We start from the raw sequence: 68,992 nt of genomic DNA on the forward strand, positions 1-68,992 counted from the left end.
AAACTATGGATTTTGTTGCTAATAGAGATAAGACAGTAATTCTGCTCATAAATTATGCATGTATGAACTACACTTGGACACATTCAGCCCAAAGTGGGAGGTTTAAAAAATACTTAGTAGTCGCCAAAGTTCCGGAGCATGTCTTTGAGGTTTAGAAAGAGTCTTTGCAACGGATCAGACCGCAAACCCCTATTGAGCCCCCATGAAGCTGCAGTGATCTTAACAGACAGAAAATTTGGAATTAAAAGATTCCCGGAACTGTGAGACACGATCCTTGCTCGTTTGGACTCCCCTGCCTCTTTCGCTGGAGTTGCTGAAGTCTTTTAAAGCCAGCTCAATCAAATCCATGGCCAGGGTTTCAGTGTGTTTGAGCAATGATTGGATGCAGGCTCTGAAGTCTGTCTGATTCCAGAAGCCATGTGATTATGAAAATGTATACAAATAGATCTTGGACAATTATGCGGATGAGTTTTCATTACATTTGAATATCAGATGAATGTTGTATGAATGTTGTAAGAGAACCTATGTTACGGAGAGAGAGAGTTCAGTGCCTCGCTCGCTCACAGAAAGGCCGCGAGAAGCCTTTGCATACCGAGGTAATTGGTAGTAATGGAGGGGTTTCACAATTCATTTGCATCAAGAGAGAAATGAGGTAGTGGCAAGCAAAATCTCTCTCTTTACAGAGGGCAGCAGCACCAACTTTAGAAGAACCCAAGTCAATGTATCTAAAGCCTAGCTAGGAGGATGGACATTTTTTATTGGTGCATTGTCTGTCACGTGCCACGGTGTATGCCGTTTACTCCCTTTCTTGCACACCGCAGCATCCCACTTCTCTAGTTTCACAAGTCGGACAAGAACTTTTTGAATGTTAAAGACTGGTAATTGATGCACCTCTCGGCCACCTGAGCCTCCACTCAAGAGAGCTGCCTGCCTTCCAAGGCCTCAGGGTGAAGAGTTCAGGACAGGGGGAATATTCTGTCTGTCCAACCACCTCCTCAAATCTATCTGCTGTTTGGCTAACCTTGCTATGAACTCGCCTCCTGAGATTTGACCGGTCTTCTCCAACACACACTCAGAGGTTGGACCATTACATTCTGAAACTTTTCTAGTCTAAAACAAACAATCACTTTATCACTTTTGTATCTAATTGGCCAAAGTAGTATTATAGTAATGGATGAGCCTCCCCTGCATTTGAGCACATAAATATGACCAAGTGAATTTGTTTTATCAAGTAACTTTGACAGTTTTTTGCCCACAAGAATTCTTTGAACAAGATTTGGATACGTCATTGTGCGTAAATTTGAATGTTCAATATCTACACCTGAATGCTAAACACAATAACCACTAAAACTTAACCTGAATGACTGCCCTTACCTAGCAAAGGCAAGTTATTAACAGAACGTAGAAAAACTGATAATATTGGTCTCTGTGTTCCAGATTGATAACCGCACTAAAGAAGATTAAAAGATGGAGCTGAGAGGAAAAGATGAAGAAAGGGGGTACCAGGAAGTGTATTCAGTAGGCACAGAATAGGATCAAATACATTTTCTCCTGTTTGTCAGATGAATGATGATTCTCAAAATGTTGATTGTATTGCCTGTGTCCCCCTTAAACCATGGGTCTTCCAATGGAAGGAGCTTCTCCGGTACGCTTTCCTATGGAGCTGAGAGAGTGTTATGACAACCCTAACAAAGCGAACAATGAGCTCACAATTGGCAGGGCTGCAGCACAGGAATGTTGACCATGAGATGGCTGGAGGCTTTGGCAGAACATGAACAAGCACACGGAGAAGACTGGATCTGTCTACACACACACACATCACACAATAATACATGTATAATAAGTATTTAATACAGCATTTTCCACTATAGGGGAGAACCTGCATCCCACTGCTGGCTTGCCAAAGCAGTGATTGGGGACATCGTCCTGTGTAGGGTGCTGTCGTTTGTTGGGATGTTAAACGGGTGTCCTGACTCTCTGAGGTCATTTAAGATCCCATGGCACTTATTGTAAGAATAGGGGTGTAAACCCCGGTGTCCTGGATAAATTCCCAATCTGTCTGTCATACCATCATGGCCACCTAATCATCCCCAGCTTCCAATTGGCTCATTCATCCTCCTTCCTCTCCCCTGTAACTATTCCCCAGGTCGTTGCTGTAAATGAATATGTTCTCAGTCAACTAACCTGGTAAAATAAGGTTTAAATAAAAATAAAAGAACTGAGGGGAAAGTAACACTTTTTTTACTAATTACCCAGAGATCGATAGAGGTAGAGAGACCCTTTTTTATGACAACCAGTGCCTTTAGAAATGATTCATACCCTTGACTTTTCCCCCACACTTTGTTGTGTTACAGCCTGGATTTTAAATTGATTTAATTGAGATTTTGTGTCACTGGCCTACACACAATACCCCCTATTGTCAACATGGGAATTCTGTTTTTGTTAAGGCAAGCCTAAGTATGTTCAGGAGTAAAAATTTGCTTAAGTCACATAAATTGCATGGACTAACTTTGTAGGCAATAATAGTGTTGAACATGATTTTTGAATGACTACCTCATCTCTGTACCCCAAACACACACAAGTATCTGTAAGGTCCCTCAGTTGAGCAGTGAATTTCAAACACAGATTCAACCACAAAGATCAGGGAGGTTTTCCAATGCAACTTTGTAGGCAATAATAGTGTTGAACATGATTTTTGAATGACTACCTCATCTCTGTACCCCAAACACACACAAGTATCTGTAAGGTCCCTCAGTTGAGCAGTGAATTTCAAACACAGATTCAACCACAAAGATCAGGGAGGTTTTCCAATGCATTGCAAATAAGGGCATCTATTGGGAGATGGGTAAAAATAAAAAAGCTGAATTTTAAAAAAGCAGACATTGAACTTTGAATGGTGTATCAATACACACAGTCTCTACAAAGATACAGGCGTCCTTCCTAACTCAGTTGTCAGAGAGGACAGAAACCGCTCAGGGATTTCATCATGAGTGCAACGATGACTTAAACGGTGTAATGGCTGTGATAGGAGAAGCCAGGATGGATCAACAACATTGTAGTTACTCCACAATACTAACCTAAATGACAGAGTGAAAAGACGAAAGCCTGTACAGGATAAAAAATATTCCAAAATATGCATCCTGTTTACAATAAGGCAATAAAGTAAAACTGCAAAATATGTGGCAAATTAATTAACTTTATGTCCTGAATACAACGAGTTCTGTTTGGGGCAAATCCAAAACAGCACATCACTAAGTACCACTCTTCAAATTTTCAATCATGGTGGCGGCTGCATCATGTTATGGGTATGCTTGTCATCGGCAAGGACTACAGAGTTTTTTTAGGATAAAAATAAACTAAATAGAGCTAAGCACAGGCAAAATCCTAGAGGAAAACCTGGTTTAGTCTGCCTTTCCACAGACACTGGGAGACAAATTCACCTTTCAGCAGGACAATAACATCAAACACAAGGCCAAATATACACTAGAGTGGCTTACCAAGATGACATTGAATGTTCTTGAGTGGCCTAGTTACAGTTTTGACTTAAATCGGCTTGAACATCTATGGCAAGACTTGAAAATGGCTGTCTAGCGATCAACAACCAACTTGAAAAGAGCTTGAAGAATTTTTTTAAAGAATAATGTGCGAATATTTTACAATCCAGGTGAGCAAAGCTTTTGGAGACTTACCCAGAAAGACGCACAGCTGTATTCACTGCCAAAGGTGATTCTAACATGTATTGACTCAGGGGTGTGAATACTTATGTAAATTATATATTTCATTTTCAATACATTTTCAAACATGTCTAAAAACATGTTTTCTCTTTGTCATTATGGGGTAGTGTGTAGATGCGTGAGAGAGAATATTTTTGATTGAATCCATTTTGAATTCAGGCTGTAAAACATCAAATTGTGGAATAAGTCAAGGGTATGAATCCTTTCTGAAGGCCCTGTCTGTGCTCTACCATTAGCAACTGTAATTTCATCTTTAGACGAGCAGCTGTTGTGTAGCTCTTAGTGCCAAGCCGCGGCGTTAATGTTTTTAATGTGCAAATGGGCAGGTCATTCTTGAATTACAGTGGCATTTGGGCATGACATTGGAGAAAATTAACTTCATTTTTCTAGTTTATGTATTTGGGTACATTTTCCCATTCTAAATAAACTAATATGGTAGCTTAATGACTTTACAAATGTTTTACCATGATGTTAACATTGTGCCACCAGTTGGATTATTAACACCAATGATGGTAACACCAATGAGACATTTTAGGTAAATAAGGATTTTCTGACATGGAGGCCACAAATGCTCAAATCTAAAGTGAACAATCCTTTAAAAGTAATTTACTAAAATTATATTATTAATTATTTTGCTCACAATGTTTTTTCCCTTTATTTAAACACCAACTGACACTGGATTTAGACACACCAAGTTATCAATGGAATCCTTCAATTTATGACATACTAAAAGGTTAGCTAAGAGTTCTCTTTAATATAGACCCTTCCCCGATAATAGTTTGCCACTGGAGTCCTTGTTTATCTTTGTAATGAGTGATTTTCAAGGCGGTAACACCAATGACATGAAACTGAGTGACACGTTATACTAGTAAAGAAAATAGTTATTTAAATAGCCTTTGTTTTAATTGATCTATACAATATATTAAATAGTTTCGTTCACTTTCTAGCATTCATAATAATTGATAGATACAGTATCTCTAAAACACTACAATTCTACACATCACTAGTGGGATACGCCAATTTGCATACCCTAAGTACTTTAAACAATGCCTAAACCTACAGTTCTGCAGGATAAAGGACTTGCATTATGTTCTACCATTTATAAACAGTTCAATATATACAAAAACATTTATGATGTGTAACTATGTCATTTTAAATGTGTTTTTCATGGTTGCAAAGGCAAGCGACGCAAATGCCACCGCAATTCAAGAACGACCAGGGCAGTACTCGTGCCTGGCCTCCATTCCTATGTCCGTCCCTTGAAGGTGTCCATGCAGGTGTAGCACCCTGAGAAGCGATGGATCTCCTCCAGGGCCGCCTGAGGCAGGAGACTGTTGGAGAAGAGAATGGAGCATGTTTATCTAACAGAGGTAGATCATTGAACCACACTTAGGTGAAGATGAACTTTGTCTGAGACCTGAAGACTTGTGTTAGCTCCCCAAGCTAGTCCCTAGGGCTTTAGTTCAGAGGGCTAACACAGTTGTTGGCACTCAGAAGACCCAGTGTCACCGCCTCATCTATCTAACTTAGTAGTAGGCAACTCTGGTGTCGTGCCTGGGATTCGGTTCCCCTACCTCTTGAGGATAACGAGAGCGTGCATGGTCCATGGTAAGTAGACGAACGGCGTGTTGGTCCGGACTGCGTCCACCGTCCGCTGGGCCACCAGCTCAGGATTCAGCGGTGGGAAGAGCTGAGGGAACCTGGGGGATGAACACATCACAACACTTTACCTTCAAACTCTCACTTCACTTTTATTTAACCCTGTAAGTCATATTGTCAAATGTGTCTTGGTGAATTTCTTTCACAATATCGATTCATTCTTCCTGTTATTGATGTGTGAATGGGATTGGTCCGTGTAGACATTCCATCCATTGCTTTCTATGGAACCTCTATCTGAGTCCATGTGTCAATTCTGTGTGCTGACTGTGCTTACTGGCTGACCCACTGTAAAACAACTAGAGTGCCATATATGGTAGACTCAATATATGGTAGTTCCAATGTATGGTATCCCATGGTGGGCACACTCACCTGACTTTCATGCCCTGAAACATGTCTGTGTTGGTGTGGAAGGGGAGCACGGTGGTGCAGCCCACCCCGGGGCAGTCCAGCAGGCCCAGGGTGAGGCTCTCCATGAAGGCCAGGGACGATGCCTTGGAGGTGCAATAATCTATGGCCCCCGGGATGGAGGACAGGGACAGGATGGAGTTGATGCACACCACGTGGCCATGGCAAAGTTCCAGAATGCGGGGTAGGAAAGCTTTGGTGGTCTGGAGAGAGGGAGAGAGAGAGAGAGAAAGAGAGTTAGAGCGAGAGAGACAGAGAGAAACGTGACCGTCTGCACACTGTTCTGCTCCACTCACTACTATTCCCAATTCTCAAAATGAGTTCCCTTCCTACCTTCAGGAATTCACAAGAATAAGAGAGAGGAGTTGCAGCAGTCAGAGGGAATTGGGGAACCGAACCTGTTCCACATCCCATCAGAGCAAATCAGAAGGCAAACTCTAACATCATGAGATCCTTTTAACAGTGTCAGCAAGCCTTCTCAGGTACCAGCATTTGATTTCAGATCTATTGATTCTTAATTATTTTTATTTAACCTTTATTTCAAACAGGGAGTTATATTGAGACCAGTAGTAGATAGAGTACTAAAAACATAACTTCTCCCCTTCATACATTGTGGTATCAACATACGTGGAAAGATGACCTTTATATTTCAAATAACTGAAACAAATCAAAATTCATAAAATGCTTCAATACATAATACAAGACATAACGAATTAGTACTTTCCTGTATCAACATACTTATCTAAAGGAAATCTATTTTTCAACACTCACCCAGAACTGGCCCAGTGTGTTGATGTGTTGAGTCTTCATCAGGGCATCATCGTCACTGTCCATCAGACTCTTCCCATGAACCACTGCTGCGTTATTCACCAGAATGGTGACGTCGCCTACCTAAGAGACAAAAATAAACATATTCTGTTAAAAGGCTTACCTCTTTGTTTTATTACTTTGTATTAAGTTGCAAGACTGATAAGTGAGCGATAATTATGTCTGATTTTAATCCTTGTTAAGTTAAAGACATGCTCTGGAACTTTGGTGACTAAGTGTTTTTTTAAACCTCCAACTTTGGGCTGAATGTGTCAATGTGTAGTTCATACATGCATAATCTATAAGCAGAATTGCTGTTTTACCTCAATTAGCCACGAAATCCCTAGTTTGAAAGCGACTGTTTTTTGGAAGCTGTGCCATTTTCCCTACATTTTCCCTCACGTGGGCCAGCCCCCCAGAAAATTGAGTTCTAGCCCTCGCCATTTGAGTGACAGGTAGGAAGATGCACACATAGCAGAGCGAGAGAGAGAGCCATGACGTGGTGCATATATTTGCACATACGTGACGTAGTACGCAATTTTCAGGGACTACTTTTGTCTTGTGAGCTTTATTTTCAGAACTACTGGCTAAAAAGTATACAAAAGTACCAGAGAATCTCTTAAAGCTGATACATCATATATCCCTGTGAAACACTGTACAGTGGAAGATCCCAAAGGCAACCTTCGAAAGACTGGTTGGACTGTAGACCATTTTCAACACGGTCATGTGTTTGTTATCTAAATGACATAGGAACTGGGTTGTTCATTTGGGTGGGGCTACAGTATCTCGGAGGTTATCTCTACTGTACCTTCTCTCGGACCACCTTGGCCTGCTTGTACACCTCCTCGCGATTGGCCACGTCACACAGGAAGTAGTGGCACTCGACTCCGGTGGTGAGAGAGATCTCCTCACAGGTCTCCTTCAGACACCTCTCAGTGCGGCCCCACAGGATCACCTGACAGGCAGACAAGGTCAAAAAGAACAGTCTATTGGCCTGAGAACACATATTTGGACTTGTGTCATCTTGTAGGAATCACAAATAAACACGCAGGCTTTCTGGGCGGCAAGAAAAATGTTGTTTTTTGTAGATTAATGATCATTGCATGCATTTCTTAAACCAGTGCTCAGGTAGCCTACAGTAGGTTCAAGATATGAAGTTATATTCTATTACGTTAACATCTTTCCCATCTGTTTGAGATTGCTGTGCATTGCAAAGTGCTATATCTTGAATTGCTCATGGAGGAGGCATTGGCTAGAGATTTTGAGCAGACACAAGTTCTTTGATTTGCAGTTTTGGAGTGAAAACCAGAGACAAAGATCTAATATCTGTCCCCAGAGGGGCCCCTGTACACTGATAACCTTGGATGTCTAGCTACTGGCCCCACTACACACACAAACACATGCAAGACACGCAAGCATGCACACAAACGCAGACAGACACGCACGCACATACACATTCACCAGACTCTCACACAGACACATGAACACAGACACACGGACAGACAGAAATAACCATCGGATCATTTTACAACAATGACAAATGCTTCGGTGATAAAAGGAATATTTTCACTGAACCGAACTGTGCCTTCCACTACCCTGTCAGTGAACTTTCTTGAACAGTCACTTGGGACCCGGAGAGGCTAGAGTTGAGGTTAAAAAGTCAAATATCATTGTAGCACTACGGAGCCAACCGCCCAACCTGTCATCAACCCATTGTAAAGCACAGGGACTGAGGAAACACCTGTGTTTGTGTGCCTTTACAATCAGGGACTGAGGAAACACCTGTGTTTGTGTGCCTTTACAATAAAATGAATGGGGAAGGGAACACACTACACATCATACGTCCCCCAGGTCAGCTAGGGGACGAGAGGAGTTCAGGCTCCGTTCCACTAGCTTACTTTAGTGAGTGCTTTCCCAATTACATTTCACATGGAAAACAAACACACCGAGAGTGACTGATAGACTCAAGTTTTTAATAGAACTAAAGCTATAATATAAGTTATACAACAATACAATAGATTTTGAAGTTATGCTTGAATCAAATAGAGTATAAATTATAAAACATCTCCAACAACTCTTTCTTCTCCCCAACTTTCACATGAGATAAAATGTTAATGGATTCTTGTTCATATTCTTCTTTCTTTTTTAAATAAGATAACATACAAGCTGTACAAAGTGATGTGAGCACGCTACAGTGGTGGATATGACTGTTTGGCAGTGGATTGCTTTTTAATTGTGCGTTTATCATATTGATGATATGCGCAATGACGCACAAATGCATAATAGCGCACAGTGATTGTTTACCTTTTTTGCCCCATGTTTTGCGAACTCTTTCCCCAAATGCCGACCGATGCCCCGTCCACCGCCGGTGATCAGCACCACCTCTCCACGTAGGTCCTTCCGTCTGCTCGGGAGCAACAACCCAAAGCATGCTTTTAATATGCAGAAGAGGATGTGGAACGGGAAAAGCAAAGCGTGTCCCAAGTTATTTAGTTCCATTACGACTTTGAGGTATAAAGATGCCTTTTTCTGAGAATACAATTGGAGTATCCACATAGGCAATGCACACCTTCCCAAAGTGCGTGGATGCCAGATGTTGGAATTTTAAGTCTTCTCCATAACACTACCCCTCTACGACAGAATTATCATCACTCCAGTTTGAATATCAGATGTTGACACATAAGTCTTTGTTATAATAGGCACAGTACGAACATGCAGTGACAATAGCTGACATTGAGAGCCAATGCCAACAGTGCGTGCGCCAACCAACACAATTTGGATTTGACTTCTTCGACTATGCTCAGCCTTTTCAATCCCAGCACTGTCTGACTACCGGTATGACGACAATGTGGCTTTATATAGCCCATTAATGTTGATTGACAGTTGTTGGAGATTAAAGTCCCTCCGATTTAACTGTGCGTTAACGGCGGTTGCTCATTTTCTTTCTCTCCACCCCCAAGAGAGCTGCGAGAGGAGAAAGTCGCATGGGGAAAAAGTATGAATTGCAGAGGACAGGGGTTACATGATCAAGTTTACAACCACCACTGTCTTTATGTTATGAATTGCCAATAGGCTGTCTTAACTATATAGAAGTAGCCTATGTGTTATTTGATTACTCTGGTGATATATCAGTAATGCCATAAAGATCGTGTTTTAAGGTGACGATATTCAACATGAGATCACTTGGAACTCTCATCTGATTGTAGGCTCAAGTTCCATCATATATCTCTATTCCCAGGACAGCACATATTCAAACAATACCTGTTTGGTCACATTGGCACCTTGACTCTGATTTGGTGTCGGTAAAATAAACTGGGCTGTGTATTCAAGTAGGGACCATTACCGCAGACTGTACATTTCTCTTAAAAGAATTGCAAGCATTTCAGCAAATCGAGAAAAAAAACATATCACTCTTTTTCTATGACTCTGAACAAAAATACATTTCAAGGACATTTCTTCCAACCAAACATTTATTTTATCCAAGAACTTGCTGACCAAGATATGTCAAATATGTCATATTGTATGTGTTCTGACCTTCAAATAACAGGAAGACGGGGAAAAAGCATCTAATGCGGGCCAGCCCACATAAACTTGGTTAAAATGACCTCTAACACAGGTTGGAATCTACCATAAAACATAACCACTGTGATAGTTGGTCATAGGATGTTGAAAAAACCAAAAGGGAAGAAGCAGTTAGGCAGGCAGAATGACAACATAAAAGCTTAGAAAGTTAGAATGTATGTAGTTCTCATCTTCTTTCTGACAATGTTTTTATTTTCCTAAGCTGCTTTTATGAAAAGTGAACAGTGCTTCAGCTCCAGTAGCTGGAACTGCAGATGGGGAAGTGAGTGACAGAGGAGACTCTGAGAGACTAGTGAGACTGGAGAAGGGCAGGGGTCCATTTTGCTGTTCACGTCATCTCCCATGTCACGGCTAACATTAACAGCATGGTGGTCAGCTCCAGTGCCTCATTGCAATAGGCTGCATCTGCTAATAGAAATAAATAAGCATTAGTTTGTCTTTAGTAGAATGACTTACGTTGACCTTGCAAAGAATTGAGTTTCCTTTTGTCCATTCTGTCTATGCATACCAACAAAATGCTGTCTCCCCTTCTTAAGTCTGGGGTTTTCTGTAAAAACAGAGAAAATAAAGTAAGTCATATGGATGAGGAGAGGGGGTAACTTGACATAGAGAACCCTTGAGATAGAGAACACACACACCAAACACGATGAGCCGCGTGTGTGTGTCAGTGGATCCCAGAGGGTTCTGGGCAGTGCATCGGAACATGGAGCCGTTGAGCTCGGCTGGTACTCTCTCAAGCACCAGCTCCCTCCCATTATGGTCCTCTCTCCCGTCCAGCAAATTACCTCCCACCCTGGTCCAGGTGAACAGTGGCTCGGGGAACACCATATTCTGAAGAGTGCATGGGGAAAAGCATCCTTTGTAAATAATGTGTGTATGAGATTGAATACATTACAGCCGGACTGCACATAATCACTGATACACAAATCACCTTGCATCCCAAATAATTACTCTGTGATCAAGATGATCGATTATGTGCCTTGCCAGCTCATCTTACTCAAACTGATCCCATCAAACACACTGAATGACTTTCATCCAAATGTATCTACCAGTTAGCTGTATTCTATAGTCATAGAGCGCCACCTGTTGGTGAAGTGTTATATTTTTGAAGAAGGTTCACTTCCAATGATTGTGATATGTGGTTGTCTTTCCTACTACAGTTGAATGCACTTATTGGTGCAAATAGCACTTCTCATCTACTCACCCCCGTGGAAGAGATCTGGAGGCCCTGAACTGTAATGCGGACAGTGTCTCCTACTTTAGCCTTACCAGGCGACATGGAGAGTTTGGGGCCCCTGGGAGCAGCTATAGGGAAATAAAATATAAACAATCAATGTTACATATTTTTTTATCTGATCTAATCTAATCTTTAATATTTTAACAAAATTGTCACATTTACATTTTGGTCATTTAGCAGACACTCTTATCCGGAGCGACTTACAGTCACTGCAGTCAGTAACAAATCACTTCTATTATTTTTTCCTTATTTGTCACATAAACTATTTACAAAGAAATAAATGCAGCAAGTCATCTATACTGAACAGAAATATAAATGCAAGATGCAACAATTTCAATGAGTTACAGTTCATATAAGGAAATAAATAAATTAGGCCCTAATCTATGGATTTCATGACTGGGCAAGGGCACAGCCATGGGTGGGCCTGGGAGGGCATAGGCCCACCTGCTTGGGAGACAGGCCCAGCAAATCAAAATTACTTTTTCCACACAAAAGGGCTTTATTACAGACAGAAATACTCCTCAGTTTAATCAGCTGTCGGGGTGGTTGGTCTCAGACAATTCCGCAGGTGAAGAAGCCGGATGTGGAGGTCCTGGGCTGGCGTGGTTACACGTGGTCTGTGGTTGTGAGGCTGGTTGGACGTACTGCCAAATTCTCTAAAATGACGTTGGAGGTGGCTTGTGGTGGAGAAATTAACATTCAATTCTCTGACAACAGCTCTGGTGGACATTCTTGAAGACAGCATGCCAATTGCGAGCACCCTCAAAGCGTGAGACCTCTGTGGCATTAGGTTGTGTGACAAAACTGCACATTTTAGAGTGGCCTTTCAATATCCCCAGCACAAGGTGCACCTGTGTAATGATCATGCTGTTTAATCAGCTTCTTTATATGCCACACCTTTCAGGTGGATGAATTATCTTGGCCAAGGAGAAATGCTCACTAACAGGGATGTAGACAAATTTGTGCACAAAATTTGAGAGAAATAAGCTTTAAGTGCATATGGAAAATTTCGAGGATATTTTATTTCAGCTTATGAAACATGTGACACTTTACATGTTGCCTTCATATTTTTGTTCAGTATATATTCTCTGTATAAGCTTTCAGCCTATGAGTCCATTTTGTATATGAGCATGACATTCTTGGAATAGCTATTTTTGATTATGGAAAATCTCCACTATATCTAGTAATCCACTCATACTTACTGATATGAGGTTTGCCATGTATTCATCATAAACTGATGCCCGTGGCTGTACTGCATACAGAACATAGTGTGTGTAGGTGTGTGTGTGTGTGTGTGCTTATGTGATTACATATGTAACGGTGTAAAAAATAGCTGATCTGCCGTGAGATTTCTAATGCGTTTCTAAGGAGAACTAATGGATGCTCTGAACAAATACTCCATTAAGGATCATCCTCATTACGTGAGTCACTGCCTCTAAATAGTCGCTGGCTGCTGCTGGATCCTGAGCTAAAGCATATGAGTACCGTATACTCCTGTAGTTAGCTGATGCTTTGGGCTGGGAAGTGATTGTTTTCTGCCATTACTGAATGCATTATCTCTAAGTATGGTTGTGTGTGTATATATATATATATATAAACTGTCCATATATATATATATATATATATATATATATAATGTATTTATTTATTTATTTAACCTTTATTTATCTAGGCAAGTCAGTTAAGAACAAATTCTTATTTACAATGACGGCCTACACCGGCCAAACCCTAACCCGGACGGCGCTGGGCCAATTGTGCACCGCCCTATGGGACTCCCAATCACCACCGTTGTGATATAGCCTGGAATCGAATTGCGCCACTCGGGAGCCATATTCCCTAAATTTTGTTTTCAGATGCCACATTCCCTAAATTCAGTTTTTAGACACCATGGACATTTCCCATTAATTCAGGAAAAAATGTAATCCTATAGTGAATTTGGACTTTAACTAATATTTTGGAAATATATTATTTTGGAATATAAACCGGGTGGTTTGAGCCCTGAATACTGATTGGCTGAAAGCCGTGGTATGCTACGGGTATGATTTAAAAAATACTTTTTACTGTTCCAATTACGTTGGTAACCAGTTTATAATAGCAATAAGGCGGGGGTTTGTGCTATATAGCCAATGTACCACTGCTAAGGGCTGTTCTTAATCGCGACGCGGAGTGCCTGGATACAGACCCTCAGGCCTTATTGCTTAATTATACCATGGCGTTGTTGAATATTTATTTCTGATTGGTTTGAAGGGCATTCTAGAGTGTGCATTATTTCCCTATTACGCACAGTATATTTGCACGGTATAATTCAATGGCTATAGTTCATTCTTACATGTTCTATGTTCGAGCTGCTTTTGAAAGCAAAAGTCGTATTGAAAACATTGGTATTGTTGAATTAGATTTTCATAATGGCAAGCTAGGACTGATGGTTTGATTGGTTAAACTCGCAAGTCTGTTTGTTTGGTTACCACGGCAACTACTGTAGCTGTCTAGTATACTTGTAATGCTAGCTACTTCAGTGGATGTTGAACACATTTCTATCTAGCGGCAAATGTATTAAATTATAGCCATGGTATAAAAGGGATAATCAACTCTGGGCTCTATGCGTTCTCTGTAAAATAATGCAACTCCGTGCAAGGTCAGTCTACAGTCGTGGCCAAAAGTTTTGAGAATGACACAAATATTAATTTTCACAAAGTCTGCTCCGCAGTTTGTATGATGGCAATTTGCATATACTCCAGAATGTTATGAAGAGTGATCAGATGAATTGCAATTAATTGCAAAGTCCCTCTTTGCCATGCAAATGAACTGAATCCCCAAAAAACATTTCCACTGCATTTCAGCCCTGCCACAAAAGGACCAGCTGACATCATGTCAGTGATTCTCTCGTTAACACAGGTATGAGTGTTGATGAGGACAAGGCTGGAGATCACTCTGTCATGCTGATTGAGTTCGAATAACAGACTGGAAGCTTCAAAAGGAGGGTGGTGCTTGGAATCATTGTTCTTCCTCTGTCAACCATGGTTACCTGCAAGGAAACACGTGCCGTCATCATTGCTTTGCACAGAAATGGCTTCACAGGCAAGGATATTGCTGCCAGTAAGATTGCACCTAAATCAACTATTTATCAGATCATCAAGAACTTCAAGGAGAACGGTTCAATTGTTGTGAAGAAGGATTCAGGGCGCCCAAGAAAGTCCAGCAAGTGCCAGGACCGTCTCTTAAAGTTGATTCAGCTGCGGGATCGGGGCACCACCAGTACAGAGCTTGCTCAGGAATGGCAGCAGGCAGGTGTGAGTGCATCTGCACGCACAATGAGCGAAGACTTTTGGAGGATGGCCTGGTGTCAAGAAGGGCAGCAAAGAAGCCACTTCTCTCCAGGAAAAACATCAGGGACAGACTGATATTCTGCAAAAGGTACAGGGATTGGACTGCTGAGGACTGGGGTAAAGTCATTTTCTCTGATGAATCCCCTTTCCGATTGTTTGGTGCATCCGGAAAAAAGCTTGTCCGGAGAAGACAAGGTGAGCGCTACCATCAGTCCTGTGTCATGCCAACAGTAAAGCATCCTGAGACCATTCATGTGTGGGGTTGCTTCTCAGCTCACTCACAATTTTGCCTAAGAACACAGTCATGAATAAAGAATGGTACCAACACATCCTCCGAGAGCAACTTCTCCCAACCATCCAGGAACAGTTTGGTGACGAACAATGCCTTTTCCAGAATGATGGAGCACCTTGCCATCAGGCAAAAGTGATAATTAAGTGGCTCAGGGAACAAAACATCGATATTTTGGGTCAATGGCCAGGAAACTCCCCAGACCTTAATCCCATTGAGAACTTGTGGTCAATCCTCAAGAGGCGGGAGGACAAACAAAAACCCACACATTCTGACAAACTCCAAGCATTGATTATGCAAGAATGGACTGCCATCAGTCAGGATGTGGCCCAGAAGTTAATTGACAGCATGCCAGGGCGGATTGCAGAGGTCTTGAAAAAGAAGGGTCAACACTGCAAATATTGACTCTTTGCATCAACTTCATGTAATTGTTAATAAAAGCCTTTGACACTTATGAAATGCTTGTAATTATACTTCAGTATTCCATAGTAACATCTGACAAAAAATATCTAAAGACACTGAAGCAGCAAACTTTGTGAAAATGTATATTTGTGTCATTCTCAAAACTTTTGGCCACGACTGTACATATTCTTTCTGTTTTCAAGGAGACATTAGTATGGTATCCAGCTGATTTTCATGGTCAAACCAGTTTGGGAGCCTGGTATCTGAGGAAGGTAGAAGGTGGAAGGGCATGCTCTGGTCTGGTACCCACACAGAGTGACCTCAGCCTGCATGGGCATGGACAGAGCTGGATGCTTGACCTCGCAGCTGAACAGGGCGTCGTTGTCTAGTTGGGGGTTGAGGCTCCAGGTGAGCATGGCTCTGACCTCCATGGTGCCATCGCTGGAGACCTGCCGCCTGTGCTGGAAGTAGTAGAGCGGGTCTGTGCTCTGCACCCAGCGGGGGAACTCCCGGCTTACCACCGTCTCTGGGATCACCTCTGTGGTGGTGGGGCTGGGCTCAGACCCCTCCACACCGCCAGGCTCCCCCAGGGCCCCTGGTTCCTCCCCGGCCCCTCCTGTCTTCCCTGTCCCTCTGGTCCCAGGGGTGTCATGGTCCAGACGGGGGGGCTTCCCCTGGTTCTGGTCCAGCAGGGAGAGGGACTTCTTCAGCTTGGTGTCATCCAGATCTCTGCTGATCAGGGGCCTAGAGCCCCGTAGACCTGCCAGGCCCCTTCCCTGGGACTGGCCCCCACCACCCTCCATAATAGAGGGGAACACCTCGATCAGCTCGCTGTCACGCTTGAAGTACACCTGAGAGGGGAACGACATCGTAAGAGCCCGTAACAACCAAGAACACTAATCATTTCAACAGTGCAGTGAGTGTTCTTACTTCAAAATATATTCTAGTAGGAGTACTTTTGAGTAGTTTGCATGTGGGTAGCCGAGGAACTCTCAACTCTTCTTTTATATCGAGGCCATCAGTCGATTCTTGTAAAAATGTAGATTCTGAAAACACTTAACCTGTACCTATGTTCGTCCTTTAAAACTGCGATCCTTTCGCGGGGTCCTGAAATTCATACTTTTAATAAAAACATTTAGCAAATACAACCATCAACTTTTTCCTCATTGCTCGTACTACTTAAACTGAGATTCAATTAGACCTGTGCTATCCAGTATCCTTGGGAAGTCCCTACCCCATTGAAGTTGACATTTTAAGTGGTTACGGTAAGAGTTTAGGTTAGGGTTAGGTAAGGTTATGGTTACGGTTAAGGTAAGGTTAGGATGTCCCAAGGAGCCCGGATAGCACGGACCCAATCTCAGTTTACGTAGTACGTGCAATGAGGACATTTTTACTTATTTATATTAACAAACAAATATCAACAAACAAAAGAGAAATAGTCACATGCAAACAAGCATACATACTAACTTTTTACAATGCCACAAGCATACATAAACTTTTTCCATGGCCAGGAATCCTAAACAAAGAAATGGTATTCATAAATAATACAAGTTTAAATTGCCTTTTTGTTTTCCATTTTAGTTAAGTAGTGCCATATTGTTTAAATTCATTTATAAAGTAAAAAAACTAACATTTTGAATTAGACCATTTGCATGTGTGAATATTAAATGTACCTAATATTATTAGCAGTTGAATGAAATATACTATATCTTTATCAACGTCAGAATTTCTCAAATAAATCATTACATCAAAACCATTAAATTGTACAACCTATCATGTTTTCTTTGTAACAAAGTTCTTTATGTCAATCCTAAAAAATCTACTATAAATACAGGTAAAGAACAAATAAAAAATGATATCCTTCTCCATTCCACAGAAATCACAATAATAGTCAATATTCAGTTTGCATCTTTCTAAAACATGTTTCACAGGATAAATGATATGTAACATTTTAGATGAAACTTCCTTTACCTTGTTAATGATACAATATTTGTTAGGAATTTCCTATGCTTTCCCCCCATTGTATATCACCATAGATAAAAAATCTTGCTGAGGGAAATGTAGTATCACAGACAATATTCCTAATCTGTTTATTACAACATTTACTTTGAGGGTATTAATTTAGCTAATTAATATATTATTTTCATTTAAATCTACTTACATCAACCATAGAGGAATACAAAAATTATAACAAACCCCCCATTGGAATTGCATCAAAAACAATTGCATATTTTTTTCGGGGTTATTGGAATTATAAATTTAGGAAGATATTCCCCATATGAGAGATATCATCCTCATTCAGTAACTAGCCAACCAAAATTATTTTATTCCCAAACCAGTTACAAAAAAAAGAGACATACAATTTTCAAATATCTTTGATTGTTTCATAGAAAGTATCTGTCTGGGTACAAAAAAAAGCTAAAAGTGCCTGATTATGGAATTCGGCCAATTCTACAGGGGGTTTATCAACATCAAAATTACACCGAAGCAGAAATTCTAAACCAGCAACAGAGTCAAATAACTACTTAGGGAAGACATTCCAAATAGTGTTCTGGTTCTTAATATACACTGCTCAAAAAAATAAAGGGAACACTTACACAACACAATGTAACTCCAAATCAATCACACTTCTGTGAAATCAAACTGTCCACTTAGGAAGCAACACTGATTGACAATAAATTTCACATGCTGTTGTGCAAATGGAATAGACAAAAGGTGGAAATTATAGGCAATTAGCAAGACACCCCCAATAAAGGAGTGGTTCTGCAGGTGGTGACCACAGACCACTTCTCAGTTCCTATGCTTCCTGGCTGATGTTTTGGTCACTTTTGAATGCTGGCGGTGCTTTCACTCTAGTGGTAGCATGAGACGGAGTCTACAACCCACACAAGTGGCTCAGGTAGTGCAGCTCATCCAGGATGGCACATCAATGCGAGCTGTGGCAAGAAGGTTTGCTGTGTCTGTCAGCGTAGTGTCCAGAGCATGGAGGCGCTACCAGGAGACAGGCCAGTACATCAGGAGACGTGGAGGAGGCCGTAGGAGGGCAACAACCCAGTAGCAGGACCGCTACCTCCGCCTTTGTGCAAGGAGGATCAGGAGGAGCACTGCCAGAGCCCTGCAAAATGACCTCCAGCAGGCCACAAATGTGCATGTGTCTGCTCAAACGGTCAGAAACAGACTCCATGAGGGTGGTATGAGGGCCCGACGTCCACAGGTGGGGGTTGTGCTTACACCCCAACACCATGCAGGACGTTTGGCATTTTCCAGAGAACACCAAGATTGGCAAATTCGCCACTGGCGCACTGTGCTCTTCACAGATGAAAGCAGGTTCACACTGAGCACATGTGACAGACGTGACAGAGTCTGGAGACGCCGTGGAGAACGTTCTGCTGCCTGCAACATCCTCCAGCATGACCGGTTTGGCGGTGGGTCAGTCATGGTGTGGGGTGGCATTTCTTTGGGGGGCCGCACAGCCCTCCATGTGCTCGCCAGAGGTAGCCTGACTGCCATTAGGTACCGAGATGAGATCCTCAGACCCCTTGTGAGACCATATGCTGGTGCGGTTGGCCCTGGGTTCCTCCTAATGCAAGACAATGCTAGACCTCATGTGGCTGGAGTGTGTCAGCAGTTCCTGCAAGAGGAAGGCATTGATGCTATGGACTGGCCCGCCCGTTCCCCAGACCTGAATCCAATTGAGCACATCTGGGACATCATGTCTCGCTCCATCCACCAACGCCACGTTGCACCACAGACTGTCCAGGAGTTGGCGGATGCTTTAGTCCAGGTCTGGGAGGAGATCCCTCAGGAGACCATCCGCCACCTCATCAGGAGCATGCCCAGGCGTTGTAGGGAAGTCATACAGGCACGTGGAGGCCACACACACTACTGAGCCTCATTTTGACTTGTTTTAAGGACATTACATCAAAGTTGGATCAGCCTGTAGTGTGGTTTTCCACTTTAATTTTGAGTGTGACTCCAAATCCAGACCTCCATGGGTTGATAAATTTGATTTCCATTGATAATTTTTGTGTGATTTTGTTGTCAGCACATTCAACTATGTAAAGAAAAAAGTATTTAATAAGAATAGTTCATTCATTCAGATCTAGGATGTGTTATTTTAGTGTTCCCTTTATTTTTTTGAGCAGTGTACTTCAAAATTCTATTTATTTTGAAAGTGCTACAGTTGAAGTCAGAAGTTTACATACACCTTACTTAGCCAAATACATTTTTAAACTCAGTTTTTCAGAATTATTTATTTCAGCTTTTATTTCTTTCATCACATTCCCAGTGGGTCAGAAGTGTACATACACTCAATTAGTATTTGGTAGCATTGCCTTTAAATTGTTTAACTTGGGTCAAACGTTTCAGGTAGTCTTCCACAAGCTTCCCACAATAAGTTGGGTGAATTTTGGCCCATTCCTCCTGACACAGCTGGTGTAACTGAGTCAGGTTTGTAGACCTCCTTGCTCGCACACACTCTTTCAGTTCTGCCCACAAATGTTCTACAGGATTGAAGTCAGGATTTGTGATGGCCACTCCAATACCTTGACTTTGTTGTTCTTAAGCCATTTTGCCACAACTTTGGAAGTATGCTTGGGGTCATTGTCCATTTGGAAGGCCCATTTCAAATCAAATCAAAGTTTATTTGTCACGTGCGCTGAATACAACAGGTATATGTAGACCTTACAGTGAAATGCGTACTTACAGGCTCTAACCAATAGTGCAAAAAAAAAGTATTAGGTGAACAATAGGTAAGTAAAGAAATAAAACAACAGTAAAAAGACAGGCTATATACAATAGCAAGGCTATAAAAGTAGCGAGGCTACATACAGACACCGGTTAGTCAGGCTGATTTGCAACCAAGCTTTAACTTCCTGACTGATGTCTTGAGATGTTGCTTCAATATATCCACATACTTTTCCTACCTCATGATGGCATCTATTTTGTGAAGTGCACCAGTCCCTCCTGCAGCAAAGCACCCCCACAACATGATGCTGCCACCCCCGTGCTTCACGGTTGGGATGGTGTTCTTCGGCTTGCAAGCCTCCCCCTTTTTCCTCCAAACATAATGATGGTCATTATGGTTTCATCAGACTAGAGAACATTTCTCCAAAAAGTACGATCTTTGTCCCCATGTGCAGTTGCAAACCGTAGTCTGGTTTTTTTATGGCGGTTTTGGAGCAGTGGCTTCTTCCTTGCTGAGTGGCCTTTCAGGTTATGTCGATATAGGACAAATTTTACTGTGGATATAGATACTTTTGTACCTGTTTCCGCCAACATCTTCACAAGGTCCTTTGCTGTTGTTCTGGGATTGATTTGCACTTTTCGCACCAAACTACATTCATCTCTAGGAGACAGAACGCTTCTCCTTCCTGAGAGGTATGATGGCTGTGTGGTCCCATGGTGTTTATACTTGCGTACTATGGTTTGTACAGATGAACGTGGTATCTTCAAGTGTTTGGAAATTGCTCCCAAGGATGAACCAGATTTATGGAGGTCTACAATTTTTTTCTGATGTCTTGGCTGATTTCTTTTGATTTTCCCATGATGTCAAGCAAAGAGACACTGAGTTTGAAGGTAGGCCTTGAAATACATCCACAGGTACACCTCCAATTGACTCAAATTATGTCAATTAGCCTATCAGAAGTTTCTAAAGCCATGACATAATTTTCTGGAATTTTCCAAGCTGTTTAAAGGCACAGTCAACTTAGTGTATGTAAACTTCTGACCCACTGGAATTGTGATACAGTGAATTATAAGTGAAATAATCTGTCTGTAAACAATTGTTGGAAAACTGACTTGTGTCATGCACACAGTATATGTCCTAACCGACTTGCCAAAACTATGACTCCAACCTAAGTGTATGTAAACTTCCGACTTCAACTGTAGTTAGAATATTGAAATCAAAAACCTCAAGTCCTCCTTGTTCTTGGGTATTACTGAGAATATCTTTCCGTAGATGGTGAGGCTTGTTCCTCAAAATAAGATGATAAAGAATCTTATCTAAGTCCTCTACAATTTTAGTGGGTAAGTCAAGTGATAGAGAGACATAAACCGACCTGGATAACCTGTCAGCTTTGGACAATAAAACCTGACCATATTATGAAATATTTCTCAGTAACCAGAGTTTCAATTTCTTCTTGGTTTTCTCAATAATTGGGTTAAAGTTTAAATTACTCCTTTGTTTTTCATCCTTGCATATAACAATTCCAAGATAAGTTACCTTATCTTTAACTGGGATACCATATACTTCCCGTAAAATACAGTCCTTTAGTGGAAATAAGACTGATTTATTGATATACATTTTCAAACCTGAAACCAATAACAACTCTTCAATACAGGAAACTGCTTTAGAAAACTCATTCTGGTCTCTCAAAAATATGGTGATATCAGCCAGTTGACATAGTTTAAATTCCTGCTGAAATACATTGAAAACTCCCTTTCTTGATATGAAGAGCCATAATTTGAGTAACCAATAAAAATACAAATGGACTAATTGGCCAGCCCTGCCTAATGCCACGCCCAATATCAAATCTTTGGGATGTCCAGTGAGCTAATTTCACAGATCTAGTACAACTACTGTGTAAAGTTTGGACTGCTTAAAAAAAAAAATCACTAAACCAAACCCAATAAAACAGATTGCTTTGAACATAAACTCATATGCTACAGTGTCAAAAGCTTTATAAAAATCAACAAAGATGCGAAAACTATCAAGGATGAGGTCCTTATAGTCAATCATATCCAAGATCAAACTGAGGTTACTACTAATGTGTCAGCCATGCATAAAACCATATTGTTCTTCATCAATTATATGATGTAAGCCTTGTTTCAACCTCTTAGCAAATACATTGGCAAATAACTTTCCATCATTATTCAACAGGCTAATCCTTATTAGGTTTGGGAGTCAAAGTAATTACACTGTGCTTTACGGAAGCCGGTAACTCCCCTTTTTATTGAAACATAGCACGAATGAAAGAAATCAATCCCACATACCCTAGAGAGGTTAAAGGTCTTACTCACATCGGCTGCGGAGAGCGTGATCACACAGTCTTCTGGAACAGCTGGTGCTCTCATTCACGTTTCAGTGTTATTTGTCTTGAAGTGAGCATATAAGTAGTTTAGCTCGCCTGGTAGGCTCGTGTCGCTGGGCAGTTCTCGGCTGTGCTTCCCTTTGTAGGCGGTAATAGTTTGCAAACTCTGCCACATCCGACGAGCGTCAGAGCCGGTGTAGTATGACTTGATCTTAATCCTGTATTGACGCTTTGCCTGTTTGATGGTTCGTTGGAGGGCATAGCGGGATTTCTTATAAACTTCCGAGTTAGAGTCCCGCTCCTTGAAAGCGGCAGCTCTAGCCTTTAGCTCAGTGCGGATGCTGCCTGTAATCAATGGCTTCTGGTTGGGGTATGTACGTACAGTCACTGTGCGGACAACGTCATCGATGCACTTGTTGATGAAGCCAATGACTGATGTGGCGTACTCCTCAATGCCATCGGAGGAATCTCGGAACATATTCTAGTCTGTGCTAGCAAAACAGTCCTGTAGCTCAGCATCTGCTTCAAATGACCACTTTTTATTGATCTAGTCACTGGTGCTTCCTGCTTTAATTTTTGCTTGTAAGCAGGAATCAGGAGGATAGAATTATGGTCAGATTTGCCAAATGAAGGGCGAGGGAGAGCTTTGTATGCGTCTCTGTGTGTGGAGTATAGGTGGGCCAGAGTTATTTTTCCTCTGGTTGCACATTTAACATGTTGAGAGAAATTTGGTAAAACAGATTTAAGTTTCCCTGCAATAAAGTCCCCGGCTACTAGGAGCGCCACATCTGGGTGAGTGTTTTCTTGTTTGCTTATAGCGGAATACAGCTCATTCAACGCTGTCTTAGTGCCAGCCTCTGACTGTGGTGGTATTTAAACAGCTACAAAGAATACAGATGAAAACTCTCTTGGTAGGTAGTGTGGTCTACAGCTTATCATGAGATACTCTACCCCAGGCGAGCAATAGCTCTAGACCTCCTTAGATATCGTGCACCAGCTGTTGTTTACAAAAGTACATAGACCGCCGCCCCTTGTCTTACCAGACGCCGCTGTTCTATCCTGCCGGTACATTGTATAACCATCCAGCTGTATGTTGATATTGTTGTCGTTCAGCCACGACTCCGTGAAGCATAAGATGTTATTCGTTTTTAATGTCCCGTTGGTAGTTTAATCTTCTGAGTAACTCGTCAATTTGATTCTCCAAAGATTGCACGTTTGCTAGCATAATGGAGGGAAGTGGGGGTTTATTCGATCGCCTACGAATTCTCAGAAGGCAGCCCGACCTTTGACCTCTCTTTCTCCACCTTCTCTTCACGCAGATCACAGGGATCAGGGTCTGTTCCCGAGGAAGCAGTATATCCTTTGTGTCGGGCTCGTCAGAGTCATGAAAGGAAAAAAAGGTCCTTGGTGAGTAATCGCAGTCCTGATGTCTAGAAGTTATTTTCGGTCATAAGAGACGGTAGCGGCAACATTATGTACAAAATAAGTAAAAAAATATGTTGCAAATAAACGAACAAAAAAGCACAATTGGCTGGGGGCACGTAAAACGTCTGCCTTCTTCTCCGGCGCCATCTGGGGAAGTAAATACTCTGAAGCAACAGTACACAACACTGAAAACGCAGGTTGCAAAGCTGCAACAGCCTTCCGCTCGGCCTCCGGAACTGTTGACCTGCAAATGTCCTTCACTTTTGCTTTGATGTTCTCTTTTTGCGATTCCATAAATTTGAAGATTCCATCTCTGACTGTACCGGTCAGTCTCGTTAACCTTTGACTCTATTTCTGTGAATTTCTTCTCCTGTTTTGCAACCTGAGTTTTCAGTGTTGCGTACTGCTGCTTCAGAGTATTTACTTCCTCAGCATGGTAATCAATCACTTTCTTCAGGTTAACGATGATGACAGTGTTCTTTTTCACAAAGTCCATGATGTCATCTGCGCTCTATTTGATGTTAGCCGTGAGGATGCAGACGATGTTGTCCTGTAGCTGGCTCATTGATGGTTCCCTTCTCTGGCTCTTTGGAAGTTGCTTTGTGGTATTCGGGTATGAATCACATTCACCCCCCTACACTACAACCATATGAATGAGTTTCAGCAATGCCTTTTTCTCCTTGAAAGTCGCAGCATCCATTATCTCAGCAACAGTTTGGTTATGTCCTGACTCCATGCTGCTAGCTGAAACTTTTCGATAACTATCGTAGCTAACTTGTTAGTTGGAAATCATCAAAATATTTAAATGACTTGATTAATGAAACTTATTCGAAATAGCTACACTGTATGGCTACATATATTTATTTAGTTTTGCAACTGCAGCCTACATTTATAAACTTTGTGAGAAAACCCTAAAATTGTTCCTCAGCTAGACATTTTACTACCTCCTATGCCACCATCTTGAGCGCCCCCCCAGTTGTAAAGGACAAACATAGTGTAACGACCCTGGGTTTATATGCCACTTGAGCATGCTTTTGTGGCACATTTGACAGCGTTTGTGGCACAGTCGATAGCGTGCTGGACGTCGGGCTAAAAGTTCGAGGGTTCGAGACCTGCTCCCTGCTGTTTCATTACAATAGGTACAGGTAACTGTTTTCAGAATTTACATTTTTACAAGAATTGACTGATGGTGGCTCAAAGTTGTTGCTAGCAAATCGCGGTACCAAAAAAACTCAACTCCGTCTCGATATAAGAAGAGAACGGAGTTGAGCGTTCCTCAGCTAGCATGTGGGCAAGCTCACCATAGGGGCTGGTTTTCCTCCCATGACGATGCAGATTAGAGTGAAGTTCTGGGCCTCGTAGCGATTGAAGGGGGCCGGGCAGTCTGCTGCCACTACAGAGATGGATTTAGGAGGCACTATGGAGGAAAAGAAGGAGCCTAGGACTAAAACGACAAAACCATCCACATATAGGCAAAGTTTGTCTAGTATTTTCAGTTACCACCCTCCCAGTATTTCCCGAAGGACAACTTAAAAAAAAAAAACTAAACTAAAACATGTTTTTCATGTCTGTACTTGATGACAGAAAGTAGTCTGTGCATTCTGTGCATTTCCTACATCTCAACAGTAGAGGGAGACAGGTGATAAAAATGCTGATAGTGGTGGTAATGAAAATGGCTAAAACACAAAAGAATCGTGGATGCAGGACAAAGGCTACAAAACCTTCCATCCGCAAAATCCTATCCAATACCACATGATCATATCTATATAACATGAATTCTCTTGAATTGTACCCATGACAGTGAGCACAATGGTGCCTGAGGCTAAGACCACCCTGTCTCTAGAGGCCTTGTCGTAGATCCCCACATGGCACTCATATGGTCCATCATCTTCCATCTGCACCTCAGGGAGCCTGGCAACACAACAGCAAACCCAGGAAGATAACACAAGTACAAGATAGGAGTTTTACAGCACTTTTCCATACACTCAAAGCCTTTATAAGATCAAATAAAAAAGGCAAGATAAGCCTACACTTGCAAGTGAAAACACTGACCAATGCTCTTTTTCTTGAGGCTGCAGACTACTGGTCAAGCTTACCGGACAGTTGATTGGTAGACCAGGTCTTCTCGTCTGCGGAAGTCCTCCATATGGGAGAAGTTGCTGTTGTACATGGCATCGTAGGTGAAGATCTTCTGCTTGGCACTGCCACCCTCTGTCACCTAGAAAGTTAAAGAATACATCACACACCCTGGGCATGTCAATAATAAACAAGCTTTCTATACAAAACTATCAATGCACACAGTTATTATTTTCCAATTCATGAAGCCTAGAGAGATTTGAAGCCTCTTCTTTAATCAGTTTAGTTAGTTGTTACTAGATGTGAATTTCACAGTGGGGAGTTAATGGGAATTTGAAGTGAATTTTCACAAGGAGCTTATTATAATAATAATTTAAGAAACCTTATCAAACCTAGTAGCTCTTCAGAAGTCAGATAGCTTATTATGTACTGTATCTAAAGCTCTGTCTCTTCTGAACAAAGCTTTGATGCGTTTTAATTGAAGTGTTAAAGGAAAACAGTAGATAACAATGTCGGTCTAGTCAAAAACATCTCATGGAAGTAAACACAAAATATGTGCTGTTGCAAACAACCATACGGTTCATTCAGGGACACCAAGGCAACCCTACTCACCCGAAACCACACAATCTCTCGCAGGTTGCCATCTGTCCTGAAATTGCACTTGAGTGTCACCGTGTCTCCAATGACAACGGGAGGGAGGGACTCAAGAGTGACCGTTAAATAGCCTGTGGTTCAAAGACAACAAGTAAAATATCTGTTACACAGATTTCCACACGTATTTCTACCCACAATGTATAGTCCACTCCCTTCTATGAAACCCATAGCATAAACCAGCGCAAAACATGCTATAGGCATTCATTAGACATAGAATAGAACAACGTTATGATTCCTAATGGCAAAATCAATGTAGCCAAAGCATCATCTATTTTGTCTCATGCAGGCAATTACAGGTTGGGATAGCAATGCACCAATTTGTAAGTGAATTTGTAAGTCGCTCTGGATAAGAGCGTCTGCTAAATGACTTAAATGTAAATGTAAATATAATGTACACACTTTTTCCCCCTTTACTTTAATGATTAATTATTGTCTTGTTCATTCATTAATTGCAGTGCTGATTTTACAAACATTTTCAGAAATGTGTCTTCACATGGTATTAAAATGTTTATCTTATCCGTCCACTGTGTCCGCATTGTGACCACATTTCATGGTCCCTCCCTGTATGCAAATAATTTCACAGCTTTTCTTTCAAAATCTAATTTATTTGAAGACATATTGTCAATGGTAACACCTGTCAAGGATTTTATAGGGCGGGATAATGATGATTTAAATGGTTTCACTGTCCAGATCTGTCTACACTTGTAAGATATCCAGACACAATGCGTGCCTGACCACCTCCGGAGGTGGTGATCACAATCAGATCATAATGCGTCTCTTAATCATCTACACCTGTCTAAAAATGTTTTCACAATCAGAATGTGGACAAGAGCAGGACAAAGGATGCATGTTAAAACCAGTGGCACCACTAGTACATGTTGATGGTTGTAACGGCAGCCTTCCCTCTCTTCACGAGAAGATCTGGGTCTGGGTGGGCATCTGTCCGCGGTGGCGGCTCCGGCGCAGGACGAGGCCACCACTCCACCATTGTCCCCCTCCTTAGCGTCCTTTGAGTGGCGACCCTCGCCCCCGACCTTGGCCTAGGCATCTTCACCAAGGTCCCCACTAGATTGAGGAGACAGCTCAGGACAGAGAGGTAGCTCAGGACAGAGAGGTAGCTCAGGACAGAGAGGTAGCTCAGGACAGAGGGGCAGCTCCGGACTGAAGGGCAGCTCCGGACAGAGAGGCAGCTCTGGACTGAAGGGCGGCTCCGGACTAATGGCGGCTCCGGACTGAGGGGCGGCTCCGGACTGAGGGGCGGCTCATGACTGGAGGGCGGCTCATGACTGGAGGGCGGCTCATGACTGGAGGGCGGCTCATGACTGGAGGGCGGCTCATGACTGGCGGGCGGCTCATGACTGGCGGGCGGCTCTGGCGGCTCCTGACTGGCGGGCGGCTCTGGCGGCTCCTGACTGGCGGGCGGCTCTGGCGGCTCCTGACTGGCGGGCGGCTCTGGCGGCTCCTGACTGGCGGGCGGCTCTGGCGGCTCCTGACTGGCGGGCGGTTCTGGCGGCTCTGACGGCTCGGGACAGACGGGCGGCTCTGACGGCTCGGGACAGACGGGCGGCTCTGACGGCTCGGGACAGACGGACGGCTCGGGACAGACGGGCGGCTCAGATGGCGCTGGGCAGGCAGGCGGCTCAGATGGCGCTGGGCAGGCAGGCGGCTCAGATGGCGCTGGGCAGGCAGGCAGCTCAGACGGCGCTGGGCAGGCGGGCAGTGCAGGCGGCGTTGGGCAGACGGCCGACTCTGACCTGCTGAGGCGCACAGTAGGCCTGGTGCGTGGTGCCGGAACTGGTGGTACCGGACTGGAGACACGCACCTCAGGGCGAGTGCGGGGAGCAGGAACAGGGCACACTGGACTCTCGAGGCGCACTATAGGCCTGATGCGTGGTACTGGCACTGGTGGTACCGGGCTGAGGGCACGCACCTCAGGGCGAGTGCGGGGAGAAGGAACAGTGCGTACAGGGCTCTGGAGACGCACAGGAGGCTTGGTGCGTGGTGCCGGAACTGGAGGTACTGGGCTGGAGACACGCACCATAGGGAGAGTGCGTGGAGGAGGAACAGAGTTCTGGTGACGCACAGGAAGCCTGGTGCGTGGTGTAGGCCCTGGTGGTACTGGGCTGGGGCGGGAAGGTGGCGCCGGATATACCGGACCGTGAAGGCGTACAGGAGCTCTTAAGCACCGAGCCTGCCCAACCTTACCTGGTTTAATGCTCCCCGTAGCCAGGCCAGTGCGGCGAGGTGGAATAGCCCGCACTGGGCTGTGCTGGCGAACCGGGGACACCATACGTAAGGCTGGTGCCATGTACACCCGCCCGAGGAGACGCACTGGAGAGCAGATGTGTTGAGCCGGCTTCATGGCACCTGGCTCGATGCCCACTTTAGCCCGGCCTTTAGCCCCCCCCCCCCAATACATTTTTGGGGTTTCTTCTCGGGCTTCCTGGCCAGCCGTGTTCCCTCATAACACCGGTTCCCCTTCTCAGCTGCTTTCGCTCTCCTAGCTGCCTCCACCTGTTCCCATGGAAGGCGATCCTTACCAGCCAGGATCTCCTCCCATGTGTAGCAACCCTTTCCGTCCAACAAGTCCTCCAAAGTCCATTTCTCCTGGTCCCGCTGCTGCTGCTGCTGCCGCTGCTGCCCGTTGCTACGCTGCTTGGTCCGAAATTGGTGGGTGGTTCTCTAACGGCAGCCTTCCCTCTCTTCACGAGAAGAGAGGGTGTAACAGGGATCGGACCAACACGCAGCGTAGCCAGTGCTCAACATGTTTAATTAAACGAGAAACAGTGAACACTTACAAATACAAAATAACAAAATGTGGCAAACCGATACAGCCCTATCTGGTGCAGAGAAAACACAAAGACAGGAAACAACCACCCACAATCCCCAACACAAAACAAGCCACCTATATATGATTCCCAATCAGAGACAACACAAAACATCTGCCTCTGATTGAGAACCATATTAGGCCAAACATAGAAACGGACAAACAAGACACACAACATAGAATGCCCACCCACCTCACGTCCTGATCAACACTAAAACAAGCAAAACACATAAGAACTATGGTCAGAACGTGACAATGGTACTCTTTTTCTCCCATTGGTGTGGTCTTAGTGTGTGCTAAGTGCTGTGGCTCTGTCGGGGTAAAAAGGTCAGAATGATGAATTAAAAGCCAACCTGTCTCCTAAACAAGTCAAGAGAGGATATAGTGCTTAGAAGCACTAATCTCTATCTCTACCCTGCACAGGCATCTGAGGCCACAGAAACCTAGTAGCGACCTCATTCTCTGAGAATTTATACACTGTAATGAATGATATGTTTTCATTTGCACTTTCATAAGCGCATTCTGTGGCAGAAAGAATCTCAACTAGCTTTACCTTAAGTAAATATTGTGAGTGTTGTAGGCTGCGTTTAGACAGGCAGCGCAATTCTGAAACTTTTTTCACTAATTGGTCTTTTGATCAATCAGATAATCTCTGAAAAAAGATCTGATGTGAAAAGATCTGATGTGATTGGTCAAAAGACCAAATAGGCTGCTTTTATACAGGGAGCCCAATTCATATTTTTTTTATCCCACTAATTGGTCCTTTCACGTCAGATATTTTTCAGAGCTGTTCTGGTTGGTCAAAAGAATAATTAGTGAAAAAAAGATCAGAATTGGTGCTGCCTGTGTAAACGTAGCCACGGTGTTATATAATAATGCCAGTGTAGCATTCCAGCCCCTCCCTCCCACCTTGGCCTCTACACCCTGACATCATGGTGGATTATTTTTCACCATGTTTTTCCCGCTAATCCCCCAGCTTTTCATCTACAGACCCAGCCATTCGGCACATCGCTCTGCGTCCTGCTCCAGATACTACATGGATGGGAGGAGAGGGCTGGAGGGTCTTGTGCTACATACTCACATTAAAAACATAAAAAATAAACAGCAGCTCCTTGGAGCAAAGAGAGCTGACACTCAACTCTGTAAGCGTGAGTCCTGTAGGTGAAGGCAAATATTTTTTAACTCAGGTGTTTTTATGATGTCTGTCGACATTTCTTAAAGCGGCCATTCCCACTAAGAATCTACAATCCAAATCTACAATCCAAATCAATCCAAATAGATTATATGGTGATCAGAGAATTAGAGCCTGGCGTTGTGAGTCTTGATTCTTCTGAAAATGGGCTCACTCAAGGCATAATGTGGTTGATCCCTACAAGCATTAACTCAGCTACTGCAAATGGGAAGGGGGGAGGTGAATAAAGCACAGACAGAAAGACAGAAAGGCAGCAAGGAGATGACTATCTCTCTCTTTCTCTCTCCCACTCACAGACCAAGTTGATCTCACGAGCCGCTGGAGGTGGAGTGCCATTCGTCTGGCAAGCAAGACTAAAGACCCAGACACACGCACGCACGCACACACACACACACACACAGATGCTTGAAATAATACATATCCTCAGTGTTTTTGTTGCTGGCATTGTGTTAGGGCCTAGAGCCTTGGGGCAGTGGAATTTAATCGTTTTAGAGGACAGATTACCTGTAAAATGGGTCAGCCAAACAAACAGCCTTTATCCCTCAGATAATCAATCAAAAATCTGGATTGAGTAACTAGGACTGTGACATCATAGCCTCACTGGCAGCAGGCAACTTTTGTTTACATCAAACATGTATTAATATGAGCACTCAATGTACAGACACTGAAGCAAATCTCCTCAAGGACAAAGATCTTCAACTAATCCTTTTGGGTGGCTGTCAATGACTTGACACTGTTTGTAGTCAATCTAGGCTACTGTGTAATGAGTTTCAAACATGTAATCAAAGAACATCTACACCCTATAATCATTGGAAAGTTAATTCTGCAGGGTTGAGAGCTTTAGCCTATCACATAAGTATGTGTCTGTCTGCATGTATATATACATATATACTGAACAAAAATATAAACGCAACATGCAACAATTTCAAAGATTTCACATGACTGGGCAGGGGTGCAGCCATGGGTGGGTTTTGGAGGGCATAGGCCCACCCACTGGGGAGCCAGGCCCAGCCAATCAACAACAAAAAAATTGACAACAGAAGGGCTTTATTACAGAAAGAAATACTCCTCAGAACCCCCCCCCCCCCCCCCCTTCAGGTAGGAAACCGGATGTGGAGGTCCTGAGCTGGCGTGGTTACACGTGGTCTGCGGTTGTAAGGCTGGTTGGATGTAATGCCAAATTCTCTAAAATAACGTTAGAGGCAGCTTATGATACAGAAAATGAACATTACATTCTCCGGCAACAGCTCTGGTGGACATTCCTGCAGTCACCACGCTCCCTCAACTTGAGACATCTGTGGCATTGTGTTGTGTGACAGAACTGCACATTTTAAAGTGGCATTTTATTGTCGCCAGCACAATTGTAATGATCTTGCTGTTTAATCAGCTTCTTGATATGCCACTACTGTCAAGTGGATGGATTATCTTGGCAAAGGAGAAATGCTCACTAACAGGGATGTAAACAAATGTGTGCACAACATTTGAGAGAAATAAGCTTTTTCTGTGTATGGAACATTTCTGGGATTTTTTATTTCAGTTAATGAAACATGGGACCAGCATTTTACATGTTGCGTTTTATATTTTTGTTCAGAGTATATATAAGTATGTGTATCTATATATGTACTGTATGTGTGTATATATATTTAGGTGAAATAGTCTACTGCATTGAGCTTTAGAAATAAAATAAAAACGTTTTAGCTAATAAGAACAAAATGCTCCTTATAGTATAAAAAACAGACTTACCAACTGCTAAATCCAAAATATATACGATGAGACATTGAGAAAAAGCACAACTCATCTTCACCGTTAGTGTGTGAGGTCAAGTTTACATTCCATCTACTTTTAGGCGAAAAATCACCGATAATGTGTCATCCACCGTGTCTGCGGCACGGGGTCGGGTGCCCTTTCGGAACGCTTCATTCTGCACCGGAACGCAGACCTACTTTTCTGTTTCTGTCAAGCGAGCAGTGAGAAAAATATGTCCTCTTCCCGTTATTAACTCCTGAATAGTCAGAGGATTAAAAAAAGGAACAGATTTGAATGAACTCTCTCAACACACGCCACACGCTTAAGAGCGCGCACACAAGAACAGATAGGCGCGCCAAATCCTATCAGGAGACAGACAGTTGCCTCATGTTAGTGCTATGAAATATAGGCAAAATAGCTCATTATTCGTTTAGATTATTTATTTGCATGCAATTAAATAAAACGTTGGCTACAGTATAAAATAGGGACATACGTTGAGGGGGAAAAAGCATGTAGCCGCTCTGTGTCCAAGATAACAGTATATTCGCTCGTACCTCAACTGCCTCCCAAAGTCATTCACTGAGTTTGCAAAAATCCCAAATTAGCAAAAATGAAGAGCTTGAAGACCATGAACTATTTATTCCAATAACAACGTGACATACTGTAAAACGAACTGTCCAATAAGTACCTTCAAATAAGTTCCTTCAATAAACAGTGTGTTTATTGAAATGGAAACCAGGGCATTTAAAACAATTCTGGCAGAATAAAAGGACAGGACATTATTACACAGAGTATGTTGATCATCAAGTTGATTTATGACAAATTGTATATGTAGAATTCCCTTTCTCCCAAAAGTGGGATACATATCAGTGGTGTGCTGTACCTATAATTTACATTAAGTTCACTGGTAACATTTTCCATTAATGTACACTGTAGCCCTGTCCTGCAGTCAATCACCAAAAGCGCCCTCTTTGGCCTCATGGGTGGAATTGTATTAATATTTTTCATAATTTCATAATTAATAAAGCTTATTGTAAAAAAACACGGACAAATCCGATCTTTCTATGTCAAACAATGTTGTTATATTTCAGTCTTCTGTGATGTATACAAAGTGTAATATTGGGATGCAAACTCAAAATTGAATACATTTCAACTCTATATCTGACATGGTACAGGTGCCTTCTTTATTTTAAGCCCATAAATATGTGTGTGAGGTGTATACTTTTTTTTCCAAAGTAGATTTGTTTAAGAATACCAAGAATCACAATGATTTAACCCACTGCAGTAATTAAGGGGTTGTAAATGTTTTATAAGTCATTCATACACATGCCCCCATACACCCTGCCTATACAATACCACTAGCTGTCATGTTCTGTGTTAGCAAAACACATGATACACTGGCAAAATGAGGGAATTAGAAAGACAACAAGCAAATCCAATCTTATGTTCATAACTGTCACTTTTCAATTAATTGTCAATTATCCTTTTTCTAAGAACACGCTTAAAAGATATGCAAAGTCATATTTGGTGAGCCTCCTCAAATCACATTTGACAAGACCCCCTGGTCTAGATCTGCCAGACTGAAGCAGCATCTGGTTGGAAGAGTGCATGTTAAGAGTTTAGAGTTCCCTCAGATGGGACTCCGACGTGGCCCCAGGGCCTGAAACATGTCAGACAGTTTGAAGCAGCAGCACACCACTAGACTCCATCCAGAGCTCCAACCACCAAGGTAGTAGAGGAATGTACCATAGTGTATAGCCCTTCCTGAAACAGTCTAGTCTACCATCCTGAAATATATTGCTTAATAGTGTCTCTTCTTACTAGAGCACGCAATACATCAGGTGAGAGGGAGGAGCCAGCTCTCACAACATCCAATCAGACTTTTTCTCTACTGCTAGTGGGAGTTGACAAACCATGAGCGTACTTTCATCTGGGACCCCATTGGGTGCTGCAGTCCCCTCCCTAAGCCTACGGGACCACCTGCGGCAGCCGAGATCACCTTGTCTTTCCCACTCCCCTCCCTGGCTGGGGGCTGCCCCCGCACCCACACGTCAGGGTCTTCGCTCAGCTCGTAGATGGAGCCGTCCTGGGGGGAGGAGCAGTCCGGTTGAGCATGTCTGGGGACAGGGTGCTGGAGGTGGCCACAGTGAGTGTTTAGAGACGTCATCCCTTTACCTGTGGGACAAACAGCACACAAGGCCTCGGTTAGAAAACACAGCCTGATTGGTTGATTGGTGGGTGGGTTGGTTGGTTGGACACAGTCAAGATGGCGCCGACAGAGAGGGCTTATAGTTCTTAGGAAACTTTGCAGTATTTTTTAAAATGTATTATTTTTTACATTGTTAGCCCAGAAAATGTTATATCTTATTACATACAGCCGGGAAGAACTATTTGATATCAGAGTGGCGGTAACTCACCAGCACTACCAGCATTACAACCAGGAATACGACTTTCCCAAAGCGGATCGTTTGTTCGCACCACCCAGGGCAATTGAACTGATTCCAGAGGCCGACCCAAAAACAACGCCGACTTAGGAGGCGCGCACACCACCCACCGCTTCCGAGTATATTACTCGCTAATGTTCAGTCCCTGGATAACAAAGTTGATGAGATCAGGGCAAGGGTTTCTTTCCAGAGACATCAGGGATTGTATCATTGTAACTCTGTTTCACAGAAACATGGCTCTTTCAGGATATACTGTCGGAGTTCGGTTCAGACATCTGGATTCTCAGTTCATCGCGGCGACAGGAATAAACATCTCTCTGGGAAGAAGAAGGGTGGGGGTGTATGTTTCATGATTAACGACTCATGGTGTAATTGTGATAACATACAGGAACTCAAGTCCTTTTGTTCACCCGACCTAGAATACCTCACAATCAAATGCAGACCATATTATCTCCCAAGAGAATTTACTTTGATTATAGTCACGGCCCTCAAGGAACTTCACTGGACTTTATGCAAACTCGAAACCATATATCCTGAGGCTGCAGTTATTGTAGCTGGGGATTTTAACAAAGCAAATTTGAGGAAAAGAGTGCCTAAATTCTATCAGGATATCGACTGTAGTACTCACACTGCCAAAACACTGGACCACTGATACTCCAACTTCCGGGATACATACAAGGCCCTCCCCCGCCCTCCTTTCGGCAAATCTGACCACGACTCTATTTGCTCCTCCCTTCCTATAGGCAGAAACTCAAACAGGAAGTACCCGTGCAGAGGAGTATTCAACGCTGGTCTGACCAATCGGAATCCACGCTTCAAAATTGTTTTAATCACGCGGACTGGGATATGTCCCAGGTTGCTTCAGAGAATAATATTGACAAATTCACTGAAACGGTAACTGAGTTTATCGGGAAGTGTATAGGAAATTGTACCCACTGTTGTACCCACTGTGACTATTAAAACCTACCCTAACTAGAAACTGTGGATAGATGGCAGCATTTGTGCAAAACTGAAAGCGCGAACCACTGCATTTAAACATGGATAGGTGACTGGGAATATGGAAGAATACAGAGTAGTTATTCCCTTCGTAAGGCAATCAAACAGGCAAAACGTCAGTATAGAGACAAAATGTCACAATGCAACAGCTCAGACAGGAGACGAATGTGGCAGGGTCTACAGACAATCATGGACTGCAAAAGGAAAACCAGCCACGTTGCGGACACCAACGTCTTGCTTCCGGACAAGCTTTACACGTTCTTTGCCCACTTTGAAGATAACACAGTACCATCGACGCGGCCCGCTCTCCTTCTCCGTGGCCGACGTGAGTAAGACATTTAAACGTGTTAACCCTCGCAAGGCTACCGGCTCAGACGGCATCCCTAGCCGTGTCCTCAGAGCATGCGCAGACCAACTGGCAGGTGTGTTTACGGACGTATTCAATCTCTCCCTCTCCCAGTCTGCTGTCCCCACATGCTTCAAGATGGCCACCATTGTTCATGTACATAAGAATGCAAAGGTAACTGAACTAAATGACTATTGTCCCGTAGCACTCACCTCTGTCATCATGAAGTGCTTTGAGAGACTAGTCAAGGATCATATCACCTCCATCTTACCTGTCACCCACAATTGAGAGCATCCTGTCGGGCTGTATCACCGCCTGGTACGGCAACTGCAACGCCCACAACCGCGCAATGCATCACCGGGGGAAAACTACCTGCCCTCCAGGACACCTACAGCACCCGATGTCACAGGAAGGCCAGAAAGATCAAGGACAACAACCACCCGAGCCACTGCCTGTTCACCACGCTATCATCCAGAAGGTGAAGTCAGTACAGGTGCATCAAAGCTGGAACCGAGAGACTAAAAAACAGCTTCTAGCTCAAGGCCATCAGACTGCTAAATAGCCATCACTAGCACAGAGAGGCTGCTGCCTAAATACACAAACTTGAAATAATTGGCCACTTTAACAAATGGAACACTTGTCACTTTAATAATGTTTACATTTCTTGCATTGCTCATCTCATATGTATATGCTGTATTCTATACTATTCTACTGTATCTTAGTCTATGCCGCTCTGACATTGCTCATCCTTATATTTATATATTCTTAATTCCATTCCTTTACTTAGATATGTGTGTATTGGGTATTTTGTGTGTATTGGGAAATTGTTAGATATTACTTGTTAGATATTGCTGCACTGTCGGAACTAGAAGCACAAGCATTTCGCTACACCCGCAATAACATCTGCTCAACATGTGTATGTGACCAATAAAATTGGATTTTTAAAATTTGATTTGGTTGATTGATTGGTTTTATTAGAAAGTTATAACTCAATACAGCCAGTCACACCAACGCAACGGGAGGACCTCGATGCCACCGGATGCCATATTTAATGCGCAAACGTTGGTTGTGTCTTTGCCAAGCCTGACTTGTAATTTTTTTAATGTCCTCCAGTTTGGACACGGGCAGGGTGACGATGATGCCCTGGGCAGTGCCCACCCACAGCAGCCCCTGGCAGATGAGTAGGCTGGTGACCCGGACGCTGCCCTGCTGACCTGGAAGAGAGACACAACCACCATTCTGTCACTTCATTCTGTTCATGTCAACGTTGCAGCTTCCCACTCCTACATCCAATCTTAGCCTCTATGAATACATATGATCAATAGGGGGAAAAAATACACGTAGCCTTACATAGGGCAATGTGAACCTATTACCAGATTGTTCATACCTGTATACAATTATTTTAGACCTACACAAGTGTCTAGGGGGTGGATTTGAATAATGTAAGTGAAAAAAAGTAGTCGTGACCTGTGACCTTCTACACTGTACTTGCCTGGGCTGAGGAATATGGAGTGCGTGGAGAAGTTGATCTTGTGCTGGTGATCTTGTGTAGGTGCTCTAGGTACGCCTCGAACCTCAGAGGGGGGGGGGGGGGGGGGGGGGTGAATGAGTAAGACAGAGTGAGTGAGTGAGTGAGTGAGTGAGTGAGTGAGTGAGTGAGTGAGTGAGTGAGTGAGTGAGTGAGTGAGTGAGTGAGTGAGTGAGTGAGTGAGTGATAGAGTGAGAAAGAGAGGTGTTATGATTGAGAGACGGAGAAGAGAGGTTGTGTGAGGTTGTCAATGCATGTGTCCTCTTCATACTAGCTACAGTATCATACAGTATTAAAACCTATCCTTTCCAGGGTCATATAGGCCTTTTCTCATTTGGGCAAAAGTCTGTCCTCCATCCTCTCTTCTCCGTCCTCTCTCCTCTGTGATCCGGAAACCGATAAGTGGTCGAGTGTGTCAATTCGTTAGTAGGCAAACGAAAGATGGTCCTCCCCTCCTCGATAGCCTCCTTTTGGCAAAGAAGCACAAGTGTATCCTACCGCAGAAGAGTTTTGATATCTGCCACACCCCCTTTGAATCAGCTGTTATATTGTCGGAGGAGAAAAGCATGCACACATTTAAAAACAATATGTTACTTGTCCTTTTATCTATGAAATGTCTTGCACAACTAACCTAATTCGCTTTCATCACGTTACACATTTATTTTGGGATCCATCCCTGTAAACGTAATTTGCCTGATGACGCGAGTGGAGAAGAAGCTTCTCATTTCATACAAGCGCATTTTCGTCCACGTTCACTCTCCTTGATTACCTTTGACCTTTTTCAAAAGGAGGCGAGAGAGGACAGAGGAGAGAGGACGAAGGAATTGAGCAAATTGAATTGAGAAAAGGCCATTGTCTCTATTCTTTTCCTATCCCTCCCTCTTTCCTTCAGCCCTGTGTAAATGAGGGTGTATAGAAGGATGTGTTTTGCTCACCTGGAGGTGGAAGCTGGAGCCCTGGATGACGGTGACGAAGTTGGCACAACTGGCTCACAAAGCGTTCTCCAGGATTAGGGGGGTGCGGATGGGGCCACTGCACACAGTCACATCTGCTTTAGAGAGTGCTAAATCGTGGCAATTGATGGTTACAATTGAGATCACCTGTGCGGGTGAGTTTAGCACCCAAAGCACACACATCCCTGGGTCGCTCCTTTTTTCAGTTCGCCGCAGCTAGCGACTGGAACGAGCTGCATAAAACACTCAAACTGGACCACTTTATCTCCATCTCTTCATTCAAAGACTCAATCATGGACACTCTTACTGACAGTTGTGGCTGCTTCACGTGATGTATTGTTGTCTCTACCGTCTTGCCCTTTGTACTGTTGTCTGTGCCCAATAATATTTGTACCATGTTTTGTGCTGCTACCATGTTGTAGCAGTTTTGTTTTTTAAATATAGGACAAAATACACATCACGACAAGACAGACATCACAACACTACATAAAGAATAAAGAGAGACCTAAGAACAACATAGCATTGTGTTGCTACAATGCTATGTTGTTGTCTTAGGTCTCTCTTTATTCTTTATGTAGTGTTGTGATGTCTGTCTTGTCGTGATGTGTGTTTTGTCGTATATTTAAAAAACTAAACTAAAACAATTATCTCAGCCCCTGTCCCGCCTTTTGGCTTCTGGTAGTCCGTCATTGTAAATAAGAATTTGTTATATAACGAGAGATTACCTTGTGTTAGTACGCTGGCCAATGCTCATTGCAATAGACCCATCCTGTTCATTTTTATGTTTTTTTTTGTAACCTGTAATTGATTACCTTGATTATACGAGAAAATGGCTGTGATATAAGATATGACTGTATGATTATACAGTTGGTTCGCAGTCTCACCTCCACTCTTCCGAGTGTAAACGGCAACTTTTCCATTCCCCAGCCCAGCGAACAGGACAGAGGCAGAGTGTTTCAGGCACAGAACTGGACAACTGTCTGGGTGGGAGAAGGTCAGAAGGCACTGGGTGGCAGTTTCCACACTAAAATACACACGGATCCTGGGAAATGGAGTTAATGAGAAATAGGGTGACCTCAAGGGCATTTAAATATTAGGTACATGACAATGACAATAACATGAGCAAACATGAATTCTACTGATAGAGTTGTGTGTGGCTACTTGGGCTGCTACGTTCCGGTTTCTACTAGCAGTGCTACAGACAATACATGCCACAATGAGCTGAATGCTTAATGTTAAGTCTGACACGTTTTTTCTGATTTGTTGGTTCCTTGATGGGGAATAGTGGATAAACAAATCCATAAGCCATTTTTGTTTGTACTACAGTTTGTACTACAGTGTACATGATGACTCACTAACCATCCTACACAGATGGTGTTGCCAGAGCTGGCTGTGTTCTTTGCAGCAGCGTCTGAATCCTCTTCCTCTTCGGTGGGACAGGGCTCCATCATGTGGTCCAGAAACAGGACTGGCAACCCCAGCTGGATGGGCTTGACCGTGTGTGGTGTGGACCGGTTCAGAGAGAAGATTTCCACTTGACCGTGGTTGCGGTCACCTCCACTGGCCACTTGGTCATTACAGATAGAGGCTGTTAATGTGTCGACCAGCTATTGATCACAGGTCTTATTCGTGACACTAGACCCTCTGAGCTAAAGAGCTAAAGCTAAGGCCTAGGTTACTGTATCACATGAACCAACATAGCTCATTGAACCACCTTCATTACACTTCCTACCACTAACCTAACCTCCTCCTCTCCGCAGCTCAGTTCAGTCCTGGAATCTATTTACAGTTTGCAGTGTTTACCCAGAGACAGCCCTGCGGTAGAGATGTGCTGGATGCAGAGAAGCCCATCAGGGCACAACGGACCGGGTGGTGAAGGGCCGTCTTCAGCTGCAGACAACACAACAAATGCTCAGTTTTACCCACAGACCTACTGTAATCACTACTCAGTTATAGCAAAGAGGATTGGAGATGAGTAGTAAGTGTCTTTGGTTATATGGATATAGGTGGTATTCTACATTATAGGCAATATATTGCATATTACAGCTGCATTTTCATTTCTTATTTTGTTGGTTACCAGAATGTTCCTTTGCCTCAATACGGATGTTGAATAATGACCTGAGGAAATGGTTTTCCTTTGACATTATTAGAACGTCTCTGCAACATCCCGCTTGACTTCATGTTCAGAGGACAGAGTATTTGAGAGTATTTTGAGTATGCATCCAATGCTCTAATAAATCCAAAATGGTTACCAATTCCATATTCCAGGACAAGTAAAAAATAATCTCACACAGGAATGGTGCTTTCAAGACAACTAGGAACTGGAAAAAAACGAGGTCATATAATGACGTCAGTGATCTTCAGGTCGGAAAGTCAGAGCTCTAGAAAGATTACCACGTTTCCACATTGGAATTTTTGAGTTGGATGTCCGTTCAAAACTATTTTTCCCAGTCGGAGTTAGTTTTTTGTGAGTTCCCAGTTGTCTTGAACGCACTTAAGTTGGAAGTCGATTTCCGAGTTCCAAGTTCTGAAATGACTTTGTCAAACCAACAAAATAACTAGGGCTTTACAATAATGGTGAAAACGTAATGTTGCGGTTAACCTTCTACTGCAGTGGGCTAAATCAGGATCACACAGAGTGTTTCTTGGTAGTCTTGAATAAATCTACTTTGAAACAAAATGATCTACACATGGTTTATGGGCTTAAAAAAAAGAAGACACCTGTACCATGTCAGATATAGATGTTGAGTTTGCATCCCAATATTACATCACAGAAGACTGAAATATAACAAAACTGTTTGACGTAGAAACACTAGACTTTCGGAGTAAAAAAAATTATAACGTTAATTGTGAAAAATATTCATAACATTCCCCCCATGAGGCCAGTAGGTCATTTGACTGCAGGAAATGGCTACGTGGGTTAAAGTTTTCCGAAAGGTCATAGAGAGCGCACAGAGGGACATGTCAAAATGTTGGATTTTAGCACTTTAGCACTGTGGTCTATATTAAAGGGCACTTTATTTAATATAACAGGCTTTTAAAAAATCTAATATTGCTGCACAATTTCTAGCAAAGGGATGCAAAAGGGACTCATTTCGTGGAACGACCCTACACTCTGGGTAGAAGATTGTTTTGTGGAATACTTGAATTGAAACATGCATTTATATTTGCAGATAAAGACAAATGAGATTTCCGATGAGGTTTGATGGGACGAGGCCGATGGTATTAGACGAACAGGGATAACAACACAGACATAGTGGGGTTGAGCTGCAATATGATTACACACACTCACACACTCTGGGTATCAGTCAGAATGAAGACGTATAAAGAGCTTGGTCACACTACTAAGCTACATATGGATGAAAATTGGAACGTTTTAGATCAAACACAGGGACAAGTTCATCATCTCCAAGCACCCTGCAGTGGTCCGCCGTCTCCAGGTGACTGGCCTCTGCCACTGCTTCTGCATTTCCATACAAATTGTGTAAATGTATTTTCCTTTGAGTTTGCCATCCATCACACACAATTTCTCCTTTCAGAGACGGAGGCATCTGAATTTCAAATAGTTAAGATGAAGGGAATAGTGGTGTCCAGTATGTAAGAGTTCGGAGGAGCGGAGGGAGATGGAAAGAACACTGGGTTGCATCCAAAATGGCATCCTATTCCCAATATAGTGCACTACATTTGACCAGAGCCAGCATAGGGTAGTACACTATAAGGGAATACAGTGACATTTTGGACGCAGGCTGGTCTGTGATTTACTGTTTACTTGTAATGTATGCAGGAATATGTATGCAGGAATATGTATGCAGAAATATTTGTGGGACATGGGCCATCAGCCTTCCAATCTCAATTTGGAAAGATTAATTTGAATACCATCCAGCATTTGCCTCGCTTTATGGATTATCTTCAGGACTCAATGGCCTCAGCCGAGTCACCAGAAATAAGGTGCTTACCCTTTGATCTCTCCTCCATCCCTAGACACAGAGACTGTGAAAGAGGGGAAACTGAGAGAGAGTGTGTTGATACGGTATCAGCAGTATAGGTGTTGAAAGGGGGAGAAACACAGATTATCACTACATCTGACAAATGACATGACTCCAGATTGAAACAAGCCATGTCATTCATTTTGTGGGACTTCCGAGGCTGTGGGGGATTTCACTTTGCTCCAACAATGAGAGAGAATAATGATAGTATCCCATCTCCTCTACAGGACACACGTAAGCATGCATGAATGCATGAGGGCACACACACAGGCTTACTTTCACTTGACAGAAGGTTTCCTTTCATCTTAACTGCATTATTCTATTATAATGAGTTAGTTTTGCACATTCACAGAGCCAACAGTGCATATTTGATATCCTCTTCAACATCCTTTGTTACTTTAACCCTGCCAGGCAAACTAAGGTGGTGTGTTAGCATGGTATAATAGCAGTGTAGTACTGGAAGAGCACATTATATCTTTCATCTTAACATACCTGCCTTTTACTTAGTAATGAGCTATTTTGTAACAGCTTGAAATACTGCTTTAGGTTATAGTGCTATTTTTTGCCCCTCTGGGATATGTGTAGGTAAGACCAAGGTCCCGTATCATTATACCAATGATGTTATAGATGAACTCAACAATGTTGAATTATAATAAACCCACTGGGCAAAAACTGGTTGACACAATGTTGTTTCCAACATGGAAAACTGATTGGATTTGTAAAAAGTCCTCAACGTAAGGGAATTTCATAATTGGTAAAATGACGCTTATGCCCAGTATCAGACGTTGTAAAAAATTACAAATATTTAAAAAAGTATATACATATATTCATATACAGTGCATTCGTAAAGTATTCAGACCCCTTGACTTTTTCCACAATGTGTTATGTTACAGCCTTATTCTGAAAAAAAAAAAAATACAACATTTAAATCATCAATCAACACACAATACACCATTGTGACAAAGCAAAAACACGTTTTTTTGTATCTTTTTTTGCAAATTTCTTAAAAATAAAAACAGAAATACCTTATTTACATAAGTATTCAGACCCTTTGCTATGAGACTCGAAATTGAGCTCAGGTGCATCCTGTTTCCATTGATCATCCTTGAGATGTTTCTACAACTTGATTGCAGTCCACCTGTTGTAGATTCAGTTGATTGGACATGATTTTGAAAATGCACACACCTGTCTATATGAGGTCCCACAGTTGACAGTGCAGGTCAGAGCAAAAACCAAACCATGAGGTCGAAGGAATTGACCGTAGAGCTCCAAGACAGGATTGTGTCAAGGCACAGACCTGGGGAAGTGTACCATAACATTTCTGGAGCATTGAAGAATACAGTGGCCTCCATCATTCTTAAATGGAAGAAGTTTGGAACCACCAAGGCTCTTCCTAGAGCTGGCCACCCGGCCAAACTGAGCAATCGGGGGAGAAGAGCGAAACTCCCCAAATATAGGTGTGCCGAGCTTGTAGTGTCATACCCAAGAAGAATTGAGTCTGTAATCGTTGTCAAAGGTGCATCAACAAAGTACTCAGTAAAGGGTCTGAAATCTTATGTAAATGTGAGTTTTTTTATTTTTAATACATTTGCAAAGATTTCTAGAAAACAGTTTTTGCTTTGTCATTATGGGGTATTGTGTGTAGATTGATGAGGGAAAAATACATTTTAAGTCATTTTAGAATAAGGCTTTAACGTAACAAAATGTGGAAAAGTCAAGGGGTTTGAATACTTTCCGAATGCACTGTTATATATATATATATAGTGCAAGAAATAACAAAGGGTGTTATTTTTATATATATATATCTCAGGAGGTTGGTGGCACCTTAATTGGGAAGAACGTGCTCATGGTAATGACTGGAGCAGAATCAGTGGAATGGTATCAAATACATCAAACACATGGTTTCCAGGTGTTTAATGCCATTCGATTTGCGCCTGTAAGTTGCTCTGAATAAGAGCGTCTGCTAAATTACAAGAAATGGCAATGTAAAAAATGTTCCTCTGGTAATTTCGTGGTCTCTTAGATGAGCAAGGACTGCTATTCTCCTCATGTGAGTGAAGGATTCCATTTTCTTTATCAAACAGCTTCTTCTTATCAGTCAATTTGGATGACCTGTCCAGCTCAGCTGCCAGGAAATGTTAGAGATATAGACACTGACTGAACGAGATGTAACCTGCTAATCATAGCCTGCAACACACAAAGGAATCCCAGTCACACTACTCTAATTGCCAATTATTCAAAAATTTTCTGATTCCCCGGTTGATTGAAGCCAAGGCCTGCTACATCGTCTGCTCTCTGTTCAAGCGCAAATCCACCAATGTACCAGATACCTTCAGAGGAACTCAAACTTAATTTCTCACTTTACTTTATTACAGTGTCATCTGACCCAAATTGTTTTCTTCATAAAACCACAAAACCGGTCTTTCTGTTGTCTACGATCGGTTTCCTACTCTCTTAAATGGCATAATTTTGCTGTCAAAATATGTCCACTCCACCACTGAGCTTCCTCACAGCTATAGCTGCTTACCTTTAGGTCTTGCGTTTTTGGGGAAAAGATGGGGAGTAGTCAGGCTAGAAAGGGACACCAGAATGGAGGTCTAGTCTTCACATCATCCTCCGCACATACCCAGCCCGGCGTGTTCTCTTCCCCTTGGTCAAAAGAGATACGTTTAGCTGTACACCTCTACAACATCCATCAGTGGGCAAAACATATACAATGACCAATATGCGACAAAGCTTTAATATGTATTAGGTCTGTATTAGGAGTAGGCTAGCTAAGCTCGTAGGCTAGCTATACTGTTAAAGATTCACCCAGGAGATCTTGCAGAGGGGACTGGCGCTGTTGAAAAACCATTAAACTGACCGGCCGTCCAGATCTGAGGGACAATAAAATAAATGCATTAACATATAGGCATACAGGCTCACACGTGTCTGCAAACAGACATAGACAATCACAAGCAAGAATGGTGCAGATGGGAATGGAGAGGGGCTTTATGAACATCCAGACTACACTCCCTGACCTAGCCCTGACCCTGCATTCTAGGGCTATGAGCTAGTGGATAATGTTGCTCATGCTGGACCTTGAATTTCTTTAGTAGAGAATGAGTTTCCATCAGAAACATGAAAAAAAGCACTAACTGCCTATTTGGCATTTAATTGACTGGCTGTAGTTGTAAAGGGCACCAATATTCCAATAATAAACCACACAGGAATAAACTAGCCACAGCTTGGCAGTAGACTAAGAATGTGCCAGTCCATGCCACCCACTCCAAGCTGCCCTGCCATCTGCTACCCACCTAACCAAGGGAGGTCCCAAAGACCAACCACCCACGCACACACACATAGTAACACAAGGAATAAATACACAATGTGTAACGCTAGCTTGGCTACATACATGGGGTAACAGTGTTGGCGTGTCAGTGTAAGTATGTGTGAGTGTGTAGTGTGGGTGCATATAGTCAAAAAGAGTTAGTGCAAAAAGGGTCAATGCAGATAGTCCTGATAGCTATTTAGTTAGCTATTTAGCAGTCTTATGGTTTGGGAGTAGAAGCTGTTCAAGAGCCTTTTGATCGCAGACTTGGCGCTCCGGTACCACTTGCCTTGCAGTAGCAGAGAGAACAGTACATTTTTTACTTCCTCTGACACCGGCTGGTATAGAGGTCCTGGATGGCAGGGAGTTCGGCCCCAGTGATGTACTGGGTTATACGCACTAACCTCTGTAGCGTCTTGCGGTCGAATGCCAAGCAGTTGCCATATCAAGTGGTGATGTAGATAGTCAAGATGCTCTCAATGGTACAGCTGTATAACTTTTTGTGGATCTGAGAGCCCATGCCAAATATTTTCAGCCTCTTGAGGGGGAAGAGGCATTGTTGTACCATCTTCACGACTGTGTTGGTATGTTTGGATCAAGATAGGTCCTTAGCGATGTGGACACAGAGGAACTTGAAGGTCCACTACAGCAAAATGTCAATGTGAATGGGGGCGTGTTTGGCCCTCCGTTTCCTGTAGTCCACGTTAAGCTCCTTTGTCTTGCCCAAGTTGAGGGAGAGGTTGTTGTGCTGGCACCACACTGCCAGGTCTCTGACCTGGTCCCTAAAGGGGTGTCTCATTGTTATTGGTGATCAGGCCCACCACCGTTGTGTCAAACTTGATGATGGTGTTGGAGTCATGCAAGGTCACGCTGTCGTGGGTGAACAGGGAGTACAGGAACAGACTTAGCACGCACCCCTGAGTGGCCCCCATGTTGAGGATCAGAATGGAAGATGTGTTGTTGCTTACCTTCACCACCTGGGGGTGGCCCGTCAGGAAGTCCAGGATCCAGTTGTAAAGGGAGGTGTTCAGTCCCAGGGACCTTTGCTCATTGATGTGCTTGGAGAGCACTATGGTGTTATGTACGCTGAGCTGTAGTCAATGAACAGCATTCTCATGTAGGTGCTCCCTTTGTCCAGGTGGGAAAGGGTAGTGTGGAGTGGAGTGCAATAGAGATTGCGTCATCTGTGGATTTACATGGGCAGTATGCAAATTGAAGTGGGCCCAGGGTCTCTGGGATGATGGTATTGTTGTGAGCCATGATCAGCCTTTCAAAGAATTTCATAGCTACAGATGTGAGCGCTATGGGGCGGTAGTCATTTAGACAAGTTACTTTGGTGTTCTTGGGCACAGGGTTGAAACATGTAGGTATTACAGACTGGGTCAGGGAAAGGTTGAAAATGTCAGAGAAGACACTTGCTAGCTGGTCAGCGCATGCGCTGAGTATGCGTCCTGGTAATCCGTCTGGCCCTGTGGCCTTGTCAATGTTAACCTGTTTAAAGGTCTTCCTCACATCGGATATGGAGAGCGGGATCACACAGTCGTCCAGAACAGCTGATGCTCTCATGCATGGTTCAGTGTTACTTGCCAAATCTTTTCAGTCTCCTGAGGGGAAATAGGCTTTGTCGTGTCCTCTTCACGACTGTCTTGGTGTGTTTGGACCATTCTAGTTTGTTGGTGATGTGGACACCAAGGAACTTGAAGCTCTCAGCCTGTTCCACTACAGCCCCGTTGATGAGAATGGGGGCGTGCTCGGTTCTCCTTTTCCTGAGATGCACAATCATCTCCTTTGTCTTGATTATTTTGAGGGATAGGTTGTTATTCTGACACCATCTGGCCAGGTCTCTGACCTCCTCCCTATAGGCTGTCTCGTCGTTGTCATGATCAGGCCTACCACTGTTGTGTTGTCTGCAAACTTAATGATGGTGTTGGAGTCGTGCCTGGCCACGCAGACGTGGGTGAACAGGGAGTACAGGAGGGGACTGATCACACACCCCTGAGGGGCTCCAGTGTTGAGGATCAGCGTGGCGGATGTGTTGCTACCTACCCTCAACACCTGGGGGCGGCCCATCAGGAAGTCCAAGATCCAGCTGCAGAGGGAGGTGTATAGTCCCAGGATCCTTAGCTTAGTGATGAGCTTTGAGGGTACTATGGTGTTGAACGCTGAGCTGTAGTCAATGAATAGCATTCTCATGTAAGTGTTCCTTTTGTCCAGGTGGGAAAGGGCAGTGTGGAGTGCGATTGAGATTGCGTCATCTGTGGATCTGTTGGAGCGGTATGCAAATTGGAGTGGGTCTAGGGTATCTGTGATAATGGTGTTGATATGAACCATTACCAGCCTTTCAAAGCACTTCATGGCTACGCACGTGAGTGCTACGGGTCTGTAGTCATTTAGGCAGGTTGCCTTAGTGTTCTTGAGCACAGGGACTATGTTGGTCTGCTTGAAACATGTTGGTATTACAGACTCAATCAGGGACATGTTGAAAATGTCAGTGAAGAACACCTGCCAGTTGGTCAGCACATGCCCGGAGCACATGTCCTGTTAATCCATCTGGCTACGGAGAGCTTGATCACACAGTCGTCCGGAACAGCTGATGCTCTCATGCATGCCTCAGTGTTGCTTGCCTCGAAGCGAGCATAGAAGTGATTTAGCTCCTTTCGCAGGCTTGTGTCACTGGGCAGCTCGCGGCTGTGCCTCCCTTTGTAGTCTGTAATAGTTTGCAAGCCCTGCCACGTACATAGGCGGAAATCCCAGGGGGGACGGGGGGGACACGGCCCCCCCATCCTGGGAAAAATATGATTTGTCCCCCCCAATATATCACTGTAAACATAACTCATTTCAATAATATGAATAATACGCAATGAAAGCACTTATGCTGATTATAGACACTTAATAGCGCGTTTTTAAGTTTCAAAAGATTGTGACCCCTCCCCCGCTTTTTGCTTCACAATGGTTTGATCTAATGCCAGTTCTTTAGCTGGCAAGGTAATAGAGGGTTCGTATCTACTGTCCGAAAGACACTCAATGTACGTAACTGACGTGAGGTTAATCCAGTCAATCGGCCATAGCAATGTTATTTTTTTTTGTGTTGGCAGGGTTCACACACTAGCTGAATTTGCAGAGCTAGCGCGCAAACTAAAGCAAACATTAACCATCAAGCTAGCTAGTACCTATTCCATTTATGTGGCGTCGTCAAAGATGGAATCTTTGCTATCATCAGTTTATTCCAAGATCAGCATGCAGCTGGAGTGCTTCAAAGTCCCTGTGATCAGGTTAGCGATAAACTGAAGTCCAAACTGAACAGAACTACACTCTCTTATACCATTGTTTTAAATATATTTAATGGTCTCGTTGCAAAAGCTAAATTGTCGCTAGTGAACTTTTTTATTTTTATTTTATTTCACCTTTATTTAACCAGGTAGCAACGATTATAGCAAACACCACAGAAACGGAATTGGTGCTCGCTAGCTTTGCAAATTCAGCTATTGTTGGAAGCCAGCCAATATGAAACAAACTATATTAAAATTACGAAAGGTTGCAGCATATGTTGTGTAAATGTGTATGTGTGCAGCTAGACCGGCCAGCCAGCCAGCCAGGTAGAAAAATGGCGGACATCAGAGTATTTTTCAGTACACCAAAACGCAAAGTAAGAACTCTAGTAGCCTAATATCTCAAAGACTAGTTGATAAAATGTTCAGAAGAAATAAGTGAAATGCTAATGGGAATGTTTCACAATGATGTCATTAGGCAGAGCAGGCAACAGATGGCACACAGACAGCAGAGCTGGGGACAGATATGCAGGGACAGACTGGCAGAGACAGGGAGTCTCAGGTAAGTTTGTTGAGTCTTTGTTTGGCAACATTATGAAAGGTTCTCAATTTTTTAGACTTGTAAAATAGGGACATAATTGGAAAATGCCATGGATACCCCCACTCTCAACTTAAACTGGTGACTAAACTAAGATTTGTTTAAGGCAATGGTATTGCTGTTGTGATTAATTGTGTCGTTTTGGGTACCGGTAGTTATGAGAACGGCAAACACCTTATTTCTTTTCTAAGAGACAGACTGTGAGTCGGTGAGGGTGGTGAAAGGGAAAGAGCCAAGGAGAGAGACTTCAGAGGACAGTGTCACAGCCACGGCAGGACCAGGTGTCACCCTTGTTGCCAGCAGCACCAGTATAGGGGACAGTGGCACAGCATTGTCCAGTTACCTCAGTGATGGCACAAAACCATACCAGCCACACCCACAATTTATAGAACCGCAAACTCTTGCCAACAGAGTGTTGACGTTTCAAGAGAGATGGTTTCGCGATTTCCCCTGGCTACATTATAATCCATCAATAAAAGGAGTGTTGTTTTTTCACTGTTGCCAAGGGTTTTCAAGCCAGCCATCTTTTGGCCAAAGAGCAGATGCTGCCTTCATTAGTGCAGGATTTAGGAACTGGAGAAAAGCCATTGAAAAATTCACAGCACATCAAAACTGCCAAACCCACCGCCACTTTGTAACTGTAACAGCACACCAGCTACATCCAATCAGTGCCCAGTTATCCAGCGCGTGGGAGGACGCAAGGCATTGCTTGATGAAAATTGTTAGTTCGGTGCAGAGTTACGATGGTGCCTCAAACATGGCAGGAAAATAAATAAGAATCTTAGCCCTGTATTGACGCTTTGCCTGTTTGATGGTTTGTCGGAGGGCATAGCAGGATTTGTTATAAGCTTCCGGGTTAGAGTCCCCCACCTTGAAAGCGACAGCTCTACCCTTTAGCTCAGTGCGAATGTTGCCTGTAATCCATGGCTTCTGGTTGGGGTATGTACATACAGTCACTGTGGGGACAATGTCCTCAATGCACTTATTGATAAAGGCAGTGACTGATGTGGTGTACTCCTCAATTCCATTGGAAGAATCCCGGAACATGTTCCAGTCTGTACTAGCAAAACAGTCCTGTAGTTTAGCATCTGCTTCAAATGACCACTTTTTTATAGACCAAGTCACTAGTGCTTCCTGCTTTAATTTTTTGCTTGTAAGCAGGAATCAGGAGGATAGATTTACCAAATGGAGGACGAGGGCGAGGGAGAGCTTTGTATGCATCTCTGTGTGTGGAGTACAGGTGATCTAGAAATGTTTTCCCTCTGGTTGCGCATTTAACATGTTGAAATGAGAAATTAGGTAAAACAGATTTAAGTTTCCCTGCATTAAAATACTCGGCCACTAGGAGCGCCACCTCTGGGTGAGCGGTTTCCTGTTTGCTTATTTCCTTATACAGCTGACTGAGTGCAGTCTTAGTGCCAGCATCAGTTTGTGGTGGTAAATAAACAGCCACGAAAAGTATGGATGAACACTCTCTAGGAAAATAGTGTGGTCTACAGCTTATCATAAGATACTCTACTTCAGGCGAGCAAAATCTAGAGACTACCTTAGATTTTGTGCACCAGCTGTTGTTTACAAATATGCACAGACCCCCCCCCCCTCGCCTTACCGGAATGTGCTGTTCAATCTAGCCGGTGCAGAGTATATCCCGCTAGCTGAATATCCATGTCATCATTCAGCCACGATTCCGTGAAACATAAGATGTTACAGTTTCCGTTGGTAGGATATTCGTGATCGTACCTCGTCTAATTTATTGTCCAATGATTGCATGTTGGCAAGTAATATTGACGGTAACGGTAGCTTTCCCACTCGCCTTCTGCGGATCCTTACGAGGCACCCCGCTCTGTGTCCTCTGTACCTGCGTCTCTTTCGCTTGCCAATGACGGGGATGTTAGCCTTGTCGGGTGTTCGAAGTACATCCTGAGCATCCATGTCAGGGTTAGGGCCTGATCTAAGGTGAGCAGTATGTTCTGTGCCGAAGACTCATTGAAGTCTTTGTCCAGATTGAGGTGAGTGATTGCTATTCTGATGTCCAGAAGCTTTTTGGTCATAGGAAACGATGGCGTAAACATTATGTAGAAAAAAGTTAAGATCAGCGCAAAAAAAACCACACAAAATAGCAGAATTGGTCAGGAGTCCATAAAACGGTGGCTATGCATCCTAGCGCCATCTTTAGTCACTTCTGTGTATCCCTTTTAACTTCCAGCCGCAGGTGGCACTTGTTGGCACACTGGACCTCGTCCTCTTTGGTGCGGATGAGCCTCTGCATTGCCAGGCACGTCCTGCCCTACTGTTGTGTTAAGAGAAATGGTGGTAGAGGAATGGTATCACATAATAAACATAATAACTGTCAAGGTGACAGTGTCTGTCCAATAAGCAGTGTTGAAAAGTAAACGTTAATGTGTGTACATGTGTGTCTAACCTGGTAGGTGCCTTGTAATGTCCTGACTAGCAAGGTGACCTGTTCAACAACAGACAGGTCGTATTGTAGCTACTCCAGCTCCTGGTACAGTCAGGGAGGGCCCAGGAACACTTTACCTGGCACACCCAGTCATATCTTTATCATCGGCGTCATCATCATTATCATCATCACCACCTTCATCGTCATCATCACTATCATCCATCTCCTCTTACTCCTCCTAAAGCAAGTTCCAAGTTTCACGTTTTAATGTCACGTGCACAAGTACAGTGAAATGCCTTTCTCGCAAGCTCCAAACCCAACAATGCAGTAATCAATATCAAAATGCACAAAGGGCTGTTGTGGGTGAAGGCTTTCTCAAGCCAAAGAGGTACAGTAATACATCTGATTCAACTAGTTTTAAGTCTTTCTTGAGGAGTGGACTGTGATTAGTTGATCAGCTGAATCGGGTCGGCTGGAGCAAAAGAGTACACCTACACCTGCTCTTTGCGGATAAGATAGACAAGACATCCCTGTAACTGTCCCTGTCACCATCATTCTCTGGCTTTTCAAGAGTTAGTAAATATCCTGCTGGGTTTCTCCACCAAAACACTTCCACACATCAACAGTAAGTTAACTCCAAATGAGACTGAACCTCAAAATAATACAGGGATGTTTATCTCAGACATGTGAGACTCTAGGGAGAACATCTGACATACTCCCAGAGGGTTAAATGTAGCCTCTATTATCACTCAATTAGGGCAATAAAGCCTTTAGAGATTTAAAAACGAGTCAGTTCTCCCCAAGCAGGTAGTGGTAGAGACAGCTCATACCCAGATAACTGACAGTATTAGTTGGAACAAGTGCTTGGAGATAGAGTGGGAAGGCTTGCTTTTTCATAGCTTACATTGGGTATTTTGTCTTGAATGTGAAGGTGTACAGTGCATTTAAATTTGAATTGGACGAATTGAATGTGTTTTTACCTGGAACATTAGCAACGTTTGCCCGTTTCCCTGTATCTTTGCTCTGAAAGCTCTCCTGTCCCACCTCTAATACCTGCGTCTGCAGCAAGGGGGCGCTCCACTTCACTGTGTATTTAGGACCAATGGGAACTTGGCTGCTGATATCAGGGGTACCCCTAGTTGAAGAAACAGCAACACATTTCAATGGCCTGAAGATAGAGACGGATAGATGGCGCACCTATTTTCAATAGTATTTCCCATGCTGTCCTAGAAGCCATCATTGCAAAGATAGTGCCCTCTCTTTTTCCATCTCTATGGGCCTGAACAAGATGCTGGACAAACATTGAGGGCTCTATTTTAACAAACCTAACACAATGGCAAATCTTAGCGCTTGAGTTAACACTATATGTCTGGGGGTGTGTCAGAAATATCTTTGCTATTTTCACTGCGGGAATTATGAGCACAATAGCTGGCGGGGAGCTGGCGTTTTGATGAATAAATAAATTGTGTAATGAGCGCTTGCCTCTGACCCTATTACGGGGGCTGAGTCACTTGCTTACTAGTGCTCTTCCATGCCGTCCCTAGGAGGGGTGTGTCATTTGAGTGGGTTGTCACAGACTTGATTTTCCTGTCCGGTTTTCCACCCCCTCGGGCTCGTGCGGTGGAGGAGATATCCGTGGGCTATACTCGGCCTTGTCTCAGGGTAGTAAGTTGGTGGTTTGAAGATATCCCTCTAGTGGTGTGGGGGCTGTGCTTTGGCAAAGTGGGTGGGGTTATATCCTGCCTGGTTGGCCTTGTCCGGGGGTATCGTCGGACGGGGCCACAGTGTCTCCTGACCCCCCCTGTCTCAGCCTCCAGTATCTATGCTGCAATAGTTTGTGTCGGGGGCTAGGGTCAGTCTGTTATATCTGGAGTATTTCTCCTGTCTTATCCGGTGTCCTATGTGAATTTAAGTATGCTCCCTCTAATTCTCTCTCTCTCCCTCTCACTCCCCTCCCGGAGGACCTGGGCCCTGGGGCCATGCCTCAGGACTACCTGGACTGATGACCTGGCCTGATGACTCCTTGTTCCTAACCCTAACCCTAAGGACACACTTCAGATATTGCCACCCTCCCTTCTCAGCGCAAGCGAGCTCATATAAGACAGGTACATTTCCAATCCTTGCGCAAGTATTTGAAAATAGCCCAGCGCAGGTTGAAATTGCCAACGAGCGTGCGTGTTACCCTCTATGTAAGATAATGCATTCAGCAATTGAAAAATCATCCAAATGTGTCAGGGCTCTTTGAATCAACAATATGAAAGGGGGTCAGGAATACATTGTAATTACCGTCCTTCTGATCAGTTGAATATATCTCCAAACAGCGGACCCCCTACTGATTTTTGGGCCACATTATTATTCATATATTCCCCATAATCATGCATGGGAAACATTGTGAAACATTGCGATCCCTTTCACAAGTTAAGGGCAAAGTTGGCATGAGGCATGAGCTGAATCAAGTAGGGTGCAATGAATAATTTGTGAGGTTCACTGATCAAAACGGAAGATTTTAAGATGCGAAGTTGGGTGAAACTTGGGGAAAACTTGACCTTTCTTCGTTAATGACATTATCCAAATATGTATATATTCTTAATTCCATTCCTTTACTTTAGATTTGTGTATATTGTTGTAAAATTGTTACATATTACTTGTTACATATTACTGCACTGTTGGAGCTAGAAACACAAGCATTTCGCTACATCCGCAATTACATCTGCTAACATGTGTATGTGACCAATAACATTTGATTTTATTTGGAGAAGACAGAGAAAAAAAATGTTGATTCACATTAATATGCAGTGTGGCTGATATTCTTTCAACATGACATTTGACAGTATGCCTCATCCATAGAGAATCTATTTCTATGGTCGCGTCCTGGTAGTGCTGACTCACTTGACACTGATGTTTGCACAGATGAGGGTGTCGTTACTGAGGAAGACTTTGCGCTCCTTGGACTTGAAGACCTGTCCTTTCTCCCTGTACACCATCTCAATCAGCACCTCGCACAGTATCAGCTGCCTCTAGTCTGAGTTAAAGAGCTGTGGAGGGGACACAAATATCACACAACATTACACACTATCTACACACAACACAACAAAACACAAAACACTCACTCATTTACTCTTACACAAAGTAGTATTAACAAAAAAACAAACAAAATCTTATTGACCTTAAAATATATTTTGAGAAAGACACAGATGCACAGACCTTGCTCAGTTGGCGGTCACCAACTCTGAGTGCCAGCTGCTGGATTTCAGCGACCTGGTCTGCTACTCGTTTCTGCTCGTTTAGCCTCTCGGCTAACGTCTCCAGCTCAGTGAGGGCCAACTGCAGGGGCATACGGTTAGGGTGGGCCTGGGGAGTGTTCTTCAGCATGTCCTTGATGTCCTGGGGGGGTAGGGGGAGAGGAGGAGATAGAGACAGGAACAAAAAGAGTAAGTGAGAGAGAGAAAAGGGAGGGAGAGAGAGAGAACCTGTCAGGGAACATTAAACCTGTTATTTACACAAAGGATTCCCCCAAGAGATCTGGGTTTCCACCTGACATGCTTAACAGAGCAAGCTACTGTATACTATGGCCCTTATATGCAGTGGTGGAAAGTACTTAAGTAAAATACTTTAAAGTACTACTTAAGTAGTTTTTGGGGATATCTGTACTTTACTTCACTATTTTTTATTTTTGACAACTTTTACTTCACTACATTCGTAATTAAAATAATGTACTTATTACTCCATACATTTCCCTGACACCTAAAAGTACTCATATTTTGAATGTTTAGCAGAACAGGAAAATGGTCCAATTCACGCACAAATCAAGAGAACATCTCTGGTCATCTCTACTGCCTCTGATCTGGTGGACTCACTAAACACAAATGCTTTGTTTGTAAATGTCTGCCTGTTGGACTGTGCCCCTGGCTCACCATACATTAAAATAACAAGAAAATGGTGCCGTCTGGTTTGCTTAATATAAGCAATTTGAAATGATTTATACTTTTACTTTTGATATTTAAGTATATTTAAAACCAAATACTTTGTCTTTTACTCAAGTAGTATTTTACTGTGTGACTTTCACTTTTACGTGAGTCATTTTCTATTAAGAATTCTTTACTTTTACTCAAGTATGACAATTGGGTACCTTTTTCCACCACTGCTTATATGTTTCCAAATACATGTTTTGAGAAGCTCAAAAATTAAAATGCAGGATGAACCTTGTACGGCTGGAGACAATCTGACTGACTGTTTCACCAAATGCTACTAGAAAACGAGGAATGCAAATAGATACTGAGCTATGAATGCGAATAGATATACTGTATCAGCAAACATTTCTACAGCCTTGAGAAAGGAAAGAAGACTAATTCATTGTAAACAGACTGATCAAATAGGAAAGCGTAGCCCACCTACAGAAACTCCAGGAAAGCTGTCTTGGAAATGCAGGCTTTCTTCATGAGAGCGTTAGTGAAGTTGTTGACACAATTGCTGTACACGTCTAGTACGATTGACCTGGAAAACTGTGGAGAGAAAAATGGATTCAAAATCCAGTCATGTACTATAAAATCAGTGGAAGGATACATGGATGGAAGGGGGGGAGGATGCATTTTCAAAGTATTCCAAAATGAGTGCCTCTTGCGTCCCTTTGACATTTTAAGTAGAAATTGTGCACCAATATTGAAAGCCTATTATATTAAATAAATAGTCCTTTAATATAGACCACATGGAGAATTCAATAAATCAAAATGTTTCTAATGTGCCAACATTCTCCGTCAACCCTGTGTCACTTCTAAGAAGATTTTAACCCACTTATTACCATAATTTCTCCACGTTTCACCATCATTGTAAAGCCTGAGTTATTTTGTTGCTTTGTCAAAGTAATTTCTGAACATTATTTACTTCGTCTATCCCTAATTGTAAGGTCAATCCTGTTATGTGAACTGAACTCTCGTTTTAATATGGTGAAACTATTCCTTTTCAAATATTTTTCAAAAGAAACATTGCACATCTAATAGTCAAATCATAGAGTAAATGCAGGTGAACTGGTTCTACTCTTTTTGGCCATTTTCTGGTGGAAAACATGTCAACCTGGTTACCCATAGATAGATAGGCTAGAAATGTTTTATCATTTTTTGCATTCAATTGCCACTGCCTGTTGCACACAAGTTTCCATTCCATGTCACAAGTGGATTTATGGCTGATTTAAGAAGAAATCATCAACCCTGTTACGGTCAACCATGTTACTTCACTTGGCACCTATTAAAAACTAGGCACTTAGTCGTTTTTTATGAAGTTGAACATGTGCTCTATATGACAGAAAGTTACACTTCTCAACGCACCGAATTGGTGGAATGACCCAGGTACCAAACAAAAGAAAACAGACTGAAACAGGAATACAAACCCTCATTTTCGTTGGACCTAATAAACACGAACCTGGTCCCTACATTTGGATAGAGCCATCCTCCATACTGACCGAGGCCACAAAGAGGTCTCTGATCTTCTCACTGAGGTCCCACTCGGCCACGCGAGATGCCAGGGGTATCTGACGGGCCTCCGGCTCCAACAAGGGCTTCTGGTACTCCTGGGAACAGTGAGAAGGATAACCAATCAGAGTGATGCTCACTAGTATCTGGCTAGCTGGATTAAGGGAGGCATATAAGCAGACAATGAAAACTCTTACAATATATTACATTTCTCAAAAACAGAAGAAATTAAGAGGTGAAAATAGACCAAATTATTAGGGTGAGGCACATGGGCTACTAACAGCTTACTACAGAACATACACTTAGGTTCACTTTCGGGACTGTATAGTATACATATCTCCCTGGCACATCATTTATGCAGCAGCAAAGAAGACATTTTTGGACTCACCTTGTTGTGCTGTGCTCACTTGAACAGGAAGGTGACGTGGCGGTCCTTAGTGGGAAAATTTTGTCATCAAAGTCCGGCATTCTCTGGATTTATGGTGCTTTCAAGACAACTGGGAACTCTGGGGGAAAAAAAGGTTGAATCATGATGTCGTCTGTGATCTTCGTAGCTCTAGAAAGAGGCCAGAGTTTTCGATTTACAATTCCGAGTTGGATGAAAGTTCAAAACGTATTTTCCCAGTCGTAGTTTGTTTTTCCTGAGTTCCCAGTTGTCTTGAACTCACAGTTAGCTTTAGATTCCTTCCAAACCACTCATTGTTGAATTTGCGATTTCCAACTTGTTGTGTAATGTTTATGTCCAATGGCCGATGAGCACCGATATATAATTTCTCTTTCTTATTTCACTTCATATGACAAGGATTAAAAAGGATCTACCAGTATATTGACGACTTGATTCATGATGATGACTGCTAGCTAAGATTTTGAAAGTATGATGTTGACATGATCAGTCCGGTCAAAGCTACTGTAGATATAATGTGATTTGACATAATTGTATCTGTGGCCAATGACCTTGAGCCTTATTGGATGGGAACTTCTAATGTAACTCTATGGCAGCACCCAAGAGGCTAGAATTTTCTAAAGTCTACCCTTAGACTTGGCGGTGACATAGAATGACTGAAGAGTTTGACTGTGTGATATTAGGTTGCTTCTTGTGTTTTAATGATTTGTATGAGTGACAGAACTGCTGGCTTGCCCCACCACCACAGAAGGCACTGAGCTAGGCTGATTTTGGAGCGCCCTTACTCAAGAAAACAAAAAAGATACCATGTTTGTATGCGGTTTAATTAACTCAATTATATTTTTTACATTGTTTTAAAACTGATATGTGACACGTAGTAATGTGAAAATAACATGCAAAACAGGCAAGCCCCCCCCCCAAAAAAATATATACACTACCGATCAAAAGTTTGGGGTCACTTAGAAATGTCCTTGATTTTGAAAGAAAAGCTACGTCCATTAAAATAACATCAAATTGATCAGAAATACAGTGTATACATTGTTAATGTTGTAAATTACCATTGTAGCTGGAAACGACGATTTTTTTAATAGAATATCTACATAGGCCCATTATCAGCAACTATCACTCTTGGGCTACAATGGCACGAGAAATTGCCAAGAAACTGAAGATCTTGTAGAACGCTGTGTACTACTCCCTTCACAGAACAGTGCAAACTGGCTCTAACCAGAATAGAAAGAGGAGTGGGAGGCCCTGGTGCACAACTGAGCAAGAGGACAAGTACATTAGAGTGTCTAGTTTGAGAAACAGACGCCTCACAAGTCCTCAACTGGCAGCTTCATTAAATAGTACCCGCAAAACACCAGTCTCAAAGAGGAGTGGGAGGCCCCGGTGCACAACTGAGCAAGAGGGATGCTGAGGGATGCTGGCCTTCTAGGCAACAGTGAAGAGGCCTCTTCACTGTTGCCTGCCTCTTCACTGTTGCCTAGAAGGCCAGCATCCCTCTTGCTCAGTTGTGCACCGGGGCCTCCCACTCTTTCTATTCTGGTTAGAGCCAGTTTGCGATGTTATGTGAAGGGAGTAGTACACAGCATTGTACAAGATCTTCAGTTTCTTGGCAATTTCTTGCATGGAATAGCCTTCATTTCTCAGAACAAGAATAGATGAGTTTCAGAAGAAAGAACTTTGCTTCTGGCCATTTTGAGCCTGTAATCGAACCCACAAATGCTGATGCTCCAGATACTCAACTAGTCTAAAGAAGGCTGGTTTTATTGCTTCTTTATCAGACCAACAGTTTTCATACTTGCAAAAGGGTTTTCTAATGATCAATTAACCTTTTAAAATGATAAACTTGGATAAGTTAACACAACGTGCCATTGGAACACAAGAGTGATGGTTTCTGATAACGAACATCTGTACGCCTATGTAGATATTCCATAAAAAAATCAGCCGTTTCCAGCTACAATAGTCATTTACAACATTAACAATGTCTACACTGTATTTCTGATCAATTTGATGTTATGGACTTTTTTTTTTTTTAAATCTTTCAAAAACAAGGCCATTTCTAAGTGACCTCAACCTTTTGAACGGTAGTGTATATACAGTATATTATTTTTATTTATTTTTGCTAAAAATGTGGAGCTCAAAACAGGCCGTCAATGATGGGTTGCCAGTGTATAAACGGATACTAGTCTTTTCACATATCAGTGGTCAAGGCAGGTAAGATACAGTAAAGGAACCATTTAGGAAAAATGGGACACAGCTGCTGTCTTTCTGTACTCTACGATGATGCGGTGCCTTGAAGTCACAGCTGCACATGGACAGATCCTGCTTGGTCTTGGCACAGCGCTCCTCAGTCACCGCAAGTCCTGAGAAAGCTAAAGTCATAGCCATGCCAATGACTCACGATCCCACATGCAAGTTGGAAGAACAGGTGAGCGGGCGGAATAGCTTGAAGGAAAGAGAGAGGAAAGAGAGAGGAAAGAGTAGGATAGAGTCAGGGTAGAAGCAAGAGATGCAGCCAGTGAAATCACAAGATGCAAACAGGGTTGACGAAATGATGTCAATTGGAGGTTGATTTGTTTTAGAAAGTGCAGAGAAGCTCAAATGTACACCTTCCTATCGTTCTCCTTAGATAGTCATTATATCAAGACATTGGACCTACTTTGGTTCCATGGTATTCAGGAAAATATATATTTTGAATTGTCTTTCATTCAGCAAGCAAAAACAAGCCATTTGTGTTGCCCTCCTTTACAATAGACCATTTCCCCTTGCTCCTAAGCCTAACCCACAAAAAATAAATATACAGTATATATAGTTTCAGAACTCAAATTAAACGTTTTTGTAAAAAATAATAATAATAATTATAATAATTAAAACATGCATATCATCGATACCTGATATTATAGAAACCATACTCCTGCCTGATCATAACCAACACAGACTCAGAGGAGAAATCAACTTTAGCAGCAGCAGTAGGAGGAGCAGCAATGTGTAGATAAGGTCCCAGAGAGGAAGAAGAGGAACCAAGAGAGACTGCTGACAAAACCACTAAACACACAGCAAGGCAGTGCATTTAAACTAGCTGTGTACATATGCTCCTCAGTATAGGATGAGTGTGTGTTTATTAACCCAACTGTAGTTGAATTAAACACTCATACCTTTTCAGTGGAGGCTGCTGAAGGGAGGACGTCTCATAATAATGGCTGGAAGGGAAACCATGTGTTTGATGTTGTTGATACCTTTCCACCTATTCCGCTCCAGCCATTACCACGTGCCCGTCCTCCCCAATTAAGGTGCCACCAACCTCCTGTGGTTTGTATAGTCAAGTGTTAGCATATTACACCATAGGGCTACTAGTAAAGTTGGGCATGCATACTAAAATGCTACTACAACCAAAACCTTTATTGGTTACAATTTGCGATTGAAAAGTGATGTGCATTTGACTTCATAATATGCTTTTCATATGATATTTGAGCCTACATAGTACTGCTATATTTTGGAAAAGACATAGGAACATACCATAGAGACAGTGGAGGCTGCTGAGAGGGAGGACGACTCATAATATTGTCCGGAATGAAGTGAATGGAACGGTATCAAACACTCCATTCCAGCCATTACACTCCATTCCAGCCATTATTATGAGCCGTCCTCCCCTCTGCAGCCTCCACTGATAGAGATTGCAATATTGTAACTGTTCCATTATGTTGTGTGCGAGCGCACAGGTAGTACCATTTTGAAGTAGTTAGCTGAAAGGGTACATACTGCCACCTGTAGTGTGTTGTTTGAACAGGTATAAAGACAAGATTTGGCGATTTACTGCTACCTGCAGTTATGGAATGTTTGCTCACGAATATTATTAATTGGTTGATCCATCCTGATGACCCGGATGGAATAATGTGATCCTTCCTTAACCCATAGGAAGTTCCACCCAGTTGACTACTTCAAAATGGTGAAAGTCCTCAATGGCGCTGCCCATGCTAAAACAGGATTTTGGGCACTAGAGTCCTCTATACATCTCCATTCAACAAACACAGACACAATGCTTACATTGATGCAACAGGCATCCTTGGGTGTCATTAAATAATTGTAGCACCAAGTTATGTATAGTATCAAGGTCTGAATAACAAATACAAAAAAATATAGAGATTGCAAAAGCAGCTGAGTATACAAAATAAGAGCCCTCCCTATCTTACTACTGCTGTGGGCCATGCAGGGTCTTGACTTTGGTCTCGCTGTCTGACTACTCATCATAGCTCTCAAATTCACTGCCGCTCCAGCCGTTGTTGGTGCCATGATGGTTCTCTGGCCTCAACGTTCTCATAGATGCAATCTAACACACAACCGGGGAGACATTAATCACATACATTATTTTCTCGCACACATGCATCTGCAGATGCACACACACACGCACATGCATGCACACAGGCGTGCACTTACACACACACACACACACATATACACACGCACACACCTTCCACAGGAGAGAGGAGGCTCTCACAGGGCACGTCATCATAGTTGACCTCTGGACGACTGGTCCTGAAGATGACGTCTGGACTGGTCATGTAGATGCCATCAGGGCTGGTCGGGCTATTCAGGATGTCATAGCGGCTGGTCGGATTGGTTGTGATGACATTATTGGGGCTAGTGGGGCCAGGTGGGCTGTCTGTGCAGGCCATACCATCTGGACTTTGCAGGCCCTCCGGACTAGACACGTTTTCATTTTCAGAACTTACTGCATCACCTGGACCTCCTACATCAAGCGTGGGGGAGGTTTCCCTGCAAGAGAGCAGTGCATCATTCCAACCTCAGTTAATTGGTTTGAAGACATTCAGATCAGGGGTCAGCAACAGGCGCTCTTTCGGGCCATTGTCAAAAAGTTGTTACATTTTGGTGATTTTAGTTTTTTGTAAAGCAAAGACTACAATTATCAGAAATTCAGCTAAAACTTAGTTTAATTTAGGGAATCTGTTCACCATTCCCACGAATAAAAGAGACGTGATCGTGTAATCAAGGTAGGAAATTATTGTTATTTTCAATACAATCAATCTCCTTTCGGGCTTAGTTGTTGTCAATTTGCAGTGTATAAATGATCAGAATTATGTTCCAGCCCCCAGACCATCTTCTCCGACAGAAATCGTCCCGCGGCTGAATCTAGTTGCCTACCCCTGAGTTAGAGCATGGTACATTGGACACTACTACCACTCCCCAGGGTTTTTAGCCATGGGTGACTAGCTAAGTAAACAGACACAAATTGTGGGTTGCAGGTCAATAGATGACTTTCAAGGTTACTACAAGATTACCAATGCAAGGTCAATCTGGTGTACAATCCCACTGGATTTTCCACTGCATTGGGTATCGTGGGAATTTCTACCCAGCATCAAGAGCACTTACAGGCAGGAGATGGTGAAAATCAAAACTATTCCTACAGCCCTGACTAGTGTGGAGCGAATTAGCTTTGGGCCCCTCAGGGTTGAGAGAAAGCCTGTTTCCATGTGGAAAAGTCTGCCCTATCGCTGAAGAATAGGGTTCATGTCCTGGTCAATATAGCATGGTCAATAAATGCACTCCTATTACAGAGGTGAAGGTGACAGCTGTCTCTTGCCCCTATAGGAAATCATGTTGTATCTCTCCATATGTAGGATCTTAATTTGATCACTATTTTGTTGCGGAGAATGATCCTGCACTGCAGGAAATGCAAACTTGTAGTGTATCTGAGTTTTAAAAAGGCTTCTAAAGTTGGTAATTTCAACTGAAAATTCAGACTTGATTTGCCCAAATTAAAAATGTATCAACCCCAACAAAAATATTAATTAATTATAATCCACGGAATAATTCACATTTCCTGTTGCTGCTGAATTATTTTTCCTATTGTAGCACAGTGGCTCAAATTAAGATCCTACATCTGTAGCTCTATAGTACTTGCATGTTTTGTATCTATATCAGGGATTATTCCATTTGCAAAGGGGTGTAATATGTCAAATATCCAATAATTGTCACACCCTGATCTGTTTCACCTGTCTTTGTGTTTGTCTCCACCCCCCTCCAGGTGTTGCCCATCTTCCCATTATCCCCTGTGTATTTATACCCGTGTTCTCTGTTTGTCTGTTGCCAGTTTGTTTTGTATTGTCAGGTCTTACCAGCGGGCTTTCCCGTCTTCCTTTTTGTCAAGTTCTGTTTCCTAGTTTTCTTGGTTCTGACTATTCTGCCTGCCCTGACCCCGAGCCTGCCTGCCGTCCTGTACCTGTTTGACTCACGAATCCCTGCCTGTCCTCGACCTGCCCTTTGCCTGCCCTGTGTTTACAATAAATAATCTGAGAACTGTACTATCCGCCTCCTGTGTCTGCATCTGGGTTATATCCTGAGGCATGATAGTAATGAGGTTTGCTCCTTTACCCACCAAGAAAGACTATTGTTAATTCCCAATTCCACAAAGTTACTTAACAATAACAATGGTCAATTATTTTCTAAATGAATTTAGCAAGGCCTACATTGGGTATGATTTTGCTATACTGTGTAGGATTGAGGATGCGATGATAGTGACAGGGACAGGTGGCTTATACTAGAGGAGCTCAGGACTGTGGATCACATAGGGTGGCTAGACTAGTCTGGGGTTTAGTAAACGTTTATGCAGTCGCAGAGTGAGCTCTGACACCACACTGAACCACTCCTTCGCTGAGGTGGCTCTGTACGGTGTGTGAACTGAACAAATAATGCACACGCTACTGTGAGGAAACACACCACTGAGCTCACACACGCACGCAACTGGGATATCTCATACACTTCGCTCGCATGCATGCACGCACACACTCCCACATGACTGAGATCACACATGTAACTGAGATTCTCATAGACATGCACACCAGTGGAGGCTGCTGAGGGGAGGACGGCTCATAATAATATCGAATGGAGTCAATGGAGTGGTATCTACCACATCAAAGACGTGGTTTACATGTGTTTGATACCATTCCATTGACTCCATTCCAGACATTATGAGCCGTCCTCCCCTCAGCAGCCTCCACTGATGCACACGCACGGCTGAGAGAGAGAGAGACCCCGCTGTGTTCTAAATGGGATTTGTAGCCTGTCATGTACTATTATATTTAAATAGATGTTTCCTGTTTTAGAGCAATGATTAGTCTGTACTTAATTGATACAGCTTTGATATGTCTGCATTTGGTTGATACAGCTTTGATTTGTCTGCATTTGATTGGTAAGGCATTCATTTCCATTGGCTTGATGAGGATTTGATTAGTCCTGGTTTGATATGTTCAGTGTGATTCTGGGCTGGTGTCCCAGGCAGTGCTGATGCCATGCTGTTTTTGTGATTGTGCTGCTTGTAAATCTGTATGATTGTAAAAGTAGGGGAGTGCCCAATGTGTGCCACCACAGCCCTGCTGTAAGATTGTCACAAACCTGTCTGAGTGTCTATGCGGTCAGCCTTTTTTAAAGACAGGGGTGTACTAGCACTCATTCACAGAACCTGCAGGATATGACATTGACAGAGACAAGGCTAGATATTGGGTAAACATAACAATGTGTACTGGCTTACAGCATTGCATCACACAATGCTAAATTGCAAGGGAAGGTTTTGCCCCAATAAACCATGAACGACAAGGAACATTTTAATGTTAATTCTGAATATAACCATATTATACAGTAGACAGTGTCCCTTACTTTCATAAATGTTATTTATTCTCCCGGAGCTCTCAGTCTGTCCTGACACTCCCAGCTCAGAGCGGGTGAAACATTGACAATAAATATGGGAATCAAAACAACTTTTGACTGGTACTGTACGTTAACATACAGTTGAAGTCGGAAGTTACAAACACTTAGGTTGGAGTCATTAAAACTCGTTTTTCAACCACTCCACAAATTTCTTGTTAACAAACTATAGTTTTGGCAAGTCAGTTAGGACATCTACTTTGTGCATGACACAAGTCATTTTCCCAACAATTATTTACAGTGTCACGCCCTGACCTTAGAGATCCTTTTTATGTCTCTATTTTGGTTTGGTCAGGGCGTGAGTTGGGGTGGGCATTCTATGTCTTGTGTTCTATGTTTTCTTTTCTGTGTGTTTGGCCGGGTGTGGTTCTCAATCAGAGGCAGCTGTCTATCGTTGTCTCTGATTGAGAACCATACTTAGGTAGCCTTTTTCCACCTGTGTGTTGTGGGTAGTTGTTTTCTGTTTTGTGTGAGTGCCTGACAGAACTGTTGCGTTTTGTTCCACTTTTGTTTTTTGTTTCAGTGTTCAGGCTATATTAAAACATCATGAACACGTAACACGCTGCGCTTTGGTCTACTCCTTCTTCCTCAGACGAACGACGTTACATACAGACAGATTATTTCACTGTATCACAATTCCAGTGGGTCAGAAGTTTACATACACTAAGTTGACTGCCTTTAAACAGCTTGGAAAATTCCAGAAAATGATGTCATGGCTTTAGAAGCTTCTGATAGGCGAATTGATATAATTTGAGTCAATTGGAGGTGTACCTGTGGATCTATTTCAAGGCCTACCTTCAAACTCAGTGCCTATTTGCTTGACATAATGGGAAAATCTAAAGAAATCACCCAAGACCTCAGAAAAAAAATTGTAGACCAGAAGTCTGGTTCATCCTTGGGAGCAATATCCAAACACCTGAAGGTACCACGTTCATCTGTACAAACAATAGTACGCAAGTATAAACACCATGGGACCACGCAGCTGTCATACCACTCAGGAAGGAGAAGTGTTCTGTCTCCTAGAGAATGTAAAAAGTGCAAATCAAACCCAGAACAACAGCAAAATACCTTGTGAAGATGCTGGAGGAAACAGGTACAAAAGTATCTATATCCACAGTAAAACGAGTCCTATATCGACATAACCTGAAAGGCCGCTCAGCGAGGAAGAAGCCACTGCTACAAAACCGCCATAAAAAAGCCAGACTACGGTTTGCAACTGCACATGGGGACAAAGATCGCACTTATTGGAGAAATGTCCTCTGGTCTGATGAAACAAAAATAGAACTGTTTGGCCGTAATGACCATCGTTATGTTTGGAGGAAAAAGTGGATGCTTGCAAGCCGAAGAACACCCTCCCAACCGTGAAGCATGGGGGTGGCAGCATCATGTTGTCGGGGTGCTTTGCTGCAGGAGGGACTGGTGCACTTCACAAAATAGATGGCATCATGAGGACGGAAAATTATGTGGATATATTGAAGCAACATCTCAAGACATCAGTCAGGAATTTGAAGACCCTCTGCAGTATTGCAGAATTATGTTTTTCCTCTTTGTTATCTACATCCTTTTCAGAATGCACATCTCACAATGGGTTGCTCTGTAAGCCTATCAAATGCATCAGGTCACTCTCCTGAAATCTGGAGGTCACCCCCCACCACACCACAGGACGTTGGTGTAACGGCCGTCTGATGAAGAATGGGGAGTGGACCAAAGCGCAGCGTCGTACGTGTTCATGATTTTTTATTTAACTCAGAACACTACGAACAAAAATAACAAAGAGACACACAAACAGTTCTGTAAGGTAACCAAACTAAACAGAAAACAACTATCCACAAAACACAGGTGGGAAAAGGCTACCTAAGTATGGTTGTCAATCAGAGACAACGATAGACAGCTGCCTCTGATTGAGAACCACACCTGGCCAAACACACAGAAATAGAAAACATAGAACACAAAACATAGAATGCCCACCCCAACTCACGCCCTGACCAAACCAAAATAGAGACATAAAAAGGATCTCTAAGGTCAGGGCGTGACAGTTGGTTGCACTTTAATTGGGCAGAACAGGCTCATGGGAATGGTTTTCATGTGTTTGATGCCATTCCATTCACCCCCTTCCAGCCATTATTATGAGCCGTCCTCCCCTCCACTCACTAGTGGGGTCCAGGCTCTATTGCAATGTGATGATACAGAGAGTAATGGACAGCCACAGACAATGAGGTCTCAGCTCCTTGTTCTCGGTAAAGACAGTTTTAGCTTCATGAACTTAGTGCAACTCAGCTTACCCTATCATACAAATCTAAGGCTGTTTAGCCCCATTTTGTTTTTACATTGTCTACAATGTATAGCTCCAAATATGTTTTAAACGATCATGTCAGTCTAATTGACCTTCAGGCATTCTGAATTTCAGAGTGGTTAGCTAAGTCCCATCCCTAAGCGTACTAGCTTACCAAACAAAGTGGAAGGGTCAGGCTGTTGAAATGAACACTTTCAAGTATGTAATTCACTGACATTTAGCAATGAGCTCTGGTCAAAAATGTCCCCTTTCATCTGTGGCTCTAGCCTAGATAATACAAAAAATGTGCTTTTGGATGGTATGCACATCCTCGTCACAAGAGGGCGACATGATACTTTGGTCGCTTCATGGGTTGTAGTTTTCTTTACATTTTCCAAGTCCCATGTATTTCTATTTTGTAGTACCCGCCAGGCCGGCATGTCACGTCTCAGCACATATTCACATTTTAACAAAAAAGACAGAGGCAAAGGGGGAGGGCTCATAGCGATAAAGCAGACCATCAATCAAAAGACTTATAGGCCAGACATCCACAGCAAACGAATCCCAGGTAAACATTGAAACATATACTGAACAAAAATATAAACGCAACATGCAACAATTAAAAATATTTGAGTGAGTTACAGTTCATAAATTCATTAGGCCCTAATCTATAGATTTCACATGACTGGTAACACAGATATGCATCTGTTGGTCACAGATACCTTAAAAAAAAGTTAGCGGTGTGGATCAGAAAACCAGTCAGTATCTGGTGTGACCACCATTTTCCTCATGCATGCAGTGCATGCTACATATCTCCTTCGCATAGAGTTGATCAGGCTGTTGATTGTGGCCTGTGGAATGTTGTCCCACTCCTCTTCAATGTCTGTGCCAAGTTGCTGGATATTGG

General features: G+C 42.9%; 2 protein-coding genes and 1 pseudogene across 2 annotated transcripts; all 3 read right to left on the reverse strand.

Moving 5' to 3' along the window:
• Nucleotides 1-4,468: 4,468 nt before the first annotated feature.
• Nucleotides 4,469-9,415, reverse strand: LOC120058965 (short-chain dehydrogenase/reductase 3-like). Its single transcript, XM_039007721.1, has 6 exons — nucleotides 8,910-9,415; nucleotides 7,414-7,560; nucleotides 6,570-6,689; nucleotides 5,763-6,001; nucleotides 5,309-5,434; nucleotides 4,469-5,065 (listed from the first exon to the last, which is right to left on the reverse strand). Exons 1-6 carry the CDS (start codon nucleotides 9,159-9,161, stop codon nucleotides 4,981-4,983), a joined length of 969 nt encoding a protein of 322 aa, XP_038863649.1. The 5' UTR covers nucleotides 9,162-9,415; the 3' UTR covers nucleotides 4,469-4,980.
• A 969-nt stretch (nucleotides 9,416-10,384) lies between these two features.
• On the reverse strand, nucleotides 10,385-32,444 carry LOC120058713 (immunoglobulin superfamily member 21-like). The gene is made up of 9 exons (XM_039007459.1): nucleotides 32,390-32,444; nucleotides 26,586-26,698; nucleotides 25,994-26,115; nucleotides 25,690-25,808; nucleotides 25,199-25,314; nucleotides 15,752-16,292; nucleotides 11,392-11,492; nucleotides 10,833-11,018; nucleotides 10,385-10,435 (listed from the first exon to the last, which is right to left on the reverse strand). Exons 1-9 carry the CDS (start codon nucleotides 32,442-32,444, stop codon nucleotides 10,385-10,387), a joined length of 1,404 nt encoding a protein of 467 aa, XP_038863387.1.
• A 1,842-nt stretch (nucleotides 32,445-34,286) lies between these two features.
• Nucleotides 34,287-60,482, reverse strand: LOC120058715 (annotated as a pseudogene).
• Between the last annotated feature and the right edge of the window lie 8,510 nt (nucleotides 60,483-68,992).

This window comes from Salvelinus namaycush, chromosome 14 (assembly GCF_016432855.1).
Source record: "Salvelinus namaycush isolate Seneca chromosome 14, SaNama_1.0, whole genome shotgun sequence".
Taxonomy (NCBI): domain Eukaryota; kingdom Metazoa; phylum Chordata; class Actinopteri; order Salmoniformes; family Salmonidae; genus Salvelinus; species Salvelinus namaycush.

Coding starts and splice junctions, on each gene's coding strand:
- LOC120058713 (XM_039007459.1), bottom strand. CDS start 32,444: ATGAGTTGTGCTTTTTCTCAATGTCTCATCGTATATATTTTGGATTTA. Junction 11,493..15,751: donor GCAGGCTGAGGTCACTCTGT/GTGGGTACCAGA, acceptor ATTTCCCTATAG/CTGCTCCCAGGGGCCCCAAA. Junction 10,436..10,832: donor ACACACACACGCGGCTCATC/GTGTTTGGTGTG, acceptor CCCCATCTGCAG/TTCCAGCTACTGGAGCTGAA.
- LOC120058965 (XM_039007721.1), bottom strand. CDS start 9,161: ATGTGGATACTCCAATTGTATTCTCAGAAAAAGGCATCTTTATACCTC. Junction 7,561..8,909: donor CAAAACATGGGGCAAAAAAG/GTAAACAATCAC, acceptor TCTGCCTGTCAG/GTGATCCTGTGGGGCCGCAC. Junction 5,066..5,308: donor GCTCTCGTTATCCTCAAGAG/GTAGGGGAACCG, acceptor CTTCTCCAACAG/TCTCCTGCCTCAGGCGGCCC.